The sequence below is a fragment of the Pristiophorus japonicus genome, chromosome 9, assembly GCF_044704955.1.
Source record: "Pristiophorus japonicus isolate sPriJap1 chromosome 9, sPriJap1.hap1, whole genome shotgun sequence".
Lineage (NCBI taxonomy): Eukaryota > Metazoa > Chordata > Chondrichthyes > Pristiophoridae > Pristiophorus > Pristiophorus japonicus.
In genome coordinates this window covers 162,996,152-163,068,240 of record NC_091985.1, presented here as the reverse complement: position 1 = coordinate 163,068,240, position 72,089 = coordinate 162,996,152, and the positions used below count along the sequence as shown (strand labels likewise).

Below are 72,089 nucleotides of genomic sequence, written 5' to 3'. Positions count from 1 at the left end.
GACCAAAACTGAACACAATATTCCAGGTGTGGCCTCATCAAGGCTCTCTACAACTGTAGTAACACATCCCTGCTCCTCTACTCAAATCCCCTTGCTATGGAGGCCAACATGCCATTTGCCTTCTTCACTGCCTGCTGTACCTGCATGCCAAACTTCAATGACTGATGTACCATGACACCCATGTCTCATTGCACCTCCCCTTTTCCTAATCTGTCACAATTCAGATAATATTCTGTCTTTCTGTTTTTGCCACCAAAGTGAATAACCTCATAATTATCCACATTATACTGCATCTGCCATGCTTTTGCCCACTCACATAACCTGTCCAAGTCACCCTGCAGTCTCTTAGCATCCTCCTCCCAGCTTAGTGTCATCTGCATACTTGGAGATATTACATTAAATTCCTTCATCTAAATCATTGCTATATATTGTAAATAGCTGGGGTCCCAGCACTGAGCCCTGCGGCACCCCACTAGTCACTGCCTGCCATTCTGAAAATAACCTGGTTATTCCGACTCTCTGCTTCCCGTCTGCCAACTAGTTCTCTATCCACATCAATACATTACCCCCAATACCATGTGCTTTAATTTTGTACAATAATCTCTTGTGTGGGACCTTGTCAAAAGACTTTTGAAAGTCCAAATACATCACATCCACTGGTTCTCCCTTGTCCACTCTACTAGTTACATCCTCAAAAAATTCTAGAAGATTTGTCAAGCAAGATTTCCCTTTCATAAATCCATGCTGACTTGGACCGATCCTGTCACTGCTTTCCAAATGCTCTGCTATTTCATCTTTAATAATTGATTCCAACATTTCCCCCACCACCGATGTCAGGCTAACCGGTTGATAATTCCCCGTTTTCTCTCTCCCTCCTTTTTAAAAAGTGGTGTTACATTAGCTACCCTCCAGTCCATAGGAACTGTTCCAGATTCAATAGAATGTTGGAAAATGATCACCAATGCATCCACTATTTCTAGGGCCACTTTCTTAAGTACTCTTGGATGCAGCCTTTCAGGCCCTGAGGATTTATCGGCCTTCAATCCCATTAATTTTCCGAACACAACTTCCTGACTAATAAGGATTTCCTTCAGTTCCTTCTTTTCACTAAACCCTCGAACCCCTAGTATTTCTAGAAGGTTATTTGTGTCTTCGTTCATGAAGACAGATCCAAAGTATTTGTTCAATTGTTCTGCCATTTATTTGTTCCCATTATTCTTGATTCCACTCACCTCCCGCAAATAATTGGTGTTGCTATGTAATCACCTAGGTGTCCTAGCAAAGCGTACATTTCCATGGGATACGTGGATCGTTCATTATACCAGCCCTAATCAGGTCCCGTCATTCACTTTTTTCTGGTACATTTATGACTGTGTCAGTACCTATTCCTGCTCTGGCCCAAACTGGAAAATTACATCAATTTTGCTTCCAATTTTCATCCGACTCTCGCTATCACATGGTCCAACATCAACTCTTCCATTCCCTGCCCTGCTTCGAATTCTCCATCTCCATTTCTGGTGATAGGCTGTATACCAATATTTACTATAAGCCCACTGACTACCACAGTTACTTGAATTACACTTCCTTCCACCCCACATCCAGTCAGGTCCATACTCCCACTTTCTTTGTCTCTGTCGCCGCAGTTCCGATAATGCCACCTTGCAAACCAGTGCTTCCAATATGTCTTCCTTTGTCCTGAACCGATCGTTCTCCTCCACCTTGGTTGGAAGGGCTCTCCACTATGTCTGTCCCATTTCCCGCACATCTGCTCTCATCACTCGTCACCCTCCCCAAACCAAGATAGGGTTGCCCTTACCATCAGCTTCAACACCATAGGCCTTTGCATTCAACGGATCATCCTCCGCCATTTCCACCATCTCCAATGCGATCGCACCACCAACACATATTCCCGTCCCCACCCCAGTACTGTTTTCTTTGCCACACCTGGGCCACTCCTCCATCTCCCCCATCACCCTCTCCCCTTCCCACGGATCTTCCTGCAAGTGCAGGAGATGCAAAACCTGCCATTTTTTCCTCCTCATCTTCCACCATCCAGGGGTCGAAACCATTCTTCCAGGTGAAACAGCGATTTACTTGTACTTATTTCAATTTAGTATACTGTATTCGCTGTTCACGATGTGGTCTCCGCTAAACGGGTGACCAGACGCAGATTGTGTGCTTGCTTTGCAGAACACATCTGTTCAGTCCACAGTCATGACCCTGAGCTTCAAGTTACTTATCATGTTAAGTTTTCGCCACAGTTCCAATGTAACCTCTCTGTCATCAGCGTCGAACACTGTTCTAATTAAGATCAATCGAAGCTCGAGGATCAGCACCTCATCTTTCGATTCGGCAATTTACAGCTTTCCTGACTTTACATTGAGTTAACAATTTCAGTTCCTAAACGAAACTTCATTTTTTTCAGACTGCAACTGTTGGTAATGATTCTGATTTGGTCATTTGCATTTGCTAAGGTCCATCTTTTCTTTCTTTTTATGTTCAATTATCACCCCCCTTTGTCTTGAACCCTCATTCCTTTTAGACATTTAATTACCTGGTCACAGGCCAGCCCTTTTCTTCATTCCTGACCTCCCCATACCCCATTTCCCAGCCTCTGTGCTCGTTGGACCTGATACATCATCAACTTATTCCAGTTCTGTTGAAAGTTCATCGATCTGAAAAGTTAACTCTGTCACTCTCTCCACAGTTGCTGCCTGGCCTGCTGAGCATTTACTGTTTTTATTTGCAATTTCCAGAAAACTCGCCATTTTGCATTTGTAATGATGATCAGGGATGGTTTAAGTTGGTGGTTAAATCATTCATCATCGAGGAAGACTTGCTTCCACTCCCAAAATGAGTTATTTGATGGCTGAACAGTCCGATACGAGAGCCACAGACCCTGTTACAGGTGGGACAGACAGACATTCGTCGGGGGAAGGGGTCGGTAGGGCTCGTTTTCCGCGCACTCCTTCTGCTGTGTGCGCCTGTCCTCTTCATGCTCCTTGTGTGGAGACTCAAAGAGCTCAACGACCTCCCGAATGGACTTTCTCCACCTCGGGTGGTCTGCAGCCAGTGTCTCCCAGATTCCAATGTGTCTTCCTTTGTCCTGAACCAATAGTTCTCCTCCACCTTGGTTGCAAGGGCCCTCCACTATGTCTGTCCCATTTCCCGCACATCTGCTCTCATCCCTCATCACCCTCCCCGAACCAAGATCGGGTTGGTTAATGCCCTCATGTAAATAGAGGTATAGAGTACAAAAGTTTGGAAATTACGATGAAGCTGTATAAAACACTGGAATATTGTTTTCAATTCTGTGCACTAAACTTTAGGAAAGATTTGAAGGCCTTAGAGAAGGTGCAGAAAAGATTTACAAGATTAATTCCAGGGTTGGGTGACTTCAGTTACGTCGATAGACTGGAGTCGCTGGGATTGTTCTTTTTGGAGCAGAGAATATTGAGAGGAGATTTGACAGAGTGTTCAAAATCATGAGAGATCTGGACAGAGTAGATATAGAGAGAAACTGTTTACATTAGTAGATGGGTCGAGAACCAGAGGACACAGAATTAATGTACTCGGAAAACGACAATTAGGCAACTTTTAAAAACTATTTATTTATGCAGCGAGTGGTTAAGATCTGGAATGCACTGCCTGATAGGGTGATGGAGGCAGACTCAATTTTATCTTTAAAAAGGTAGTTGGATAAATATCTGAATGAAAATATTTGCGGGGCGACAGGCATAGGGCAGGAGAGTGGGACTAGCTGAGAGTCAGCACGGGATCGATGGGCTGAATGGCCTTCTTCCGTGCTGTAACCATTCTATGAGCAGAAAGAGCCTCCCTTCGGCTCACTGACAATACACTGGCTCTGGGACACAAACATCAGGAAATCGATGGGGCTTTTCGCAAACAATGTCCCAGATGGAAATGTATGTAGTTGTGTGCAGTCCTGTGTCTGTTCAGAGAGGCCGCTCCCTGTTCGGGCGCGAATGAGGAAAGTTTGAGTTGTGTGCACCCTGAGGGCTGGCAGCAAATTTCACACAGAGGGCGGAGCTCTGAATCTCACAGAACATGGAGCAGATCAAACAAGCAACTTCTCCCTGATTGGTTGTACTGAAATAACAAGGATATAACTCGGAAACCTCCACGGATTTCGAGAGACAGAAAATCCGTGCGGAATCAAGGTAAGGTTAATGTAACTTGTCAGGTTCGTTATTGTTTTATACTCTATCATTATTGATGGACAATAAATGCTGGCCTAGCCAGCGGTGTTCACATCTCGCAGCGAGTCAAAAAAAAGTCTCTTTTGTTTAGCCTCCCTAAAGCTTGTTTCACACCGTCTGATGTGTTCCCCGGGGTTAAAGCTGTTCTGTGAGTGTGGGCTCAGACCGTGACTGAGGGAAGTCCATTTTACACCGGGGATTTCAGGGTTTAAACCAGTGCCGCTCTCCCCCAGTCTCCCCGCAGATACATTTTAAAGTGGCTGTGGGACAGAGAGCAGGAACGCGAGCTCTGGGGATTTATCCCATCCCGGTCCATCGGCGCCTCTTCCCAATTTTAGAATTCGCACTTCGACGGACATGGTTCCGAGTCTGTGGCATTCTAACGCCGCAGGAACGTTTTATTGTATCAGTCAGTCAGCATTTTGGTGCCCAGTACCTTTTTGTTTAACTGTTCAAAGGCGGGACCAGCAGTTGAGACCGAACACACAGTTCAGCTCAGTAAAGGGTTAACACATTCTCACTGGCCGATTATCGCTCTGTGCCGAGCACCCGGAAAATCAGCCTCTGGTTCCCTGAGGTCGGACCAAACGCGACCCAGTCACAGGATCGGCACAACTCGGAGATAAAACATGATCCCGATGAATTATAATATTGGAGTGCTGTATAACCGAGAAATATAACTGAAGTCAGTCAGGAAGGGATGTGAATTAGGTGAGAGCAGAGACTTCTGTTGCTGCTGAAATCAGTTCATTTTAATGAGGCGATTATTGTCAAACTGGCTGAATAGAAAATCAGAGTTGCCGCTCCCTTTAGAGAAACAATCTTCAGGAATATTTTAGTCGGAAACTGGTTTCAGGGCTGAAAGCATCCTTCTCACAGACAGGAGGAAAGTACTTCGTGTTCTGTGTATAATAACGAACACAAATCACCAACAGGTTTTTCCAAAAGGCTTTCGACAAAATGACAGATAATATACTTCCAGCAAAGTTGAAGCCCATAGAATAAAAGGGACAGTGGCAGCATGGATGCAAAATTGGCTAAGTGACAGGGAACAGAGCGTAGTGGTGAACGGTTGTTTTTCGGACTGGAGGAAGGTATTCAGGGGTGTTCCCCAGGGGTCGGTCCTAGGACCACAGCTTTTTTTGATGAAGTTTAACGCAGAAAAGTATGAAGTGGTTGTTTTGGATCAATAATAATAGACCCAGGTTTGGGATCTGGATGAAAGTTAAATAAGATACAAGACAAATGATGTAAAGAATAAAACACCGTTTACTGAGAGAAAAGAAACATTAATAATACATTTTACGAAGAAAAGAGAAGTATGATAAGATGCAACAATGCTCACGGCCTTCCGCCCGTCGGGAGCTCCACAAGCAACGGCTGGTCTGGAGCATTGGGGGTCCCGGCACCGCTCGCGAATCACGGTCCAAGGTGAAGTTCGAAGAGCTGCGGGACAGTGCTGTATCTTTATACTATCAAATAAACATACTATTAAACAAAACATGGGTGCATGTAGCTTATGGCCAACTCCTAATCTGTAAGGCCCCAGGTGCTTGTCCACAAAGCATGAGACCTCGAGCCGCGGACCGTCTCATAACAAGCTGGTGTGCGACCCAAGGTCACTTTCTCTCTCTTTCTATCCACGAAGCATGGAACAGAGACACACTGTGAATGACTAAATATCATAATTAACCCTATGTGATTAACCCTATACAACACAGTGGTACATTTTAGTAGAAACGATGATGAGAGGACATGTAAAATAAATAGTAATATCCTGAAGGGGACGAAATCCTGACACAAACATTGGGACCTGGGGTATGTGTGCACAAATCGTTGAAGCTCACAGGGCAGATTGAGAAGGCAGTTAAATAAAGCTTTGGGGTCCCGGACTTTAATAAAAGTGGTATCGCACACAAAAGTGTGGACACTTTGATGATAGAATCATAGAAACTTAGAAATTAGATGCAGGAGTAGGCCATTCGGCCCTTCGAACCTGCACCACCATTCAATAAGATCATGACTGATCATTCAACCTCAGTACCCCTTTCTTGCTTTCGCTCCATACCCCTTGATCCCTTTAGCCGTAAGGGCCATATCTAACTCCCTTTTGATTATATCTAATGAACTGGCCTCAACAACTTTCTGCGGTAGAGATTTCCACAGGTTAACAACTCTCTGACTGAATAAGTTTCTCCTCATCTTGGTTCTAAATGGCTTACCCCTTATGCTTAGACTGTGACCCCTGCTTCTGGACCTCCCCAGCATCAGGAACATTCTTCCTGCCTCTAACCTGTCCAATCCCGTCTGAAATTCATATGTTTTTATGAGATCCCCTCTCATTCTTCTAAACTCAGTGAATACAAACCCAGTTGATCTAGTCTCTCCTCATATGTCAGTCCTGCCAGTTTGATGAACCTTCGCTGCACTCCCTCAATAGCAAGAACATCCTTCCTCAGATTAGGAGACCAAAACTGAACACAGTATTCCAGGTGTGGCCTCATCAAGGCCTTGTACAACTGCAGTAAGACCTCCCTGCTCCTATACTCAAATCCCCTCGCTATGAAGGCCAACATTCCATTTGCCTTATTCACCGCCTGCTGTACCTGCTTGCCACCTTTCAATGACTGATGTACCAAGACACCCAGGTCTCGTTGCACCTCCCCTTTTCCTAATATGTCACCATTCAGATAATAATCTGCCTTCCTGTTATTGCCACCAAAATGGATAACCTCATATTTATCCACATTATACTGCATCTGCCATGCATTTGCCCATTCACCTAACCTGTCCAAGTCACCCTGCAGTCTCTTAGCATCCTACTCACAGCTCACACCATCATCCAGCTTAATGTCATCTGCACACTTGGCGATATTACATTCTATTCCTTCATCTAAATCATTAATATATATTGTAAATAGCTGGGGTCCCAGCACTGAGCCCTGCAGCACCCTACTAGTCACTGCCTACCATTCTGAAAAAGACCCATTTATTCCGACTCTTTGCTTCCTGTCTGCCAACCAGTTCTCTATCCACATCAATACATTACCCCCAATACATTGTGCTTTAAATATGTGGGACCTTGTCAAAAGCCTTTTGAAATTTCAAATACATCACATCCATTGGTTCTCCCTTGTCCACTCTACAAGCTACATCCTCAAAAAATTCTGGAAGATTTGTTCAGCATGATTTTCCTTTCATAAATCCATGCTGAATTAGATCGATCCTGTCACTGCTTTCCAAATTCTCTGCTATTTCATCTTTAATAATTGATTCCAACATTTTCCCCACCATCGATGTCAGGCTAACTGGTCTAATTCCCTGTTTTCTCTCGCCCTCCTTTTGTAAAAAGTGCTGTTACGTTAACTACCCTCCAGTCCATTGGAACGGATCCAACGTCAATAGAATGTTGGAAAATGATCACCGATGCGTCCACTATTTCTAGAGCCACTTTGTTAAGTAGTCTGGGATGCAGACTATCAGGCCCTGGGAATTTATCGGCCTTGAATCCCATCAATTTCCCGAACACAATTTCCTGACTAATAAGGATATCATTCAGTTCCACATTCTCGGTAGACCATCAGTCCCCTAGTATTTCTGGAAGGTTATTTGTGTCTTCCTTAGTGATGACAGACCCAAAGTATTTGTTCAATTGATCTGCCATTTCTTTGTTCCCCATTATAAATTCACCTGATTCTGAATGCAATGAACCTACGTTTGTCTTCACTAATCTTTTTCTCTTCACATATCTATAGAAGCTTTTGCAGTTAGTTTTTATGTTACCTGCAAGCATCCTCTCATACTCTATTTTCCCCCTCCTAATTAAACCCTTTGTCCTCCTCCGCTGAATTCTAAATTTCTCTCAGTCCTCAGGTTTGCTGCTTTTTCTGGCCAATTTATATGCCTCTTCCTTGGATTTAACATTATCCCTAATTTCCTTTGTTAGCCATGGCTGAGCCACCTCCCCGTTTTATTTTTACTCCAGACAGGGATGTACAATTTTTCAAGTTCATCCATGTGATCTATAAATGTCTGCATTGCCTATCCACCATCAACACTTTAAGTATCATTTGTCAGTCTATCCTAGCCAATTCACGTCTCATACCATTGAAGTTACCTTTCCTTAAGTTCAGGAACCTAGTCTCTGAATTAACTGTTTCACTCTCCATCTTAGTAAAGAATTCTACCAGGTTATGGTCTCTCTTCCTCAAGGGGCCTCGCACAACAAGATTGCTAATTAGTCCTCGCTCATTACGCAACACCCAGTCTCGGATGGCCAGCTCGCTGGTTGATTCCTCAACATATTGGTCTAGAAAACCATCCCTAATACACTCCAGGAAATCCTCCTCCACCGTATTGCTACCAGTTTGGTTAGACCAATCTATATGTAGATTAAAGTCGCCCATGATAACTGCTGTACCTTTATTGCACACATCCCTAATTTCTTGTTTGTTGCCATCCCCAACCTCACTACTATTGTTTGGTGGTCTGTACACAAATCCACAAGTGTTTTCTGCCCTTTGGTATTCCACAGCACTACCCATACAGATTCCATTTCATCCAATCTAATGTCCTTCCTTACTATTGCGTTAAATTCCTCTTTAACCAGCAATGCTACCCCACCTCCTTTTCCTTTCTGTCTTTCCTTCCTGAATGTTGAATACCCCTGTATAAAATATTGGTTAGAAACATAGAAAATAGGTGCAGGCGGAGGCCATTCGGCCCTTCAAGCCTGCACCACCATTCAATAAGATCATGGCTGATCATTCACCTCAGTACCCCTTTCCTGCTTTCTCTCCATACCCCTTGATCCCATTAGCCATAAGGGCCATATCTAACTCCCTCTGGAATATATCTAATGAACTGGCATCAACAACTCTCTGCGGTAGGGAATTCCACAAGTTAACAACTCTGAATGAAGAGGTTTCTCCTCATCTCAGTCCGAAATGGCTTACCCCTTATCCTTAGACTATGTTCCCTGCTTCTGGACTTCCCCAACATTGGGAACATTCTTCCTGCATCTAACCTGTCCAGTTCCGTCAGAATGTTATATGTCTCTATGGGATCCCCTCTCTTCCTTCTAAGCTCCAGTGAATACAGGCCCAGTCGATCCAGTCTCTCCTCATATGTCAGTCCTGTCATCCCGGGAATCAGTCTGGTGAACCTTCGCTGCACTCCTTCCTCAGATTGGGAGACCAAAAGTGAACACAATATTCCAGGTGAGGCGTCACTAACGCCCTGTACAACTGCAGTAAGACCTCCCTGCTCCTATACTCAATTCCCCGAGCTAGGAAGGCCAACATACCATTTGCCTTCTTTATCGCCTGCTGCACCTGCATGCCAACTTTCAATGACTGATGTACCATGACACCCAGTCCTCGTTGCACCTCCCCTTTTCCTAATCTGCCGCCATTCAGATATTATTCTGCTTTCATGTTTTGCCACCAAAGTGGATAACTTCACATTTATCCACATTATACTGCATCTGCCATGCATTTGCCCATTCACCTAACCTGTCCAAGTCACCCTGCAGCCTCTTAGCAACCTCCCCACAGCTCACACCACCACCCAGCTTAGTTTCTTCTGCAAACTTGGAAATAGTACACTCAATTCCTTCATCTAAATCATTAATGTATATTGTAAATAACTGGGGTCCTAGCACTGATCCCTGCAGCACCCCACTAGTCACTGCCTACCATTCTGAAAAAGACCCATTTATTCCGACTCTCTACTTCCTGTCTGTCAACCAGTTCTCTATCCACATCAATTTGTTACCCTCAATACCATGTGCTTTAATTTTGCACATTAATCTCTTACGTGGGACATTGTCAAAAGACTTTTGGATGCCCAAAAACACCACATCCACTGTTTCTCCCTTGTCCACTCTACAAGTTACATCCTCAAAAAATTCTAGAAGATTGGTCAAGCATGATTTCCCTTTCATAAATCCATGCTGACTTAGACTGATCCTGTCACTGCTTTCCAAATGCTCTGCTATTTCATCTTTAATAATTGATTCCAACATTTTCCCCACCACCTATTACAGGCTAACCGGTCTATAATTCCATTTTCTCTCTCCCTCCTTTTGTAAAAAGTGGTGTTATATTCACTACCCTCCAGTCCAAAGGAACGGATCCAATGTGAATAGAATGTTGGAAAATGATCACCAATGCATCCAGTATTTACAGGGCCACTTCCTTAACTACTCTGGGGATGCAGACTATCAGGCCCTGGGGATTTATCGGTCTTCAATACCATCAATTTCCCTAACACAATTTCCCATCTAATAAGGATATCCTTTAGTTCCTCCTCCACACTGGACCCTCGGTCCCCTAGTATTTCTGGAAGGTTATTTGTGTCTTCCTTCGTGCAGACAGAACCAAAGTGTTTGGTTAACTGGTCTGCCATTTCTTTGTTCCCCATTATAAATTCACCTGAATCTGACTGCAAGGGACCTACGTTTGACTTCACTAATCTTTTTCTCTTCACATATCTATAGAAGCTTTTTCAGTCAGTTTTTATGTTCCCAGCAAGCTTCCTCCCATACTCTATTTTCACCCTCCTAATTAAACGCTTTGTTCTCCTCTGCTGAATTAAAATTCTTCCAGTCCTCAGGTTTGCTGCTTTTTCTGGCCAATTTATATGCCTCTTCCTTGGATTTAAGACTATCCTTAATTTTCCTTGTTAGCCACGGTTGAACCACCTTCCCCGTTTTATTTTTACTCCAGACAGGGATGTACAATTGTTCAAGTTCATCCATGTGATCCATAAATGTTTGCCATTGCCAATTCACTGTGAGCATTTTAGGTATCACTCGCCAGTCTATTCTAGCCTATTCATGTCTCATACCATCGAAGTTACTTTTCTTTAAGTTCAGGACCCTCGTCTCTGAATTAACTGTGTCACTCTTCATCTTAATAAACAATTCTAGCATATTATGGTCACTCCTCCCCAAGGGGCCTCGCACAACAAGAATGCTATTAGTCCTTTCTCATTACACATTACCCAGTCTAGGATGGCCAGCCCTCAAGTTGGTTCCTCGACATATTGGTCTAGAAAACCATCCCTAATACATTCCAGGATATCCTTCTCCACCGCAATGTTACCAGTTTGGTTAGCCCAATCAATATGTAGATTAAAGTCACCCATGATAACTGCTGTACATTTATTTCACGCATCCCTAATTTCTTGTTTGATGCTGTCCCCAACCTCACTACTACTGTTTGGTGGTGTGTACACAACTCCCACTAGCGTTTTCTGCCCTTTGGTATTCCGTAACTCCAGCCATACTGAGTCCACATCATCCAAGCTAATGTCCTTCCTTACTATTGTGTTAATTACCTCTTTAACCAGAAATGCCATCCCACCTCCTTTTCCTTTCATATCCTTCCTGAATGTTGAATACTGCTGGATGTTGCGTTCCTAGCCTTGGTCACCCTGGAGCCATGTCTCCGTGATGCCAATTATATCATATCCGTTCACAGCTATCTACGCAGTTATTTCGTCCACCTTATTACGAATACTCCTCGCATTGAGTAACAGATCCTTCAGGCTTGTCTTTTTAACGCACTTTGCCCCTTTAGAATTTTGCTGCAATGTGGCCCTTTTTGATTTTTTTTGTCTTGGGTTTCTCTGCCCTCCACTTTTACTTTTATTCTTTCTATCTTTTGCTTCTGCCCCCATTCTACTTCCCTATGTCTCCCTGTATAGGTTCCCATCCCCCTGCTATATTAGTTTAACCCCTCCCCAACAGCACTAGCAAACACTCCCCCGATGACATTGGTTCCGGTCCTGCCCAGGTGCTGACTGTCGGGTTTGTACTGATCCCACCTCCCCCAGAACTGGTTCCAATGTCCCAGAAATTTGAATCCCTCTCTTCTGCACCACTCCAGAGTGAATCAACCCGCAGCTCCAGTGCCACAATGCGGTCTGTCAGGTGCTGCAGCCGGATACACTTCCCGCACATGTAGTCATCAGGGACACTGGAAGCGTCCCTGACTTCCCATATGGCACAGGAGGAGCATGACATGTGTCCGAGCTCTCCTGCCATGACTTAACTCTTAGATTAACTTAATTTGGCAACATCAATGCTAAAGGTTACCTACTGAGAAAGAAAAAGAAGAAAAACTACTCACCAATCCCCAGCCAATCATTTACTCCCTTGGCTGTGATGTCACCCTTCGATTTCTTTCTACTTCTTTTTTGCTTTCTCTCCCTGCAACTGCACCAACTGGCCTTTTGTAGGCCTCCCGACTGCTGCTCCGCCTCTCCAATGCTGCTCCCCTGACACCCCGCTGGGCCTTTTGTAGGCCTCCCGACTGCTGCTCCGCCTCTCCAATGCTGCTCCCCTGACACCCCGCTGAGCCTTTTGTAGGCCTCCCGACTGCTGCTCTGCCTCTCCAATGCTGCTCCCCTGACACCCCGCTGGGCCTGTTGTAGGCCTCCCGACTGCTGCTCCGCCTCTCCAATGCTGCTCCCCTGACACCCCGCTGGGCCTGTTGTAGGCCTCCCGACTGCTGCTCCGCCTCTCCAATGCTGCTCCCCTGACACCCCGCTGGGCCTGTTGTAGGCCTCCCGACTGCTGCTCCGCCTCTCCAATGCTGCTCCCCTGACACCCCGCTGGGCCTGTTGTAGGCCTCCCGACTGTTGCTCCGCCTCTCCAATGCTGCTCCCCTGACTCTCTGCTGGGCCTGTTGTAGGCCTCCCGACTGCTGCTCCGCCTCTCTGACGCTGCTCCCCGGACTCTCTGCTGGGCCTGTTGTAGGCCTCCTGACTGCTGCTCCGCCTCTCTGACGCTGCTCCCCGGACTCTCTGCTGGGCCTGTTGTAGGCCTCCCGACTGTTGCTCCGCCTCGCCGACTCTTCTGTCCCAAATGGACTCCTGTGTACAATTCTGGGCACCATACTTAAGGAAAGATGTGAAAATTTTAGAGAAAGTGCAGAAATGATTTACGAGAATGATTCCAGGAATGTGGGGCTTCAGTTACTGGAGAAGCTGGGGTTGTTCTCTTTTCAGCAGCAAAGGTTGAGAGTAGAGTTGATGGATGTGTTCAACACCATGAGGGTTCTGGACAGAGTAGAGGGATACGGTTCACATTGGAGGAAGGGTCGAGAAGCAGAGGACACAGATTTAAGGTGGTTGGCAAAAGAACCAAAGGTGACGTAAGAAAAATATTAATTTATGCAGCAAGTAGTTAAAATCTAGAATGCAATACCTGAAAGGGAGATGGAGGGTGTGGGGCTGGGTCAGTCGGGTGTAGGGCTGGGTCAGTGGGGTGTGGGGCTGCATCTGTGGAGTGAAGGACTGCGTCATTGGGATCCTGATGTCGACACTTGGGGAACACCACGTTATACCATAGTCCGAAATTACAAATGTCCATCACTTCTCTGTTTTCTGTACATGAACCTCATTTTGTTTCACTGCTGCAACTGTCCATTAAATCCCATATGCTTTAATTTCGCTAACAAGTCTGTTAAGTGGTACTTTGCCGCACGCCTTTTGAAAGCCCATATACACAACGTTATTCACAGTGCCCTCTTCAAACCTCTCCGTTAATTTAGCAAAGAACTCAATCAGTGAAAGTGCTGTTTACAATTCCGAACTGACTTTCATTTATTAGCCAATACAATTCCAAACCCCCGTTAATTGTGTCGAGAATTATTGTCTCCATTATTTTCCCGAACATCTACGTTAACCTGAGTAGCATGTAGCTGCTGGGTATATCTCTCTCTGTATTTTGTTAACGTCTAGTCATCTGGCACAACCCCCATATCCAGTGCGACTGAAAGATTGTGATGTAGTCTCCAGAGTTTTCAGCCTTCCTTCCCTCGCTGATCTGGAATGCGTCAAACATGGATGGACCGGGTGACTTCTCTACTTTGAGGATTGTCAACCTTATGATTACCTCTCCCTTATATAATTTTGTCCTATCCAATGTCATTACCATCCCCTCTTTTCCACTAATATGGCAGCATTTTCTTTATTGAACACAGATGCAAAGTATTCATTTAGTACCACAGGCAGTGGCCACTCCCGTTAGAGAAACAAACGTCAGGAATATTTTAGTCGGAAACCAGCTTCAGGGCTGAACACAACCTTCTCGCAGACAGGAGGAAACCAATTAATGATATTTGTATAATAACGAACTGACAGGTATTTCCAAAGGGCGTTCGACAAAGTGTCACATAATAGGCTTGGCATCAAAGTTGAAGCCCATGGAATAAAAGGGACAGTGGCAGTATGGATACGGAATTGGCTAAGTAACAGGAACCAGAGAGTAGTGGTGAATGGTTGTTTTTTGGATAGGTGGAAGGTATACAGTGGTGTTCCCCAGGGGTCAGTACTAGGACCACTGCTTTTCTTGATATATATCAATTACTTGGACATGTGTGTACAGGACACAATTTCAAAATTTGCAGATCAAACAAAGCTTGGAAGTATAGTGAGCAGTGAGAAGGGGAGTGGTGGACTTCAGGAAGACATGCACAAGCTGATGAAATGGGCAGACACGTGGCAGATGAAATTTAATGCAGAAAATTGTGAAGTGACGTATTTTGTTAGAAAGAATGAGAGGTCATGTAAACTAAATGGTAAAATCCTGAAGAGGACAAAATCCTGACACGAACAGAGAAATCTGGAGGTATGTGTGCACAAATCGTTGAAGATAGCAGGGCACATTGAAAAAACAGTTAAAAAAAAGCTTGCAGATCCCGGGCTTCATATTCAGAGGTATAAAGTACAAAAGCGTGGAAAGTATGATGGACCTGTATAAAATACTGGTTTGATCCCAACTAGAGTATTGTGTCCAATTCTGGGCACCATACTTTAGGAAGGAAGTGAAGGTTTTAGAGAGAGTGCAGAAATAATTTACGAGAATGTTTCGAGGAATGCAGAATTTCAGTTATGTGGATAGGCTGGAGAAGCTCAGGCTGTTCTCCTTACATCAGCAATGGTTGAGAGCAGATTTGAAAGAGGTGTTCGAAATCATAAGCGGCCTGGAACAGAGTAGAGGGAAACTGTTCCCATTGCCACAGATTTAAGGTGATTGACAAAAGAACCAAAGGTGACCGAAGGAAAAAACCTTTATACACAGCAAATGGTTAAGACCTGGAATGCACTGGCTGAAAGGGTGTTGGAGGCAGACTCAGTCTTATCTTTCAGAAAGAAGTTGGATCCAAAGAACAAAAATTGCGTGGCAATGGGAAAAGGGCAGGGGAGTGGGATTAGCTGAGAGTCGGCATGGGCTGGACGGGCCGAATAGCCTTTGCCCGTGCTGGAACCATTTTATGATTCTAGGTACGGAGAACCGTGAAATGCAGCAAATCTCTCTGGTTTACTGCAATTCCCTGATACAGGAGATGGAGGAAAATGTAAAACTAGCTTTATTCCGGGGTCGGAGGCCTATAAAAGGCCCAGCGGCAGCGAGAGGCGGCGGCAGTTAGTGAGGCGCGAGTCTGGGGTCGGAGGCCTATAAAAGGCCCAGCGGCAGCGAGAGGCGGCGGCAGTTAGTGAGGCGCGAGTCCGGGGTTGGAGGCCTATAAAAGGCCCAGCGGCAGCGAGAGGCGTACTTGTGCAGCTACAGGGAGAAGGCAAAAAAGAAATAAAAAGAAACAGAAAGGTGACGTCACAGCCAAAGGGGAAAGTGATTGGCTGGTGATTGGTGAGTAGTTTTTCTTTCTTCTCTTTAACAGTGAGTAAACTTTAACATTATTGTTGCCTATCTAAAGGTTAAGTCATAGCAGAAGAGCTCGGTCGCGTGTTATGCTCCTCCTGTACCATGTGGGAACTCAGGAACGACTCCAGTGTCCCTGACGACTAAGTGTGCAGGAAGTGTATCCACCTCCAGCTCCTAACGGTCCACGTTGCGGAGCTGGAGCTGAGAGTGGATTCACTCTGGAGCATCCACGATGCTGAGAATGACGTGAGTAGCACGTGTAGCGAGTTGGTCATACCACAAGAGAAGGGTCCACAGCCAGATAGAGAATGGAAGACCAGCAGGAAGAGCAGTGCAAAGAAGGTAGTGCAAGGGTCCCCTGTGGTCATCTCCCTGCAAAACAGATACACTGCTTTGAGTACTGTTGAGGGAGATGACTCATCAGGGGAGGGCAGCAGCAGCCAAATTCATGGCACCGTGGCTGGCTCTGTTATACAGGAGGGCAGGAAAAAGAGTGGGAGAGCGATAGTGATAGGGGATTCAATTGTTAGGGGAATAGATAGGGGAATAGATAGGGAAAATAGAGACTTAGGATGGTATGTTGCCTCCCTGGTGCAAGAGTCAAGGATGTCTCGGAGCAGGTGCAGGACATTCTAAAAAGGGAGGGAGAACAGCCAGTTGTCGTGGTGCACATTGGTACCGACGACATAGGTAAAAAAAGGGATGAGGTCCTACAAAATGAATTTAAGGAGCTAGGAGGTAAATTAAAAAGTAGGACCTCAAAAGTAGTAATCTCGGGATTGCTACCAGTACCACGTGCTAGTCAGAGTAGGAATCGCAGGATAGCACAGATGAATATGTGGCTTGAGCAGTGGTGCAGCAGGGAGGGATTCAAATTCCTGGGGCATTGGAACCGGTTCTGGGGGAGGTGGGACCAGTACAAACCGGACGATCTGCACCTGGGCAGGAACGGAACCAATGTCCTAGGGGGATTGTTTGCTAGTACTGTTGGGGAGGAGTTAAACTAATATGGCAGGGGGATGGGAACCAATGGAGGGAGACAGAGGGAAACAAAAAGGAGATAAAAGCAAAAAACAGAAAGGAGATGAGAAAAAGTGGCGGGCAAAGAAATGCAAGACAAAGAACAAAAAGGGCCAGTGTACAAGACAAAGGGTGTTAAAAAAACAAGCCGGAAGGCTTTGTGTCTTAATGCAAGGAGTATCCATAATAAGGTGGATGAATTATCTGTGCAAATAGATGTTAACAAATATGATGTGATTGGGATTACGGAGATGTGGCTCCAGGATGATCAGGGCTGGGAACTCAACATCCAGGGGTATTCAACATTCAGGAAGGATAGAATAAAAGGAAACGGAGGTGGGGTAGCATTGCTGGTTAAAGAGGAGATTAATACAATAATTAGGAATGACATTAGCTTGAATGATGTGGAATCTATATGGGTAGAGCTGCAGAACACCAAAGGGCAAAAAACGTTAGTGGGAGTTCCAAACAGTAGTAGTGAGGTTGGGGAGGGCATCAAACAGGAAATTATGGGTGCATGCAATAAGGGTGCAGCAGTTATAATGGGTGACTTTAATATGCACATAGATTGGGCTAACCAAACTGGAAGCAATACGGTGGAAGAGGATTTCCTGGAGTGCAGAAGGGATGGTTTTCTAGACCAATATGTCGAGGAACCAACTCGGGGAGAGGCCATCTTAGACTGGGTGTTGTGTAATGAGAGAGGATTAATTAGCAATCTCGTTGTGCGAGGCCCCTTGGGGAAGAGTGACCATAATATGGTGGAATTTTGCATTAGGATGGAGAATGAAACAGTTAATTCAGAGACCATGGTCCAGAACTTAAAGAAGGGTAACTTTGAAGGTATGAGGCATGAATTGGCTAGGATTGATTGGCAAATGATACTTGAGGGGTTGACTGTGGATGGGCAATGGCAGACATTTCGAGACCGCATGGATCAACGACAACAATTGTACATTCCTGTCTGGCGTAAAAATAAAAAAGGGAAGGTGGCTCAACCGTGGCTATCAAGGGAAATCAGGGATAGTATTAAAGCCAAGGAAGTGGCATACAAATTGGCCAGAAATAGCAGCGAACCCGGAGACTGGGAGAAATTTAGAACTCAGCAGAGGAGGAACCAGGGTTTGATTAGGGCAGGGAAAATAGAGTACGAGAGGAAGCTTGCAGGGAACATTAAGACGGATTGCAAAAGTTTCGATAGATATGTAAAAAGAAAAAGGTTAGTAAAGACAAACGTAGGTCCCCTGCAGTCAGAATCAGGGGAAGTCATAACGGGGAACAAAGAAATGGCAGACCAATTGAACAAGTACTTTGGTTCGGTATTCACTAAGGAGGACACTAACAGCATTCCGGATTTAAGAAGGGTCAGAGGAAGGAGGAGGAACTGAGGGAAATCCTTATTAGTCGGGAAAATGTGTTGGGGAAATTGATGGGATTGAAGGCCGATAAATCCCCAGGGCCTGATGGACTGCATCACAGCGTACTTAAGGAGGTGGCCTTGGAAATAGCGGATGCATTGACAGTCATTTTCCAACATTCCATTGACTCTGGATCAGTTCCTATCGAGTGGAGGGTAGCCAATGTAATTCCACTTTTTAAAAAAGGAGGGAGAGAGAAAACAGGGAATTATAGACCGGTCAGCCTGACATCGGTAGTGGGTAAGGTGATGGAATCAATTATTAAGGATGTCATAGCAGCGCATTTGGAAAGAGGTGACATGATAGGTCCAAGTCAGCATGGATTTGTGAAAGGGAAATCATGCTTGACAAATCTTCTGGAATTTTTTGAGGATGTTTCCAGTAGAGTGGACAAGGGAGAACCATTTGATGTGGTATATTTGGACTTTCAGAAGGCTTTCGACAAGGTTCCACACAAGAGATTGATGTGCAAAGTTAAAGCACATGGGATTGGGGGTAGTGTGCTGACATGGATTGAGAAATGGTTGTCAGACAGGAAGCAAAGAGTAGGAGTAAATGGGTACTTTTCAGAATGGCAGGCAGTGACTAGTGGGGTACCGCAAGGTTCTGTGCTGGGGCCCCAGCTGTTTACATTGTACATTAATGATTTAGACGAGGGGATTAAATGTAGTATCTCCAAATTTGCGGATGACACTAAGTTAGGTGGCAGTGTGAGCTGCAAGGAGGATGCTATGAGGCTGCAGAGCGACTTGGATAGGTTAGGTGAGTGGGCAAATGCATGGCAGATGAAGTATAATGTGGATAAATGTGAGGTTGTCCACTTTGGTGGTAAAAACAGAGAGACAGACTATTATCTGAATGGTGACAGATTAGGACAAGGGGAGGTGCAACGAGACCTGGGTGTCATGGTACATCAGTCATTGAAGGTTGGCATGCAAGTACAGCATGCGGTTAAGAAAGCAAATGGCATGTTGGCCTTCATAGCGAGGCGATTTGAGTACAGGGGCAGGGAGGTGTTGCTACAGTTGTACAGGGCTTTGGTGAGGCCACACCTGGAGTATTGTGTACAGTTGTGGTCTCCTAACCTGAGGAAGGACATTCTTGTTATTGAGGGAGTGCAGCGAAGGTTCACCAGACTGATTCCCGGAATAGCGGGACTGACCTATCAAGAAAGACTGAATCAACTGGGCTTGTATTCACTGGAGTTCAGAAGAATGAGAGGGGACCTTATAGAAACGTTTAAAATTCTGATGGGTTTAGACAGGTTAGGTGCAGGAAGAATATTCACAATGTTGGGGAAGTCCAGAACCAGGGGTCACAGTCTAAGGATAAGGGGTAAGCCATTTAGGACCGAGATGAGGAGAAACTTCTTCACCCAGAGAGTGGTGAACCTGTGGAATTCTCTACCACAGAAAGTTGTTGAGGCCAATTCACTAAATATATTCAAAAAGGAATTAGATGTAGTCCTTACTACTAGGGGGATCAAGGTGTATGGCAAGAAAGCAGGAATGGGGTACTGAGGTTGCATGTTCAGCCATGAACTCATTGAATGGTGTTGCAGGCTAGAAGGGCCGAATGGCCTACTCCTGCACCTATTTTCTATGTTTCTATGTTTATTCAATGTTGAAGTGACAGCGAACAGTCAAACTGGTTCGATTCTATTTAACTACAAAATCATCACCCTGTTCTGAAGCAACTGAGGAAAGTTTTATTTAAAAGCGTTCTGAGACGAGGCGTCAGTTTTTAAACACATGGGTCAGTGCGGAGTCGCTGCAGGGCGGGGTCAGAGGAGAGTTCACTGTAGGGAGGGGTCAGTGAGGTGCGAGGCTGGGACAATGGGGTGCGAGGCTGGGTCCGGGGGTGCGGGTCTGGGTCAGTGGGGTGCGAGGCTGGGTCCGGGGGTGCGGGGCTGGAATACATGACGGGATAGAGGCAGAAATATCTTCGGACCACTTCCCTTTTTTGTCCCTCTGATTTTCAGATCTGTGGATGTGAGAGAGTGAGGGAGGTGGTGACCCTCACTCTGAGAACCCGCGTCTCATGCTTCCTCGTTTGCAATCTCATCTCCCACATACACAATGAGGAAATGAAAGGGACGCAGGAGCCCAGAAATAAAAATTGAGAAAGGCATCGAGACAGAGAACGGTAACAGGATCGAAGCAAAAGACTGCAGAATGCGGAAATCTGGCATAACAATTTTAAATGCTGGATAGATTCAGTAGGTCAGGACTCATCCGCGCAAAGAGAAGCAAAGTTTATCTTTCAGGTCGATGACCATTCATCAGAACTGGAAAAGGTTAGAGGTGTAACAGGTTAGAAGCAAGTGCAGATGCAGGGATATGAGAAGAGGAAATACAAAAGGGAAGGGCTGTGATAGGGAGGAATGCAGGAGAGTCTAAATGACAATTCATGATGGTTCATGGAGAAAGGAGATGTCAATGTGGATCTAAAAAGATGGATCTAGAATAGGTGTAAATGGGAATAATAAAATCATTAGCAACAGCTGCCTCCGAAAAAAAATGGGGGCAGAGGTTACGATTTGAATTCGTTGAATATTGAGACCAGAAGGCTGCAAAATGCCTAATCGAAAAATGAGGTGCTGTTCCTCGAGCTTGCGTTACTCTTCTTTGGTACAGTGGAGGAGGTCGATGGCAGAGAGATCAGAGTGGGAGTAGTCCACACAATTATAAAGTAGTCCAACTGAAGCTTGGGCCCATGGTTGTGGACTGAACAGAGTCGTTCTGCAAATTATCACCAAATGTGCGTTTGGTCTCCCCACTGTAGAGCAGACAGCATAGTGAGCAGCATTTTTTATTTCGAGCCCAAGGTTGTGACAGAGGCATAATTCTATTATGGAAATATGGAAGGAGTGTGATCATAAGGCTATAATTTGTGCGTTATTGGTAACCGAAGAATTGTTTGGAAAATCAGTATGTGACACCAACGCAACAAATCGGAGGTTTTGGTGCAGTTTCAGCATTGGACACAACTTGTAAGCTCCAGATGGGGATGAGTCCAGCCTGTGCCGACAAGGAAGGAGGAAGGGAGGGCCTATCGTTGGGAACAGGTGGGAGCTCTCCAATGTACACGAAGGATACAGAAATACATTAATTAATTTGAAGGAATTAAATAAACAACATTTTACTTCCACGATCAAAATCAGCTGTATTCAATTTGGGCGACTGATTCTCGGAGCTGTCAGGGGGCAGTGCTGAAGATTGAGTGACTGGGGCACTGATGTGGATACGGAGCAGAATTTGAGGCGTTATAAAAACTAGTGGCTCAACCCTGCTAATTGAGAAAGAGTCAAGCAGCGGCCGATCAAATATGACACACAAAGAAAGGACTGAAAGGGAACTAGATAGAGAGGATCCTCACTGTAGTCGGAGATAGTGTAACAATATCACCCTTTTTTTTACAGAATATTGCACCATCTGTGATGCAAGTTTATTTCCCTCGTAACCAGGAACTCAGCACTCACTGCAGCACTCAGAAATCATGGACTTTTCACAGCTCGGAGTTGAATACGCCCGTGCTTGGGTTATTGTAACATCTTCTTTCATTTAGTGGGCAAGTGAGGGACACAGCATGTATTGCACTGATGAGTGATAGGATCATCTCATGTATTCCTCTACTCACATAGAAGAAGAAAGGGGATGTATTTCCTTAGCGCTTCACCCGTAACTCGGTCGCCGTGCGGCGAATTTCCCGTTTGCGCCGCATTTCCGTTGAAGTTACAGCTGCACCAGTAGAGATTGGTCAAATGCATCGGAAATTATAACTTTGTATCAAATAATGCGACTAATATAGCGAAAAGGGAACGGTTCACTAAAACCGTGGGATTGGGGGTGACGGGCTTTCAGGTGTTTCAACGTAATGGGTAATTTGAGTTAACCATTGTTTCAGTAATATTGAAAATTGAATACAAAGCCAATTCGATATACCAACTTTACACTATTTATCAAAAGTAAAATTACCGACAACTGGTGGTCATATTTTTTTAAAGTAACAAGGAAGTTGTTTTCTGCCTCACCATGACTCTAGCAAACATCAGAGAAAAATGACTAACACAAATGTGTGTTTACTTATTTTTTCTGTTGCTACATCTTGTTATGCGCGCACACATTGCATTGTTAAGTACCTGCCCCTGGCGGTGAGCCAGACACAAACTGCTTCAAACAAGAACTGCACCAAAAGAGTTTTTAACTAAAAATATAAACAGATACCACATTTTCTCACGGAACTGGAGCCAGATATTTATATTATTAAATATTAGAATTCGAAGTAAAGAGAACTGCACTGGAACAATACACTTGATTAATGCTGGCTTGATTAGATTTCTAATTAAAAATAAAATATAAACTACAGGAACGATGTTGGAACAAGGACAAGCAGCAAGTGAGACAGCGAACATGTATTTCATTGGTTACAGTACAAATATTTGCAAAGGTGGTCTGTCTCTCAGGCAACTCATTGAAACTTGGCCATGCACAAGGAACGTGGTAACATGCATGTTAGATCCCGAAATTGTGATTAATTCAGCCGCTGTGGCTGGGCCTGTTGAGAGGGGGAACTGATTATACAACTTATGACGATTTGCTCTGCATTTAGGAAGCATTCATATCTTGCAGAAAAATCGTTTAACCTGCTAATACCGAATATGATTCAGGAACCGTTTCTTTAGAATGAAAAATTGCACACGTCACTCTGCTATTTAAGAATGGAGAATTTTAAAATGGAGAGGGAAACCAGGGAATTATAGAGCAGTTAACCTTACATCTGTTGTCAGGAAATGACGAGTTTCTATAATCAAGTATAGGGTGACTGACCACCTCAAAAATGTTCAGTTGATGAGAGAGAGCCAGCATAGATTTCTGAAAGGTAGGTCATGTCTGACAAACATGATTGAATTTTTTGAGTGTGTGACTAAATTAGTGAATGGGGAATGTCATGGATGTTATAAGAACATAAGAATTAGGAACAGGAGTAGGCCATCTAGCCCCTCGAGCCTGCTCTGCCATTCACAAGATCATGGCTGATCTGGCTGTGGACTCAGCTCCACTTACCCGCCTGTTCCCCGTAACCCTTAATTCCCTTATTGGTTAAAAATCTATCTGTGATTTGAATACATTCAATGAGCTAGCCTCAACTGCTTCCTTGGGCAGAGAATTCCACAGATTCACAACCCTCTGGGAGAAGAAATTCCTTCTCAACTCGGTTTTAAATTGGCTCCCCCGTATTTTGAGGCTGTGCCCCCTAGTTCTAGTCTCCCCGACCAGTGGAAACAACCTCTCTGCCTCTATCTTGTCTATCCCTTTCATTATTTTAAATGTTTCTATAAGATCACCCCTCATTCTTCTGCACTCCAACAAGTAAAGACCCAATCTACTCAATCTATCATCATAAGGTAACCCCCTCATCTCCGGAATCAGCCTAGTGAATCGTCTCTGTACCCCCTTCAAAGCTAGTATATCCTTCCTTAAGTAAGGTGACCAAAACTGCACGCAGTACTCCAGGTGCGGCCTCACCAATACCCTATACAGTTGCAGCAGGACCTCCCTGCTTTTGTATTCCATCCCTCTCGCAATGAAGGCCAACATTCCATTCGCCTTCCTGATTACCTGCTGCACCTGCAAACTAACTTTTTGGGATTCATGCACAAGGACCCCCAGGTGCCTCTGCACCGCAGCAAGTTGTAATTTCTCCCCATTCAAATAATATTCCCTTTTACTGTTTTTTTTCCAAAGTGGATGACCTCACACTTTCCGACATTGTATTCCATCTGCCAAACCTTAGCCCATTCGCTTAACCTATCTAAATCTCTTTGCAGCCTCTCTGTGTCCTCTACACAACCCGCTTTCCCACTAATCTTTGTGCCATCTGCAAATTTTGTTACACTACACTCTGTCCCCTCTTCCAGGTCATCTATGTATATTGTAAACAGTTGTGGTCCCAGCACCGATCCCTGTGGCACACTGCTAAACACCGATTTCCAACCCGAAAAGGACCCATTTATCCCGACTCTCGGCTTTCTGTTAGCCAGCCAATTCTCGATCCATGCTAATACATTTCCTCTGACTCTGTGTACCTTTATCTTCTGCAGTAACCTTTTGTGTGGCACCTTATCGAATGCCTTTTGAAAATCTAAATACACCACATCCATCGGCACACCGGTATCCATCATGCTCGTTATATCCTCAAAGAATTCCAGTAAATTAGTTAAACATGATTTCCCCTTCATGAATCCATGTTGCGTCTGCTTGATTGCACTATTCCTATCTAGATGTCTCACTATTTCTTCCTTAATGATAGCTTCAAGCATTTTCCCAACTACAGATGTGAAACTAACCGGCCTATAGTTACCTGCCTTTTGTCTGCCCCATTTTTTAAACAGAGGCGTTACATTAGCTGCTTTCCAATCCGCTGGTACCTCCCCAGAGTCCAGAGAATTTTGGTAGATTATAACAAATACATCTGTTATAACTTCCACCATCTCTTTTAATACCCTGGGATGCATTTCATCAGGACCAGGGGACTTGTCTACCTTGAGTCTCATTAGCTTGTCCAGCACTACCCCCCTAGTGATAGTGATTGTCTCAAGGTCCTCCCTTCCCACATTCCTGTGACCAGCAATTTTTGGCATGGTTTTTGTGTCTTCCACTGTGAAGACCGAAGCAAAATAATTGTTTATGGTCTCAGCCATTTCCACATTTCCCATTATTAAATCCCCCTTCTCATCTTCTAAGGGTTCAACATTTACTTTAGTCACTCTTTTCCATTTTATATATCGGTAAAAGCTTTTACTATCTGTTTTTATGTTTTGCGTAAGTTTACATTTGTAATCTATCTTTCCTTTCTTTATTGCTTTCTTAGTCATTTTTTGCTGTCGTTTAAAATTTTCCCAATCTTCTATTTTCCCACTAACCTTGGCCACCTTATACGCATTGGTTTTTAATTTGATACTCTCCTTTATTTCCTTGGTTATCCACGGCTGGTTATCCCTTCTCTTACCGCCCTTCTTTTTCACTGGAATATATTTTTGTTGAGCACTATGAAAGAGCTCCTTAAAAGTCCTCCACTGTTCCTCAATTGTGCCACCGTTTAGTCTGTGTTTCCAGTCTACTTTAGCCAACTCTGCCCTCATCCCACTGTAGTCCCCTTTGTTTAAGCATAGTATGCTCATTTGAGACACTACTTCCTCACCCTCAATCTGTATTACAAATTCAACCATACTGTGATCACTCATTCCAAGAGGATCTGTTCTTAAAGAGAGTGCTTCTAAATAGAGAGTTATATTTGGAAATTTGGAGAGATTGGGAATTCAGAGCAGAGAGGGATGGAGGTGTTGATTTTTGCCTCCCAATACGAAGAGTGCTTTGTGTTACATGTAAATATTTAATTTCATCCACCTAGAACTTCAACTAGATCTAGTAATTAGCGAAAACAAAGGTAGAAGCTAAGCTAAGTAAATACCTAGGTTTTAGTTAACTACATAAATAAAACAAGGCCATAAAGGGAGGGAAATGCAGATGATGTGCTGCAACTGCAACATCTGGGAGTTGTGGAGAGTGTCCCAGATGCCTCGCAATGTCTGAATCTTGAGGAACTTCAGCTCAGAGTTGTTGAACTGGAGTCCGAGGTGCAGATGGTGTGGGGCATCAGGCAGGGAGAAAATTATCTGGACACTTTGATCCAGGAGGCAGTCACACCCCTTAGAACATAAGAAAATAAGAACATAAGAAATAGGAGCAGGAGTAGGCCATTTGGCCCCTCGAGCCTGCTCTGCCATTCAATAAGATCATGGCTGATCTGATCATGGAGCCAGCTCCACTTCCCTGCCTGCTCCCCTTAACCCTTTATTCCCTTATCATTCAAAAATCTGTCGATCTCCACCTTAAATATATTCAATGACCCAACCTCCACAGCTCTCTGGGGCAGATAATTCCATAGATTTACAACCCTCTGTGAGAAGAAATTTCTCCTCATCTCAGTTTTAAATGGGTGGCCCCTTATTCTGACTATGTTCCCTAGTTTTAGTTTCCCCCGTGAGTGAAAATATCCTTTCTGCAACCACCTTGTTGAGCCACATCATTATCTTATGTTTCGATAAGATCACCTCTCATTCTTCTGAACTTCAATGAATATAGGCCCAACCTACTCAACCTATCTTCATAAGTCAACCCCCTCATCTCCGGAATCAAACTAATGAACCTTCTCTGAACAGCATCCAATGCAAGTATATCCTTTCTTAAATACAGAGACCAAAACTATACACAGTACTCTCGGTGTGGCCTTACCAGTACCCTATACAGTTGTAGCAGGACTTCTCTGTTTTTATACTTTATCCCCATTTCAATAAAGGTCAACATTCCATTTGCCTTCCTGATTACCTGTTGTACCTGCATACTAACTTTTTGTGTTTCATGCACAAGGACCCACAGGTTCCTCTGCACTGCACACTTTGCAATTTTTCTCCATTTAAATTGTAATTTGCTTTTCTATTTTTACTGCTAAAGTGGATAACCTCACATTTTCCCACATTTTCCTCCATCTGCCATATTTTTGTCCAATCACTTTCTCAACCATCAGCACACATGGCCACATTACACTCGGTCTATTCATCCAAGTCATTAATATAGATTGAGGGCTCAGCACCGATCCCTGCGGCAGCCCACTAGTCACTGTTTGCCAACCGCAAAAGGACCCATTTATCCCCACTCTCTGTTTTCTTTTAGTTAGCCAATCCTCTATCCATGCTAATATATTACCCCCAACCCCATGAACTTTTATCTTGTGCAGTAACCTATTATGTGGCACCTTATCGAATGCCCTCTGAAAATCCAAATACACCACATCGACTGGTTCCCCCTTATCCGCCCTACTCGTTACATCCTCAATGAACTCCAGCAAATTTGTCAAACATGATTTCCCTTTCATAAAACTATGCTGCCTCTGCTTGATTGAATTATGCTTTTCCAAATGTCCCGCTACTGCAAGCTTAATAATGGACTCTAGCATTTTCCCAATGACAGATGTTAGGCTAATTGGTCTATAGTTTCCTGCTTTTTGTCGGCCTCATTTTTTAAATAGACCGCCCCAGAATCGAGCGAATTTTGGTAGATTACAACCAATGCATCCACTATCTCTGCAGCCACTTCTTTTAAGACCCTGGGATATCAGCCATCCGGTTCAGGAGACTTGTCTGCCTTCAGTCCCATTATTTTACCGAGTATTACTTTATTAGTGATAGTGGTTGTATTAAGTTCCTTCCTCCCTATAGCCTCTTTATTATCCACTATTGGGATGTTTTTAGTGTCTTCTACCATGAAATTTGCTGGAATTCTTTGAGGATGTAACAAGCAGGGTGGATAAAGGAGAACAAGTGGATGTGGTATATTTGGACATCCAGAAGGCATTTGACAAGGTACCACATAAAACGTTACTGCACAAGATAAAAGTTCACCGGGTTGGGGGTAATATATTAACATGATAGAGGATTGGCTAAGAAACAGAAAACACAGAGCAGGGATAAGTGGTTCATTCTCGGGTGGACAATCAGTAACTAGTGGTGTGCCGCAAGGATCAGTGCTGGGACCCCAACTATTTACAATCCATATTAATGACTTAGAAGAAGGGATCGAGTGTAATGTAGTCAAGTTTGCTGATGATACAAAGATGGGAGGAAAAGCAATGCATGAGGAGGACACAAAAATTCTGCAAAAGGCCATAGACAAGCTAAGTGAGTGGGCAAAAATTTGGCAGATGGAGTATAATGTTGGAAAGTGTGAGGTCATGCATTTTGGCAGAAAAAAAATCAAAGAGCAGGTTATTATTTAAATGGAGAAAGATTGCAAAGTGCCACAGTACAGCGGGACCTGGGGCTACTTGTGCAAGAAACACACAAGGTTAATATGTAGGTACAGCAAGTGATCAGGAAGGCCAATGGAATCTTGGCCTTTATCGCAAAGGGGATGGAGTATAAAAGCAGGGAAGTCTTGCTACAGTTGTACAGGGTACTGGTGAGGCCACACCTGGAATACTGTGTGAAGTTTTGGGTTCCATATTTACAAAAATATATACTTGCATTGGAGGCAGTTCAGAGAAGGTTCACAAGGTTGATTCCAGAGATGAGGGGATTGTCTTATGAGGAAAGGTTGAGCAGGTTGGGCCTCCAATCATTTGAACTCAGAAGAATGAGAGGTGATCTTATCGGAACGCATAAGATTATGATAGCTAGAGGGCATGATCTTAGAATAAGGGGCCACACATTTAAAACTGAGATGAGGAGAAATTTCTTCTCTCAGAGGGTTGTGGATCTGTGAAACTCACTGCCTCAGAGAGCTGTGGGGGCTAGGATATTGAATAAATTTAAGACAGAAATAGACAGTTTCTTAAACAATAAGGGAATACGGGGTTATGGGGAGCGGGTAGGGAAGTGGACCTGAGTACATAATCAGATCAGCCATGATCGTATTGAATGGCGGAGCAGGCTCGAGGGGCCGTATGGCCTACTCCTGCTCCTATTTCTTATGTTCTTATGTTCTTATGAACAATACAAAATATTTGTTCAAAGTCTCTGCCATTTCCCTGTTCACATTATTAACTCCCCAGTCTCATCCTCTAGTGGACCAACATTTACTTTAGCCACTCTTTTCCTTTTTATGTACCTGTAGAAACTCTTACTATCTGTTTTTATAATTCGTGCTAGTTTACTATCATAATCTTCCTTCTCTTTATCATTTTTTTAGTTGTTCTTTGCTGGCTTTTAAAATTTTCCCAATCCTCTGGCCTCCCACTAGTCTTGGCCACATGGTATGCTCTTGCTTTCAATTTGATACCCTCCCTTCTTTCCTTAGTTGGCCACGGATGGTTATCCCTTCTCTACAGTCTTTCCTTTTCATTGGAATATATTTTTGTTGTGAGTTATGAAATATCTCCTTAAATGTCTGCCACTGCTCATCAACTGTCCCACACTTTAATCTATTTTCCCAGTCCACTTTAGCCAACTCTGCCCTCATACCTTTGTAATCTCCTTTATTTAAGCTGAGGACACTGGTTAGAGAACCAACTTTCTCACCCTCCAACTGAATTTGAAATTCAACCATGTTCTGGTCACTCAATCCTAGAGGATCCTTTACTAGGAAATCATTTATTAATCCTGTCTCATTACACAGTACCAGATCTAAGATAGCCTGCTCCCTGGTTGGTTCCAAAAAGTACTGTTCAAGGAAACTATCCCGGATACGCTCTACGAATTCTTCTACAAGGCTGCCCTGGCCAATTTGCTTTGTCCAATATGAAGGTTAAAATCGCCCATGATTATTACCATTCCTTTTTTACAAGCCTTCATTATTTCTTGATTTATACTCCATCCAACTGAGTAGGGGGCCTAGGAGCGACTTTTTCCCATCATTATTCCTTATCGTCACCCAAACTGATTCAACATCTTGATTCTCTTAGCCAATACCGTTTCTCACCAACACACTGAACCAATCCTTTATTAACAGTGCTACCCCACCTCCTTTTCCTTTCTGTCTGTCCATCCGAATTGCCAGGTTAGGTAGTGGTACAGGTCTGGTTAGTAGTCCAGGATAGGAGGATGTAACTGCAACTCAGGCAGGCAAGTGGACAGCAGGTGAAGTGCTGGAGGAGCCTCAGCCTTTACCCTTCTCCAACAGATATGAACTTTTTGCTGTCTGTTTGGATGAGGGAAAAATCTGCAGGGTGAATGAGCAAACTGGAGGCCAGTCATTGGCGGGGGGAGGGGGGGGAGATGGGGGAGTGAAAAGGAATGTTGTAGTATTAGGGGACAGTTTTAGTCAGGGGGATATATACTGCTCTCTGCAGCCGCAACTGTGAGTTCTGAAGGCAGTGTTGCCTGCCCTGTGCCAGGCTTAAGGATATCTCCTCACGGCCAGAGAAGAATTTGAAATGAGAGGGGAAGGATCCAGTTGGCATGGTCCATGAAGGAAGCAACGACATAGGTAAACCTAGGAATGAGGTTCTGTGGAGAGGTTGAGTAGCATATATTGTGTCTGTAAGCACTCTATTAATGACTCCACGAGGTAAGGTAATGTAGTTGAACTGTGGTGACCTTAGTCCATTTATTACAGCTCCTGGATGAGGATACAGCATGGTGAGCTCCCTGTTATACCTGGTTACCTGTCGTGTACAGGTGACCCCTAGGTCTCCACCGGTTGCACCCTCTGGTGGTACAAGGATAGTGTATACAGTGTGAAGATACATTCAGTAGTCTTATGTAATTGTACATTGAGTGTACGGGGAGTATATTTATATTATACATACACATCACTCTCCCCTAAGTCTTGTGCTACTGGCCTTTGCACTGTGTGCTCTGGCCCTAGACTTGAGAGCCCAAAGCCCTTGCACCTTGTCTATGCTTTGGCTTGGCTCTCTCCCTGTTGACCCCCATGTCCTTATTGCCACATTGCGAAATGGTCAGCAGTGGACGGTTAGAAGTTGCAGTAGAGGTTGAGTCGGTTCTGGGTGTGATCCATGTGTGTCCATGGCTACAAATATCCATTTCTCCCACACCCCCCATACATAGACCATGTGTGTGGCTCAACACCTGCATGTGCATATATGTATAGAAAGAAAGAACAAAAAAAACATAGGATTAATGACATAATTCTTTGGGTTTTGCAGTAGTGGAAGAAGTATATTTTACAGGTAAGGTACATATGTGGTATCGCAGTCTTGCCCCTGGGTTGTGTAGATGCAGGTAGGTAAGGAAGCTAGTTCCAGAGTGACCAGACTGTGTCTGATGGTGGTGCTGCACCCCTTGCCAGCTAGGTGGGCTCAGATTGCTTACCTGGCTGAGTTTCAGGGCATTTGCTATTGCCTAGTGGTAGGCAGAGCCACAGGAGTGTGTGGCCTCCCTGTCCTCCTTTGAGGGCTGCGGTGTCTCCCTGCTGCCCTTCAGCGATGGTGGGAGCCTGGTCATCCCAGGTCCCATTGGGAGAGCTGGAGGATGCTAGCCTCTTGCTCCCGGTATGGGCCCTGGTGGCCAGAGAGGTAGAGCCGATCAGAGGCAGAGTACCGGTAGTGGTGTCTTTGCCATCCGCTGATCGCTTGCCCTGCAACTGGTATGCTCCCTCTGTGTGTGACCACACTCCCTGGGGCTTCACATTGGTCCCGGAGGTGCAGGCTACATGATCAGGTAGCCTACTGGACCTGGGTGCTTCCAACCGGAGGTTGCCCTTGGTTTTGTCAGCATACATGAAGAACCCGGCATCGCACATCATTACTTCATTTACTGTCATAATACATTGACTCTGACCGCAATCGCCCAACTGAACATGGTTAGTTACATTTACATACTTGCATTTGTCAATTACATCGTTTACATGTGTATCACCGGCATCACTGTACAAAGAGTGGAACTGTCCCTTTAATTGTGATGGGTTGCTGATCTCCTTTAAGAGGGCCTTGCAATCCTTACCCCCAATCCAGTTCGCTGCCGGGCATCACGTGTTGCTTCATCAACGCTGCCCCTTGTGATCTGGCCACCGCCATCTTTTTTTCAGTCACTTCACCTTGTGGTGCGGGCGCCATCTTCTTTCTCTCCAAGAGGTAGGCTGCGGTGATCCTTTTCTCCCCAGGTTCTGCTACAAAAACAGGGAAGTTGCCTTTTGCGGTGATTTTCTTCCTCCGGAGTCCTGCCACTGGAGCCTGGAAGCTGAGGTCGGGTCGTTTCGGCTGGATCATCTCGCCATTGGGTTGAGCGGTCTGTGTCGTCTCCACACTGTCGAGTTGAGCGGCTGGTTTCTCAGGTGTTGTGCTGGATCCAAATTTGGGGCCACGGAGGACGTCGATCGGCGGAGGCTGGAGGTTTTTCCAGCTCCAATAGATTTATCTCATCCATCTTCTTCCTAGCAATGATGGACCATCACCAGCAACGATCCACAAAGGTAATTTGTGCATCGCGCTGTCATGGGACACCTGGACATCCATGCTGCCAATGACTGGAGATGAGCAGCTTCACTTGGATCGGGATCATTTTAGGTCGTTCGATTGGATTGTCCCAGAGTTTTTCAAAGGCCGCCTGATTCATCAGTGATTGGCTCGCCCCTGTGTCCACTTCCATCGACTGGAACATCATTGATTTCGACTTCCATCTTCAACGGAGAGCTCTCGGTGGTGCAGGTAAACACTCCGTACACCTCATCGTGGAGCTGAACTGCCTCATGGACTCTCTTTTCGTCGTCACTGGAGTTCAGGTGATCAGCCAACTCTTTATCGACTCGGTGAGTAAAATTTCTCTTGCACATTCGCTGGAGGTGGCCCTTCGTGTTACAGCCTTTGCAAGTATAGTCTTTGTAGCGGTACTGGTGGACCCTGTGATTTCCTCCACAGCGCCAGCATGGGGCTGGCCAGTTGGCCCCATGTGGCAGACTCAGGGTTGCGGGACTCGGGGGTTTTGTTCTCTCTACCCTGAGGGAGACTGTGTTCAGCAGCCTTGCCTCTAAAAGGCAACAGTCGGTTCACAGTACTTGCCGGGTTAGAGTTCTGGCGGTGAGTCATCCGCTTGGAATCGCAGGCCAAGACAATGAACACCTGGCTCAGGTTAATTGCCTTCTGCAGGGTGACTGTGGTGTCCGCAGAGAGCAGCTTGTGGAGAAGGTCCTCGTGGCTGATTCCAATAATGAAGATGTCCCACAGCGCTTCAGTGGTCTGCAGCAATTTTGCGATTTCTTGGCTGGTGGGTGTAGAACTGGTGTCTGGCTGTGAGGATGCTCTCTTTAGGTTTGAGTTGTTCCTGTATCATTGTTACGAGCTCCGCATATGTTTTGGTTGTTGTCTTCTTTGGGGCTAGCAAGTCCCTGACAAGGCCATAGATGGTGGGCCCACAACTGCTGAGCAGGATAGCTCTGTACTTATCAGCCAGCGAGGTCGGTGTGTCTCCCGCCAGGTCATTTGCAATGAAAAAGTGTTCGAGCCTTTCCACAAAGGCCTTCCAATCTTCCCCATTTGGGAATTATTGAAACGTGCCACGGTTAGCCATTTTTCGTGTGGAAATTCGTAATCTCGTCACCAATTATTGTGTCTTTAAGCACTCTAGTAATGACTCCACGAGGTAAGGTATTGCACTTGAACTGTGGTGACCTTAATCCATTTATTACAGCTCCTAAGTGAGGATACAATATGGTGAGCTCCCTTTTATACCTGGTTATCTGTCGTATACAGGTGACCCCTAGGTCTCCACCAGTTGCACCCTCTGTAGGAAAAGCATAGTGTATACAGTGTCAAGATACATTCAGTAGTCTTATGTAATTGTACACTGAGTGCACAGGGAGTATATTTATATTATACATACACAACAGCATATTTGCAATGAAATTACTCAGCTGTGCAAGAACTATAGCTAAGTGGTAATGGGAGACTTTAACACAATATTGAATGGGGCAGTGATTGTGTTAAGGGCAGAGAAGGAGAGGGATTTCAGAAGTGTGTTCAGAACAATTTTCTTCATCAGTATGTTTCCTGCTCACGAATAATGAGGCATTGCTGGATGTAGTCCTAACAAGAACATAAGAAGATAAGAACATAAGAATTAGGAACAGGAGTAGGCCATCTAGCCCCTCGAGCCTGCTCTGCCATTCAACAAGATCATGGCTGATCTGGCCGTGGACTCAGCTCCACTTACCCGCCCGCTCCCCATAACCCTTAATTCCCTTATTGGTTAAAAATCTATCTATCTGTGATTTGAATACATTCAATGAGCTAGCCTCAATTGCCTTCTTGGGCAGAGAATTCCACAGATTCACAACCCTCTGGGAGAAGATATTCCTTCTCAACTCGGTTTTAAGTTGGCTCCCCCGTATTTTGAGGCTGTGTCCCCTAGTTCTAGTCTCCCTGACCAGTGGAAACAACCTCTCTGCCTCTATATTTTCTATCCTTTTCATTATTTTAAATGTTTCTATAAGATCACCCCTCATCCTTCTGAAATCCAACGAGTAAAGACTCAATCTACTCAATCTATCATCATAAATTAACCCCTCATCTCCGGAATCAGCCTAGTGAATCGTCTCTGTACCCCCTTCAAAGCTAGTATATCCTTCCTTAAGTAAGGTGACCAAAACTGCATGCAGTACTCCAGGTGCGGCCTCACCAATACCCTGTACAGTTGCAGCAGGACCTCCCTGCTTTTGTACTCCATCCCTCTCGCAATGAAGGCCAACATTCCATTCACCTTCCTGATTACCTGCTGCACCTGCAAATTAACTTTTTGGGATTTATGCACAAGGACCCCCAGGTCCCTCTGCACCACAGCATGTTGTAATTTCTCCCCATTCAAATAATATTCCCTTTTACTGTTTTTTTTTCCAAGGTAGATGACCTCACATTTTCCGACATTGTATTCCATCTGCCAAACCTCAGCCCATTCGCTTAACCTATCTAAATCTCTTTGCAGCCCCTCTGTGTCCTCTACACAACCCGCTTTCCCACTAATCTTTGTGTCATCTGCAAATTTTGTTACACTACTCTCTGTCCCCTCTTGCAGGTCATCTATATATATTGTAAACAGTTGTGGTCCCAGCACCGATCCCTGTAGCACACCACTAACCACCGATTTCCAACCGGAAAAGGACCCATTTATCCCGACCCCCTGCTTTCTGTTAGCCAGCCAATTCTAGATCCATGCTAATACATTTCCTCTGACTCTGTGTACCTTTATCTTCTGCAGTAACCTTTTGTGTGGCACCTTATCGAATGCCTTTTGGAAATCTAAATACACCACATCCATCGGTATACCTCTATCCACCATGCTCGTTATATCCTCAAAGAATTCCAGTAAATTAATTAAACATGATTTCCCCTTCATGAATCCATGTTGCGTCTGCTTGATTGCATGATACCTATCTAGATGTCCCGCTATTTCTTCCTTAATGATAGCTTCAAGCATTTTCCCCACTACAGATGTTAAACTAACTGGCCTATAGTTACCTGCCTTTTGTCTGACCCCTTTTTTAAACAGAGGCGTTACATTAGCTGCTTTCCAATCCGCTGGTACCTCCCCAGAGTCCAGAGAATTTTGGTAGATTATAACGAATGCATCTGCTATAACTTCCACCATCACTTTTAATACCCTGGGATGCATTTCATCAGGACCAGGGGACTTGTCTACCTTGAGTCCCATTAGCCTATCCAGCACGACCCCACAAGTGATAGTGATTATCTCAAGGTCCTCCCTTCCCACATTCCCGTGACCAGCAATTTTTGGCATGGTTTTTGTGTCTTCCACTGTGAAGACCGAAGCAAAATAATTGTTTAAGGTCTCAGCCATTTCCACATTTCCCATTATTAAATCCCCCTTCTCAACTAAGGGACCAACATTTACTTTAGTCACTCTTTTCGTTTTATATATCGGTAAAAGCTTTTACTATCTGTTTTTATGTTTTGCGCAAGTTTACTTTCGTAATGTATCTTTCCTTTCTTTATTGCTTTCTTAGTCATTCTCTGCGGTCCTTTAAAATTTTATCAATCTTCTAGTTTCCCACTAACCTTAGCTACCTTATACGCATTGATTTTTAATTTGATACTCTCCTTTATTTCCTTGGTTATCCACGGCTGGTTATCCCTTCTCTTACTGGCCTTCTTTTTCACTGGAATATATTTTTGTTGAGCACCATGAAAGAGCTCCTTAAAAGTCCTCCACTGTTCCTCAATTGTGCCACCGTTTAGTCTGTGTTTCCATTCTACTTTAGCCAACTCTGCCCTCATCCCACTGTAGTCCCCTTTGTTTAAGCATAGTATGCTCGTTTGAGACACTACTTCCTCACCCTCAATCTGTATTACAAATTCAACCATACTGTGATCACTCATTCCGAGAGGATCTTTTACGAGGAGATCATTTATTATTCCTGTCTCATTATACAGGACCAGATCTAAGATAGCTTGCTCCCTTGTAGGTTCTGTAACATACTGTTCTAAGAAACAATCCCGTATGCATTCTATGAATTCCTCCTCAAGGCTACCCCTTTCGATTTGATTTGACCAATCGATATGTAGGTTAAAATCCCCCATGATTACTGCCGTTCCTTTTTCACGTGCCTCCATTAGTCCCTTGATTATTGTCCGCCCCACCGTGAAGTTATTATTTGGGGGTCTATAAACTACGCCCACCAGTGACTTTTTCCCCTTACTATCTCTAATCTTCACCCACAATGATTCAACATTTTGTTCATTGGAGCCAATATCATCTCTCACAACTGCCCTGATATCATCCTTTATTAACAGAGCTACCCCACCTCCTTTCCCTTCTTGTCTATCTTTCCGAATTGTCAGATACCCCTGTATGTTTAATTCTCAGTCTTGGCCACCCTGCAACCACGTTTCTGTAATGGCCACCAAATCATACCCATTTGTAATGATTTGTGCCGTCAACTCATTTACTTTATTTCAAATGCTGTGTGCGTTTAGATAGAGTGTTTTAATACTAGTTTTTAAACCATGATTTTGAGTTTTGACCCCTCCTGCAGCCCCTTTATATTCATACATATTGTCCCTTCCTATCAACTTGTGGTTTACACTTACCCCACTGCTACTCTGCTCTGCTGCCTCCTGCCTTTTGCATTCTTTCTTGGGGTCCTGTTCATCTGAGCTCTCCCCCACTCTAACTAGCTCAGAGCCCTCGCCTGGATTCCGAATACTCCTCGCATTAAGGCACCGAGCTTTCATGCTTGCCTTTTGTTACACTTTGACCCTTTATAATTTTGCTGTACAATGGCCCTTTTTGTTTTTTGCCTTGGGTTTCTCTGCCCTCCACTTTTACTCATCTCCTTTCTATCTTTTGCTTCTGTCTCCATTTTGTCTCCCTCTATCTCCCTGCATTGGTTCCCATCCCCCTGCCATATTAGTTTAACTCCTCCCCAACAGCACTAGCAAACATTCCCCCTAGGACATTGGTTCCGGTCCTGCCCAGATGCAGCCCGTCCGGTTTGTCCTGGTCCCACCTCCCCCAGAACCGGTTCCAATGCCCCAGGAATTTGAATCCCTCCCGGCTGCACCACTGCTCAAGCCACGTATTCATCTGAGCTATCCTGCGATTCCTACTCTGACTAGCATGTGGCACTGGTAGCAATCCCGAGATTACTACTTTTGAGGTCCTACATTTTAATTTAGCTCCTAGCTCCTTAAATTCATCTCGTAGGACCTCATCCCTTTTTTTACCTATATCGTTGGTACCATTGTGCACCACGACAACTGGTTGTTCACCCTCCCTTTTCAGAATATCCTGCACCCGCTCCGAGACATCCTTGACCCTTGCACCAGGGAGGCAACATACAATCCTGGAGTCTCGGTTGCGGCCGCAGAAATGTCTATCTATTCCCCTTACAATTGAATTCCCTATCACTATCGCTCTCCCACTCTTTTTCCTGCCCTCCTGTGCAGCAGAGCCAGCCACGGTGCCATGAACTTGGCTGCTGCTGCACTCCCCTGATGAGTCATCCCCCTCAACAGTACTCAAAGCGGTGTATCTGTTTTGCAGGGGGATGACCGCAGGGGACCCCTGCACTACCTTCCTTGCACTGCTCTTCCATTCCCTAGCTGGCTGTGGACCCTTCACTTATGGTAAGACCAACTCGCTACATGTGCTACTCACGTCATTCTCAGCATCGTGGATGCTCCAGGGTGAATCCACCCTCAGCTCCAATTCCGCAAAGTGGACCGTCAGGAGCTGGAGGCGGATACACTTCCCGCACACATAGTCGTCAGGGACACCAGAAGTGTCCCTGAGTTCCCACGTGGTACAGGAGGAGCATATCACGTGTCTGAGCTCTCCTGCCATGACTTAACGTTAGATTAACTTAAATTGGCAACAACAATGCTAAAAGTTACTGACTGATCTAGAAGAGAAAAAAGAATAACTACTTAGCAGTCACCAGCCAATCACTTACCCCCTTGGCTGTGACGTCACCTTTCTATTTCTTTCTACTTCTTTTTTGCCTTCCCCCTGTAGCTGCACCAGCTCGCCTCTCGCCGACGCTGCCCGACTCCTGCACTCGCGGCCTTTTGTAGGCCTCCACGCACCCCGGACTATCACCTCTCGCCGACGCTGCCCGACTCCTTGTCTCGCGGCCTTTTGTAGGCCTCCACGCACCCCGGACTATCACCTCTCGCCGACGCTGCCCGACTCCTTGTCTCACGGCCTTTTGTAGGCCTCCACGCACCCCGGACCGTCGCCTCTCGCCGACGCTGCCCGACTCCTTGTCTCGCGGCCTTTTGTAGGCCTCCACGCACCCTGGACTATCACCTCTCGCCGACGCTGCCCGACTCCTTGTCTCGCGGCCTTTTGTAGGCCTCCGCGCACCCCGGACTATCACCTCTCGCCGACGCTGCCCGACTCCTTGTCTCGCGGCCTTTTGTAGGCCTCCACGCACCCCGGACTATCACCTCTCGCCGACGCTGCCCGACTCCTTGTCTCGCGGCCTTTTGTAGGCCTCCGCGCACCCCGGACTATCACCTCTCGCCGACGCTGCCCGACTCCTTGTCTCGCGGCCTTTTGTAGGCCTCCACGCACCCCGGACTATCACCTCTCGCCGACGCTGCCCGACTCCTTGTCTCGCGGCCTTTTGTAGGCCTCCGCGCACCCCGGACTATCACCTCTCGCCGACGCTGCCCGACTCCTTGTCTCGCGGCCTTTTGTAGGCCTCCGCGCACCTCAGACTATCGCCTCTCGCCGATGAATAAATTAGGTCAAGTGGAGGCCCTCACAGTTGGAGTACATCCTGCGAATAGTGATAATAATATTATACAGTGTAGACTCGTTATGGAGAATGAAAAGGTACAACCTAGAATTTAAAAATTAATTTCAGCGAAATGAGGAGGGATCTGGCCTGCATAAATTGGAGTGAAATATTGGCAGGAAGAAACGTAATGGAGCAATGGGTGACCTTTAATGATGAGATATTTTGGTAACAGTTAGGTACATTCCTACAAGGGGAAAGGGAGAACATTCAAAGCCAGAGCTCACTGGATGACGAAGCTGTTAGAGAGTAGCATGAATCAGGAAATGGGGCGAATGACAAATGTCAGCTGGATAATACAAGGGGGACTCAAGCTGAATAGAAAAAGTACAGAGGAGAAGTGAAAAATGGAAATAAGGGCAAAGAGACAGTCGAAGAAGTGAATAGCAGCTAACAAAAAAGAGATTCCAAAGATCATCTAAAAGAATATTAACACTAAAAGGGTTTTCAGAGGAGAGGTGGGGCCGATTAGAGACCAAAATGGAGAACTAATCGGTGGATGCAGAAGGCACGGCTGACGTACTAAATGAGTACTTTACATCTGTATTTACCAAGGAAGAGGACTTTATCAAAGATGTGGTAAACGAAGAGACTGCTGGGATACTGGATGAAATAAAAATAGTTCAAGGTGTGGGACTAGAAAGGCTGGTGGTGCTTAAAGTGGATATGGCACTCGGTCCGGATGGGATGCATCCTTTGTTGTTGGGGGAAAGTAAGGTTAGAAATTGCGGAGGTGCGCAGCCACAATCTTCCAATCCTTCTTAGATACAGGAGTTGTGCCAAAGGACTGGAGGATTGTAAATGTTACACCCTTGTTCAAAAAAAGCGAGAAAAGTAAACCTGGAAATTACAGGCCAGTCAGTTTAACTTCAGAGGTCGGGAAGCTTTTAGAAACAACAATCCTGGAATAAATTAGCTAGAAACAATAATCCAGGATTAACTTAGCTAGAAACAATAATCCAAGAGAAAATTAGCAGCCACTTGGACAAGCATGGACTAATAAATGAGAGCAAGCACTGACATTTTAAGGGCAATTCGTGTTTTACTAACTTGATTAAGTAAGTTGAAGTGGTCACGGAGAGGGTGGATGAAGACAGTGCAGTTGATGTTATGTATATGGACTTGGAACAAGTGTTGACAAGAGGTATCACATATTAGGCCTGTTAGCAGAATTGAAGACCCAGGCATAAAAGGGGCGGTAGCTGCATGTATGCAAAATTGCCTAAGTGATGGAAAGTACAGAGGTGTTGTGAATGGCTGTTTTTAGGATTGGAGGGAGATATAGAGTGCTGTTGCAAAAGGTTCAGTACGACGACCACTGCTGTTTTTAATATACATTAATGACTAGGACTTGGAGGTACAGGGCACAATTTCAAAATTTCAGATAGCACGAAACTTGTAAGTGTATTAAACAGTGAGGAAGATAGCAATAGACGTCAAGAGAATATAGACAGGTTGGTGAAATGGGTGTTAACACGACAGATAAAAGCGCAGAAAAGTCTGAGGTGAAACATTTTGATAGGAAGAATGAGGAGGGACAATTATAGTAAATGGTACGCTTTTAAAGTGGGTACAATAACATGCGATAGACAGTGAGGAGAAAAGCTTTAGACTGCAAGAAGATATCGATGAACAGTTGGGCAGACATGTGGAAAGTGAAATTCAATCCTGAAAAGTTTGAGGTAATGCATTTGGGGAGGGGCAACAAGGCAAGGCAGTACACAATAAGTGGTGGGGGGGGAGTTAATGAGATGTGTGGAGGAACAGATGGACCTTGGAGTCCATGTCCACAGATCCTTAAAGGACAGATCAATAAGGTAGTTAAAAGGCATATGCAATGCTTTCCTTTATTAGCCGAGGCATAGAATATAAGAGCAGGGAAATTATGCTAGAACTGTGTACAGCACTAGTTAGGCCGCAGCTTCAGTACTGCGTACAGTTATAGTCATCACATTACAGGAAATATGTGATTGTACGAGAGAGGTTTCAGAGGAGATTTAAGAGCATGTTGCTAGGACTGGACATTATTTACCTATGAGCAAGGATTTGATAAGATGGGGTTGTTTTCTTTGGTACAGAGGAGACTATGGGGAGATTTAATTGAGCTGCATAAAATTATGAGGGGCCGAGATAGAGTGGATAGGAAGGACCCGTTCCCTTTAGCAGACGGGTCAATAACCAGGGGCCATTGATTTAAAGTAATTGGATGAAAGATTAGAGAAGAAATGAGGAAAACCATTTTCACCCAGAGGGTGGGGGGGTGTGGGGTGGGTCTGGAACTCACTGCCTGAAAGGGTAGTAGAAGCAGAAACCCTCACCACATTTAAAAAGTACTTGGATGTGCACTTATAGAGCCGTAACCTACAGGGTTGCGGACCTAGTGCTGGGTGATGCTATTAGGCTTGGTAAATCTTTTTCGACTAACATGGAGATGATGGGCCGAATGGCCTCCTTCTGTGTTGTAATTTTCTGTGATTTGGTGATTAAATGAATCTAAGTGGTTAGGATTTGTAACACACTACCTGATAGGGCATCTATACACACCAAATATTACCCTGAAAAAAAGGATATTGAAAAAATACTTGAAGGAGTGAAAATACCAGGGATCTGGGGGAAGAATGGGGAATGAGACTAACTGGTTTGCTCTTCAAAAAAACTGGTGCAGACCCGGTGGGCCAAATGGCCTCCTTCTGATCCAATGAAAGAAGTGAAATTTGCTTTGATAACGCGCTGCCAAATGACAATATTTCCTCAATTGCTGCATCTAAACAGTAGTCATTGTTCGATGAAGGGTATCGGCTTCCGACTCAGAACATAGGAACAAGGGCGTGAAAAAGAGTGGGAGAGTTATAGTGATAGGGGACTCTATTGTAAGAGGAATAGATAGGAGTTTCTGCGGCCCCAACCGAGAATCCAGGATGGTATGTTGCCTCCCTGGTGCAAGGGTCAAGTATGTCTTGGAGCAGCTGCAGAGCATTCTGGAGAGGGAGGTTGAACAGCCAGTTGTCGTGGTACATGTAGATACCAACGATATAGGTAAGAAGCGGGAAGAGGTCCTACAAGCTGAATTTAGGGAGCTAGGAGTTAAATTAAAAAGTAGGACCTCAAAGATAGTAATCTCTGGATTGCTACCAGCGCCACGTGCTAATCAGAGTAGAGGGAGAAGGATAGTTAGAATAAATACGTGGCTTGAGCAGTGGTGCAAGAGGGAGGGATTCAAATTCCTGGGACATTGGAACTAGTTCTGGGGGAAGTGGGACTTGTACAAAAGGGACGGTCTGCACTTGGGCAAGACAGGAATTGATGTCCTGGGGATAACATTTGCTAATGCAGTTCGGGAGTGTTTAAACTAATATGGCAGGGGGATGGGAACCTATGCAGCGAGACAGGGTGAAGTAATATGGAGTCAGAAACAGAGGGTAGAAAGGTAAAAAGCAATAGTGGAAGGCCGAGTAAACAAAGGCAAGAAACAAAAAGGGCCACACTACATCATAATTCTAAAAGGACAAAGGATATTAAAAAAACATGCCTGAAGGCTTTGTGTCTTAACGCAAGGAGTATCCGTAATATGGTGGATGAATTAACTGTGCAAATACATGTTAACAGATATGATGTGATTGGGATAACAGAGACGTGGCTCCAGGATGATCAGGGCTGGGAACTCAACATCCAAGGGTATTCAACCTTCAGGAAGGATAGAATAAAAGGAAAAGGAGGTGAGGTAGCATTACTGGTTAAAGAGGAGATTAATGCAATAGTTAGGAAGGACATTAGCTTGGATGATGTGGAATCTATATGGGTAGAGCTGCAGAAAATCCAAAGGGCAAAAAACGTTAGTGGGAGTTGTGTACAGACTTCCAAACAGTAGTCGTGATGTTGGGGAGGGCATCAAACAGGAAATTAGGGGTGCATGCAATAAAGGTGCAGCAGTTATCAAGGGTGACTTTAATATGTATATAGATTGGGCTAACCAAACTGGAAGCAATATGGTGGAGGAGGATTTCCTGGAGTGCATAAGGGATGGTTTTCTAGACCAATGTGTCGAGGAACCAACTAGGGGGGAGGCCATTTAGACTGGGTGTTGTGTAATGAGAGAGGATTAATTAGCAATCTCGTTGTGCGATGCCCCTTGGGGAAGAGTGACCATAATATGGTGGAATTCTACATTAGAGTGGAGAATTAAACAGTTAATTCAGAGACCATGGTCCAGAACTTAAAGAAGGATAACTTTGAAGGTATGAGGCGTGAATTGGCTCGGATAGACTGACGAATGATACTTAAGGGGTTGACAGTGGATGGGCAATGGCAGACACTTAGAGACCGCATGGATGAACTACAACAATTGTACATTCTTGTCTGGCGTAAAAATAAAAAAGGGAAGGGGGCTCAACCGTGGCTATCAAGGGAAATCAAGGATAGTATTAACGCCAAGGAAATGGCATACAAATTGGCCAGAAATAGCAGCGAACCCGGGGACTGGGAAAAATTTAGAACTCAGCAGAGGAGGACAAAGGGTTTGATTAGGGCAGGGAAAATAGAGTACGAGAAGAAGCTTGCAGGGAACATTAAGGCGGATTGCAAAAGCTTCTATCGATATGTAAAGAGGAAAAGGTTAGTAGAGACAAACATAGGTCCCCTGCAGTCAGAATCAGGGGAAGTCATAACGGGGAACAAAGAAATAGCAGACCAATTGAAGAAGTACTTTGGTTTGGTATTCACTAAGGAGGACACAAACAACCTTCCGGATATAAAAGGGGTCCAAGGGTCTAGTAAGAAGGAGGAACTGAGGGAAATCCTTTTAGTTCGGAAATTGTGATGGGGAAATTGATGGGATTGAAGGCCGATAAATCCCCAGGGCCTGATGGACTGCATCCCAGAGTACTTAAGGAGGTGGCCTTGGAAATAGCGGATGCATTGACAGTCATTTTCCAACATTCCATAGACTCTGGATCAGTTCCTATGGAGTGGAGGGTAGCCAACGTAACTCCACTTTCTAAAAAAGGAGGGAGAGAGAAAACAAGGAATTATAGACCAGTCAGCCTGACATCGGTAGTGGGTAAAATGATGGAATCAATTATTAAGGATGTCATAGCAGCGCATTTGGAAAGAGGTGACATGATAGGTCCAAGTCAGCATGGATTTGTGAAAGGGAAATCATGCTTGACAAATCTTCTGGAATTTTTTGAGGATGTTTCCAGTAGAGTGGACAAGGGAGAACCAGTTGATGTGGTATATTTGGACTTTCAGAAGGCGTTCGACAAGGTCCCACACAAGAAATTAATGTGCAAAGTTAAAGCACATGGGATTGGGGGTAGTGTGCTGACGTGGATTGAGAACTGGTTGGCAGACAGGAAGCAAAGAGTAGGAGTAAATGGGTATTTTTCAGAATGGCAGGCAGTGACTAGTGGGGTACCGCAAGGTTCTGTGCTGGGGCCCCAGCTGTTTACATTGTACATTAATGATTTAGAAGAGGGGATTAAATGTAGTATCTCCAAATTTGCGGATGACACTAAGTTGGGTGGCAGTGTGAGCTGCGAGGAGGATGCTATGAGGTTGCAGAGTGACTTGGATAGGTTAGGTGAGTGGGCAAATGCATGGCAGATGAAGTATAATGTGGATAAATGTGAGGTTATTCATTTTGGTGGTAAAAACAGAGAGACAGACTATTATCTGAATGGTGACAGATTGGAAAAAGGGGAGGTGCAACGAGACCTGGGTGTCATGGTACATCAGTCATTGAAGGTTGGCATGCAGGTACAGCAGGCGGTTAAGAAAGCAAATGGCATGTTGGCCTTTATAGCGAGGGGATTTGAGTACAGGGGCAGGGAGGTGTTACTACAGTTGTACAGAGCCTTGGTGAGGCCACACCTGGAGTATTGTGTACAGTTTTGGTCTCTAACTTGAGGAAAGACATTCTTGCCATTGAGGGAGTGCAGCGAAGGTTCAGCAGACTGATTCCCGGGATGGCGGGACTGACATATCAAGAAAGATTGGATCAACTGGGCTTGTATTCATTGGAGTTCAGAAGAATGAGAGGGGATCTCATAGTAACTTTAAAATTCTGACGTGTTTGGACAGGTTAGATGCAGGAAGAATGTTCTCAATGTTGGGGAAGTCCAGAACCAGGGGTCACAGTCTAAGGATAAGGGGTAAGCCATTTAGGACCGAGATGAGGAGAAACTTCTTCACCCAGGGAGTGGTGAACCTGTGGAATTCTCTACCACAGAAAGTTGTTGAGGCCAATTCACTAAATATATTCAAAAAGGAGTTAGATGAAGTCCTTACTACTAGGGGGATCAAGGGGTATGGCGAGAAAGCAGGAATGGGGTACTGAAGTTGCATGTTCAGCCATGAACTCATTGAATGGCGGTGCAGGCTCGAAGGGCCGAATGGCCTACTCCTGCACCTATTCTCAATGTTTCTAAGAGTAAACCATTGGCCTCTTGAGCCTGTATGAGGTCATAGCTGAGCGGTAACTTAACTCCATATATCCGCCGTTTAGGGAGAGAATTCCGGAGTTTGGGGCTCCAGCCACCGATGGTGGAGTAGTTATAATGAAGGATGTTCAAGAGGCCAGAATTTGAGGAGCGCAGACATTTTGTGGGCTGAAAAAGATTAGAGATAGGGAGGGGCGAGGCCATGAAGTGATTTGTAAAAATGGTTTGTAAAAACTGATTTGTGATTGTTAACAACAACTTTTAACAGTGTGTCTTGTTTATTTTTTTATTCATACATGGGACACGCTGGCAATGGAAGAATTATCATAATATGATAGAATGTTACATTAAGTTTGAAAGTTAAATCCGAAACTGGGTTCTTAAATTTAAACAAAGCAAACTTTTTAGATATGAGGGGCGAGTTGGCTAAGGTAAATTAGGAAACTACATTAAAAGGTTTGATGGTGGACAAGCAATGGCTAGCATTAAAGAATTAATACATAATTTACAACAAATATGCATTCCTTTAAGGCACAAACCCCCCACAGGGAAAATGGTCCAACCGTGGCTAACAAGAGAAGTTAAAGATAGTATTAGATCAAATGAGGAGGCTTATAATGTTGCCAAAAAGACCAGTAAGCCTGAGGATTGGGAGCATTTAGAATTTAGCAAAAGAGGACCAAGAAACTGATAAAGAAAGGGAAAATAGAATAAGAGAGTAAACTACTGATAGACATAAAAACAAATTGTAAAAGCTTCTATAGGTATGTAAAAAGGAAAAGATTAGCAAACGTAAATGTGGGTCCCTTACAGACTGAGACAGGAGAAATTAAAATGGGGAATAAGGAAATGGCAGCAAAATTAAACAAACACTTTGGGTGAAAATTGCGGTCGGAGGCTTTGTTAGGGCGCATGCCTCCGACCGGAATTCTTTTGACAAAATTACCTGGAGGTCCTGGAGGAACATAGGATTGCAGTCCGAGTAATAGTTTCGCAGTATCAGTATAACGGGGTATAAGTAGGAGAGCTAGCCACTGCAGGGAGCGGCGTGAGCTGGCCTAGGATCGCAACCACCTCTACAAGGGCGACTGGATTGATGTCACTGGAGTCTAGACAGCCCACTGGAGCGGCGTCCGACCCCAGTGGGTGGCTGAGATTCGGGCTTGTTGGAGCGGTGTTCGATCCTAGCAGGGGGCTGGGATCCGAAGCTAGCAAGTGCGGCGTTCGATCCCAGCAGGGGGCCATAATCCGGGCGCAACAGGTATGACGTCCAGGCCCAGCAGGAGGCTGAGATCCGGGCCCAACAGGTATGTCGCCCGGGCCCAGCAGTGGGCCAAGATCTGGGGCCTGCAGGTATGGAGGTTGTGACCAGCGGGGGGCCGAGAAGCGCCCCCATTGGAGTGGCATCCAGGCCCAACGGGAGGGGGGGAGGTATGAACTGGGCCCAGCAGGTATGGTGGTGAAGTTCAGCAAGGGGTGGTGTTCAAGCCCAGCGAGGGGCAGAGTTCGAGCCCAGCGAGCTGCGGTGTTTGAGCCCAGCGAGGGGCACAGTTCGAGCCCAGCGAGGGGCAGAGTTCGAGCCCAGCGAGCGGCGGTGTTCGAGCCCAGCGAGGGGCACAGTTCGAGCCCAGCGAGGGGCAGAGTTTGAGCCCAGCGAGGGGCAGAGTTCGAGCCCAGCGAGGGGCAGAGTTCGAGCCCAGCGAGGGGCAGAGTTCGAGCCCAGCGAGAGGCAGAGTTCGAGCCCAGCAAGCGGCAGAGTTCGAGCCCAGCGAGGGGCACAGTTCGAGCCCAGCGAGGGGCACAGTTCGAGCCCAGCGAGGGGCAGAGTTCGAGCCCAGCGAGGGGCAGAGTTCGAGCCCAGCGAGGGGCAGAGTTCGAGCCCAGCGAGCGGCAGAGTTCGAGCCCAGCGAGCGGCAGAGTTCGAGCCCAGCGAGGGGCAGAGTTCGAGCCCAGCGAGGGGCAGAGTTCGAGCCCAGCGAGCGGCGGCGCAGCATTTAATATTGGCGGGGTCATGGCCCAGAGCGGCGCAGCATATAAAGCGGCGGGGTCAGGGCTCAGGGGTGCCGCAACATAGCTTGGTCTCCAGTCATCTTGGTCAATTCTCACCACTGGACCAAGCCCTAGCTTTGTCAAGCCCTTGTGGTGGTCACACGGTCACCACACGTTAAAAAAATCCATGCACAGGAATCTTCCACCCTTTAAGATGTAACTCATTGTAACATCTGTGAGCCCATCTTTTTTTTGGTATGAAGAGCGTCATCCTTGTCACGAAGGACTGCCAAGTAGTATACCTGCTGTTGCCCCATTTAATAAAAATCTATCAGTTTCAGATTTAAAATTATCATTAAGAATTCCGCCATGGCCGATATGTCCTTCCTAAGGTGTGGTGCCCAGATCTGCTCTCAGTACTCCAGCTGTGGTCTAACCAGGGCTTTCTTTATCTCTGGCATAACTTCCGCCCCCTTATACTCTAGTCTTCTAGATAGAAAGACCAGCATTTCATTAATCTTTATGATTAGTTCATTTATAATCCATGTAGATGGACCCTTAAATGTTTTTGGACCTTCACTGTTTTTGGCTTTGGAACTTCCCTGTTTCTGCCACCAAACCTATATTCTGTTTACCGTATATATAAATCGTTGCTGACAAGATGATCGCGCCCCCACACGCTCCTGTGACCCGCAACTTCGATTATGGGAGCGGCGACTCCAACTTCTTTAAAATAAATCAGTTACTGTGTGAGGAACCGTTAAATTCAGGGACTGTTAAATTCAAACCAGTCCAACAAGTTAAGAGTTGTTATGCCGATTCAGCCGAGTCTCACCAAAGCACATGTGGACTGAATTGTTTCAATTCAATTTCAGTTCAAAAGTTTAAGTTATGAGCACAGATTCCATACACATGGCTTGTACTGCATGGGGTATACAAGTTAAAAGAGTGATCTATTTGCAATGATTAAAGTAGTTGATCGTGTCGAGAGACAATATTACTTCTCGTGGGGGGAGTTAAAATTCGAGCTGAGCCATTCTCAGGTGATGTCAGGAAGCATTTATTCACACAAAGGGCAGTGTAAATCGGCAACTCAACCTAAAATATCTGTTGATGCTGGGGACAAGGAAGGGTTCAGATCTGAAATTAATCGACTTTGGGCCTTTAATTGTGTGCTTCCCCGATGGCCCCGCAGGCACGGACTTCCCCAGTCCTGGGCCTCTACAGGAACGCCTGTGTAAAGGCCCACGTAACCCAGGAGCTCCCCGGGATCACGGGGTCAGACCAACCAATGAGAGAGGGCTCCCCATCATACTAAGGGGATTACATTTACGGACGAAATTTCCATAATCATGAATGGGAATCACATTCAAATGGCAGTTAAATTAAAATTAAATACAATTCAAACATGTAATTTTTTAAGTCAATGCAACATTTGAAACAAAAATGTATTAAAAAAAATAAACATTTAAAAGCAGCTAAAAATAACCGAAACTAATTTTAATGTTTTGTTATATTTAAATAATTAAAAATATATAAAAAATATAATCAAAATATGTCAGCCTAACCTCAGTGGTGGGAAAATGATTGCAAAAAATCCTGAAAGACAGGATAAATCTGCATTTGGAAAGGCAAGGATTAATTAGGGACAGTCAGCACGGATTTGTTAAGGGAAGATCGTGTTTTACTAACCTGATTGACTCTCTTGGTTATCTCCTCAAAAAATTCAATGAGGGTAGTACTTACGATGTAGTATATATGGACTTTAGCAAGGCTTTTGATAAGGTCCCACATGGTAGACTGGTCATGAAGGTTAAAGTCCATGTGATACAGGGCAAAGTGTCAAGTTGGATCCAAAATTGGCTTGGAGGTAGGAAGCGAAGGATAATGATTGATGGATGTTTTTGTGACTGGAAGGATGTTTCCAGTGGGGTTCCGCAGGGCTCAGAACTGGGTCCCTTGCTTTTTTGTGGTATGTATTGATTTAGATTTGAATATAGGGAGTATGATTAAGAAGTTTGCAGATGACACTAAAATTGGCTGTGTGGTTGATAATGAAGAGAAAAGTCATGGGCTGCAGGAGGATATCAATCTACTGGTCAGGTGGGCAGAGCAGTGGCAAACGAAATTTAATTCAGAGAAGCGTGAGGTGATGCACTTTGGGAGACTAATAAGGAAAGTGTATACATATTAAGCGTTAGGCCACTTAATAGTGTGGATGAACAAAGGGACCTTGGAGTGCTTGTCCACAGATCCCGGAAAGTAGCAGGCCAGGTGGTAAGGTAGTTAAGAAGGCATACGGAATGTTTGCTTTTATTGGCCAAGGCATAGAATATAAGAGCAGGGAGGTTATGCTTAAACTGTATAATACTTTGGTTAGGCTACAGCTGAAGTACTGCGTGCAGTTCTGGTTGTCGTATTATAGGAAGGACGTGATTGCACTAGAGAGGGTGCAGAGGAGATTTACTAGGATGCTGCCTGGAATGTAGAATCTTAGTTATGAGGACAGATTGGATAGGCTGGGTTTGTTCTCATTGGAACAGAGGAGGTGGAGAGGAGACCTCATTGAGGTGTACAAAATATTGAGGGACCTGGACATAGTGGATAGTAAGGGTCTATTTTCATGGTTCTATTATGAGGGGGCATAGTTTTAAGAAAGTTGGTGGAAGGTTTAGAGGGGATTTGGAGGGGGGCTTCTTTACGCAGAGGGCTGTGGGGATCTGGAACTCACTGCAAGGAAAGTGGTGGATGCAGAAACCCTCATCACTTTTAAGAGATGGTTGGATGGGCACTTAAAGTGCAGTGACCTGCAGGGGTACGGACCTAGAGCTGGTAATTGGGATTAGACTGGATGTCCATTTGTTGGACGGCGCAGATGTAATGGTAAGTACTGCAGGGAATAGAATACAGCCAGGGTGATCTCCTGGACTAGTTTTGATTGCCTGGATGGGTTGGAGAGGAATTTTCCCAGATTTTTTTCTCCCTAATTTGGCCTGTTTTTTAATCTGGTTTTTGCCTCTCCCAGGAGATCAGATGGCTTTGATTGGGGTGGAGTGTAGAATGTTTCAGTATAAGGGGTGTTGCAGTTGTGTGAGGCAGACCAGTTGGGCTGGGTGCTCTTTGCCTTTCCGTCATTGTTCATAGGTTTATATGTAATCTTCAGGGCTGTTGATCAAGTGCCGTGCGGCTCTGTGTCGGCCGACGTGGACACAATGGGCCGAAATGGCCTCCTTCTGTGCTGTAAATTTCTATGTTTGTATGTGTCGATATATTTTAGTATTTATTTAAATTCTTACACTGGTAACATAATGGCCCTGAAACTCCGACGTTCCTGGGCCCGTACGAAGTTTGCACAGACCCAGGAAGGCATCGGAAAAGCCGGTTTTCAGTGCTGCGTACATGCTGTAAACCGATTTTTCCGATCTGTCAAGTTTCTGGCTTGACAGATCATCCGCAGATTGGGAGCAAGGACATTTGTAAGTGCAAATTTCAGATATTTATCTTGTGCCTGAGGTGCAAGTGTTTTACAAAACACAAAACACAAAAACATATAAAAATTAAAGTTATGAAAACATATTTTATCATTAAAAACCCTCCCCACAAAGGTAAGTTTATTTTTTTTTAAGTTTTTAAAAATCGGGAAGATATATACTTTTTAAGACATTAATAACTTTAATTTAAATGAATGTAGTGTATATTTACTATCTTTTATTAGTGTTCTGGGTGTTTGGGGCTGTTTCTCAATCATAGTAATAGGAGTTTAAGACCTTTCGGAACTCCTATTACTATGAATGAGTATATATTTTACCAGATTGGCTGCCCAGAGCCATGTGACTGCAGCTCCAGGCCTGCACACATCCCGACATGAACGCACTGCGACACGCAGTCAGTAGAGGCCACAGCATCGGAAAGTCAAAGATGGGCAGCAGCTTAAGGTCGGTGCGTAATTTTTTCTCTAAAATGCCCGTGGGAAGGACAAAATGGAATTTTAGGGCCAGTGCTTTATTTCTGCTTTTACTAGGCATAAGAATTTCACAGGCATTCGCTGAGCAGTTCAACTCTCTGCCATCGAATGTCCTTTTCCCAGGGATGCGGTGGATCTATCAAGAAATCTTCACAGATTGCAACTTATGAGCTTTCGTGCAAGTGCTGCGCGTGAAAACCTGGAACTTGTTAGGCACTTACAGCCAGGTACAGAAAATGCGGGTCATTATGTTGGGTAAGGGTATTAACGGTTACAGTAGAAAGGAGGGTGAATGGTGTTCAGATACAGATCAGCCATGAGACCCATCAGGGACACGTCCAGAACATGTTCGAGGAACTGATTGACTTCTTCCTAGTCCTAGCAGTTCCTAGCAGCATGGATTCATGAAGGGGAAATCATGTTTAACTAATTTACTGGAATTCTTTCAGGATATAAAGAGCATGCATATGGGATTGTTTCTTAGAACAGTATGTTACGGAACCTACAAGGGAGCAAGCTATCTTGGATCTGGTCCTGTGTAATGAGACAGGAATAATAAACGATCTCCTAGTAAAAGATCCTCTCGGAATGAGTGATCACAGTATGGTTGAATTTGTAATACAGATTGAGGATGAGGAAGTAGTGTCTCAAACGAGCGTACAATGCTTAAACAAAGGGGACTACAGTGGGATGAGGGCAGAGTTGGCTAAAGTAGACTGGAAACACAGACTAAACGGTGGCACAATTGAGGAACAGTGGAGGACTTTTAAGGAGTTCTTTCATAGTGCTCAACAAAAATATATTCCAGTGAAAAAGAAGTGCGGTAAGAGAAGGGATAACCAGCCGTGGATAACCAAGGAAATAAAGGAGAGTATCAAATTAAAAACCAATGCGTATAAAGTGGCCAAGGTTAGTGGGAAAATAGAAGATTGGGAAAATTTTAAATGACAGCAAAGAATGACTAAGAAAGCAATAAAGAAAGGAAAGATAGATTATGAAAGTAAACTTGCGCAAAATATAAAAACGGATAGTAAAAGCTTTTACAGATATATAAAATGGAAAAGAGTGACTAAAGTAAATGTTGGACCCTTAGAAGATGAGAAGGGAGATTTAATAATGGGAAATGTGGAAATGGCTGAGACCTTAAACAATTATTTTGCTTCGGTCTTCACAGTGGAAGACACAAAAACCATGCCAAAAATTGCTGGTCACAGGAATGTGGGAAGGGAGGACTTTGAGACAATCACTATCACTAGGGGGGTAGTGCTGGACAGGCTAATGGGACTCAAGGTAGACAAGTCCCCTGGTCCTGATGAAATGCATCCCAGGGTATTAAAAGAGATGGCAGAAGTTATAGCAGATGCATTCGTTATAATCTACCAAAATTCTCTGGACTCTGGGGAGGTACCAGCAGATTGGAAAGCAGCTAATGTAACGCCTCTGTTTAAAAAAGGGGGCAGACAAAAGGCAGGTAACTATAGGCCGGTTAGTTTCACATCTGAAGTGGGGAAAATGCTTGAAACTATCATTAAGGAAGAAATAGCGGGACATCTAGATAGGAATAGTGCAATCAAGCAGACGCAACATGGATTCATGAAGGGGAAATCATGTGCAACTAATTTACTGGAATTCTTTGAGGATATAACGAGCATGGTGGATACTGGTGTACCGATGGATATGGTATATTTAGATTTTCAAAAGTCATTCGATAAGGTGCCACACAAAAGGTTACTGCAGAAGATAAAGGTACGCGGAGTCAGAGAAAATGTATTAACATGGATCGAGAATTGGCTGGCTAACAGAAAGCAGAGAGTCGGGATAAATGGGTCCTTTTTGGATTGGAAATCGGTGGTTAGTGGTATGCCACAGGGATCGGTGCTGGGACCACAACTGTTTACAATATACATAGATGACCTGCAAGAGGGGACAGAGTGTAGTGTAACAAAATTTGCAGATGACACAAAGATTAGTGGGAAAGCGGGTTGTGTGGAGGACGCAGAAAGGCTGCAAAGAGATTTAGATAGGTTAAGCGAATGGGCTAAGGTTTGGCAGATGGAATACAATATCGGAAAGTGTGAGGTCATCCACCATGGGGAAAAAAACAGTAAAAGGGAATATTATTTGAATGGGGAGAAATTACAACATGCTGCGGTGCAGAGGTACCTGGGGGTCCTTGTGCATGAATCCCAAAAAGTTAGTTTGCAGGTGCAGCAGGTAATCAGGAAGGCAAATGGAATGTTGGCCTTCATTGCAAGAGGGATGGAGTACAAAAGCAGGGAGGTCTTTCTGCAACTGTATAGGGTATTGGTGAGGCCACACCTGGAGTACTGTGTGCAGTTTTGGTCACCTTACTTAAGGAAGGATATACTAGCTTTGGAGGGGGTACAGAGACGATTCACTAGGCTGATTCTGGAGATGAGGGGGTTACCTTATGATGATAGATTGAGTAGACTGGGTCTTTACTCGTTGGAGTTCAGAAGGATGAGGGGTGATCTTATAGAAACATTTAAAATCATGAAAGGGATAGACAAGATAGAGGCAGAGAGGTTGTTTCCACTGGTCGGGGAGACTAGAACTAGGGGGCACAGCCTCAAAATACGGGGGAGCCAATTTAAAACCGAGTTGAGAAGGAATTTCTTCTCCCAGAGGGTTGTGAATCTGTGGAATTCTCTGCCCAAGGAAGCAGTTGAGGCTAGCTCATTGAATGTATTCAAGTCACAGAAAGATAGATTTTTAACCAATAAGGGAATTAGGGTTACGGGGAGCGGGCAGGTAAGTGGAACTGATTCCACGGCCAGATCAGCCATGATCTTGTTGAATGGCGAAGCAGGCTCGAGGGGCTAGATGGCCTACTCCTGTTCCTAATTCTTATGTTGTTATGTTCTTATGTTCTATGTTACTAATTGAACCAAACAATCTTACATTGGAAAGTGTCTCCCCTTGCATTACCCGCATTCCACCATAATCAATTTGTTCATTTTATTTTACAGATGATTCATAGCATGAAGATATTTTCTGATGCAATATCTTATTCCAAATTACTTCCAAAAATCTATTCAGCTGTTTGTGTGTTCCTCTTGATGATGTTGTTTACACTCAGATATTTAAGCAGCAACATTCTTGACCGTAGGCATTACCCAGAGTTCAATGGCGGATCCTTCTTAATACGACCCAACAGCAAATGTGACGTCAGCCACCCATTCCTGGTCATTCTCGTCTGCAGTGCCCAGGACGAGTTCAAAGCTCGTTCGGCCATTCGCCAGACCTGGGGGGGAGAGCGGATGTTACATGGCAAGAGGGTAGTGGTCTACTTCCTGCTCGGGTACAACCAGGAGCATCAGGAGCATCTGCTCGAGGAAGGTTTGCTGCACAAAGATATCATACAGAAAGAATTTAGTGACACTTATTACAACCTGACCACCAAGGTGCTGATGGGTCTGGAATGGGTGAACCGATATTGTCCGTCCACCTCCTTTGTGATGAAAACTGATTCAGACATGTTTGTCAATATTTATAATCTAATCGAGCTCCTGTCGCAAACCAGTCACAGGAACATCTACACCGGCTACATATGGGAACATTCGAGACCCATGAGGGACAAATCCAGTAAATGGTACGTGAGTAAACAGGAATACCCTTTGGAATGGTATCCGCCATTCTGCTCTGGCACCGGGTACGTGCTCTCAACCGATATCGCCTGTTGTGTTTGGAATATTTCCAACAGCATCCCCAAATTGAAACTGGAGGATGTTTTCGTCGGTCTGTGTCTAGCTGAGATGAAGATAGCGCCGGTGAAAATCAACTCGTCAAAAACGTTCCACATCTCAAAGGTCCAGTTTTCTGTTTGCGCCTATCGGAAACTCGTGACCTCTCACAAGGTGAAACCCTATGAGCTGCTGATCTACTGGAGAGCACTGGCAGATGCTGGAACTGAGGGCTGCCCTGGAGATCTGTGAAGGAGGCCACCTTGAAGGGGCTTGTTATTTTCCCCTCCAAATGCCACTTGCCCCAATACATTTATTGTGAAGCTTCATTGCCCCCTTGTCAGATATTATAACTGTTGCTGCTGGTGAGTAGACATAATACTCACTGCACCTCCAAAATAATCGGTGTCAATTGCTTTAAGAAGTTTCTGGAAGATGCGACAAGGTGTTAGGCTTATCTGTTGTATACTGGAATTTGCATATCTGCATTCGGTTCCTCCATTCTCCTCTCATTTATTAAGGATATCTGAGACATGAAGTGTCCGTACTGTACTTACATCCTCATTCCAGTGGTGGTGCTGAAGAGCCTCAGTTTGACAACGACCAGCTCCTCCGCCGGCACCACAGAGAAGTCAAATCCACATCTTTGCTTCTCAAACTGCCATTTACCTCGATTTGTGAACATAGATAACAACATAAGATCAAGATATTTAAAGACGTATATTTTAAGGTAGTTAACAATTGGGCCAGAGAGGAAATGATGTGAATTTGTCTCGCGCAGTGTGTTACATAGAAACATAGAAAGTAGGTGCAGGAGTAGGCCATTCAGCTCTTTGAGCCTGCCCCACCATTCAATAAGATCATGGCTGATCATTCACCTCAGTACCCCTTTCCTGCTTTCTCTCCATACCCCTTGATCCCTTTAGCCGTAAGGGCCATATCTAACTCCCTCTTGAATATATCCAACAAACTGGCATCAACAACTCTCTGCGGTAGAGAATTCCACAGATTAACAACTCTCCGAGTGAAGATGTTTCTCCGCATCTCAGTCCTAAATGGCTTAACCCTTATCCTTAGACTGTGTCCCCTGGTTCTGGACTTACCCAACATCGGGAACATTCTTCCTGCATCAAACCCCTCCAGTCTCATCAGAATTTTATATGTTTTTATGAGATCACCTCTCATCCTTCTAAACTCCAGTGAATACAGGCCCAATCGATCCAGTCTCTCCTCATATGTCAATCTTGCCATTCTGGGAATTAGTCTCGTGAACCTTCGCTGCACTCACTCAATAGCAAGAACATCCTTCCTCAGATTAGGAGACCAAAACTGAACACAATATTCCAGGTGAGGCCTCACTAAGGCCCTGTACAATTGCAGTAAGACCTCCCTGCTCCTATACTCAAATCCCCTAGTTATGAAGGCCAACATGCCATTTCACTTCTTCACCATCTGCTGTACCTGCATGCTAACTTTCAATGACTGATGTACCATGATACCCAGGTCTTGTTGCACCTCCCCTTTTCCTAATCTGCCGCCATTCAGATAATAATCTGCCTTTGTGTTTTTGCCCCCCAAATTTGATAACCTCACATTTATCCACATTATACTGCATCTGCCATGCATTGACCCACTCACCAAGTCCAAGTCCAAGTCACCATGCAGCATCTTAGCATCCTCCTCACAGCTCACACTGCCACCCAGCTTAGTGTCAGCTGCAAACTTGGAAATATTACACTCAATTCCTTCATCTAAATCATTAATGTATATTGTAAATAACTAGGGTCCCAGCACTGAGTCCTGCAGATCCCCACTAGTCACTGCCTGCCATTCTGAAAAGAATCCGTTTATCCCGACTCTCTGCTTCCTGTCTGCCAACCAGTTCTCTATCCATTTCAGTACATTACCCCAATACCATGTGCTTTAATTTTGCAGACCAATCTCTTGTGTGGGACCTTGTCAAAAGCCTTTTGAAAGTCCAAATACACCACATCCACTGGTTCTCCCTTGTCCACTCTACTATTTACATCCTCAAAAAAGTCTAGGTGGTTTGTCAAGCATGATTTCCCTTTCATAAATCCATGCTGACTTGGACCGATCCTGTCACTGCTTTCCAAATGCGCTGCTATTTCATCTTTAGTAATTGATTCCAACATTTTCCCCACTACTGATGTCAGGCTAACCGGTCTATAATTTCCTGATTTCGCTCTCCTTTTTAAAAAAGTGGTGTTACATTAACTACCCTCCAGTCCATAGGAACTGATCCAGAGTCGATAGACTGTTGGAAAATGATCACCAATGCATCCACTATTTCTAGGGCCACTCCCTTAAGTACTCTGGGATGCAGACTATCAGGCCCTGGGGATTTATCGGCCTTCAATCCCATCAATTTCCCTAATACAATTTCCCAACTAATAAGGATTTCCTTCAGTTCCTCCTTCTCACTTGACCCTCTGTCCCCTAGTACAGGCAGAAGGTTATTTGTGTCTTCCTTCGTGAAGACAGAACCAAAGTATTTGTTTAACTGGTCTGCCATTTCTTTGTTCCCCATTATAAATTCACCTGATTCTGACTGCAAGGAACCTACTTTTGTCTTCACTAATCTTTTTCTCCTCACATATCTATCGAAGCTTTTGTTATCAGTTTTTATGTTCCTAGCAAGCTTCCTCTCATACTCTATTTTTCCCCTCCGAATTAAACCCTTTGTCCTCCTCTGCTGAATTCTGCATTTCTCCCAGTCCTCAGGTTTGCTGCTTTTTCTGGCCAATTTAAATGCCTCTTCCTTGGATTTAACACTATCCTTAATTTCCCTTGTTAGCCACGGTTGAGCCACCTTCCCTGTTTTATTTTTACTTCAGACAGGGATGTACAATTGTTGAAGTTCATCCATGTGATCATTAAATGTTTGCCATTGCATATCCACTGTCAACCCTTTAAGTATCATTCGCCAGTCTATTCTAGCCAATTCACATCTCATACCATCGAAGTCACCTTTCCTTAAGTTCAGGACACTAGTTTCTGAATTAACTCTGTCACTCTCTATCTTAATGAAGAATTCTACTATATTATGGTCACTCTTCCCCAAGGGGCCTTGCAAAGCAAGATTGCTAATTAGTCCTTTCTCATTACACATCACCCAGTCTAGATGGCCAGTCCTCTAGTTGGTTCCTCGACATATTGGTCTAGAAAACCATTCCTAATACACTCCAGGAAATCCTCCTCCACCGTATTGCTACCAGTTTGATTAGCCCAATCTATATGTAGATTAAAGTCACCCATGCTAACTGCTGTAACTTTGTTGCACAATTCCTAATTTCGTGTTTGATGCTGTCCCCAACCTCACTACTACTGTTTGGTGGTCTGTACATAACTCCCACTAGCGTTTTCTGGCCTTTGGTATTCAGCAGCTTTACCCAGATTCCACATCATCCAAGCCAATGTCCTTCCTCACTATTGCGTTAATTTCCTCTTTAACCAGCAGTGCAACTCCACCTGCATTACCTTTCTGTCTATCCTTCCTGAGTGTTGAATACCCCTGGATGTTGAGTTTCCAGCCTTGGTCACCCTGGAGCCATATCTCCGTGATGCCAATTATATCGTATTCGTTAATTGCTGCCTGCGCAGTTAATTAGTCACCTTATTACAAATACTCCTCGCATTGAGGCACAGAGCCTTCAGGCTTGTCTTTCTAACATACTTTGCCCCTTTAGAATTTTGCCTTGGGTTTCTCTGACCTCCAGTTTTACTTTTCTTCTTTCTATCTTTTGTTTCTGCCCCCATTCTACTTCCCTCTGTCTCCCTATATAGGTTCCCATCCCCCTGCCATATTAGTTTCACCACTCCCCAACAGCACTAGCAAACACTCCCCCTAGGACATTAGTTCCTGTCCAGCCCAGGTGCAGACCATCCGGTTTGTACTGGTCCCACCTTCACCGGAATCGATTCCAGTGTCCCAGGAATTTGATTCACTCCCTTCTGCACCACTCGCCAAGCTACGTATTCATCTTAGCTATCCTGCAATTCCTACTCTGACTAGCACGTGGCACTGGTAGAAATCCTGAGATTACTATCTTTGAGATCCTACTTTTTAATTTAACTCCTAGCTCCCTAAATTCAGCTTGTAGGACCTCATCCCATTTTTTTTACCTATATATCGTTGGTACCTATATGCACCACGACAACTGGCTGTTCACCCTCCCCCTCCAAAATGTCCTGCAGCCGCTCCGAGACAACCTTGACCCTTGCACCAGGGAGGCAACATACCATCCTGGATTCTCGATTGCGGCCCCAAAAATATCTATCTCCTTCCCTTACAATAGAATCCCCTACCACTTTAGCTCTCCCACTCTTTTTCCTGCCCTCCTGTGCAGCAAAGCCACCCATGGAGCCATGAACTTGGCTGCTGCTGCGCTCCCAACAACACCCAAGGCGGTGTATCTGTTTTGGAGGGGGATGAGCGCAGGGGACCCCTGCCACTACCTTCCTTCCACTGCTCTGCCTGATGGTCAGCCATTCCCTATCTGCCTGAGTAACCTTTACCTGCGGTGCGACCAACTCACTAAACGTGCTATTCATGACATTCTGAGCATCGCGGATGCTCCAGAGTGAATCCATGCGCAGATCTAGTGCCGCAATGCGGTCTGTCAGGAACTGCCGCTGCATACACTTCCAGCACATGTAGTCGTCAGGGACACTGGAAGCGGCAGTCGGGAGCAGCGTCAGAGGTGCGTGGAGAGGCCTATAAAAGGCACAGCAGGGAGTCCGGGGCCCAGTGTCGGCGGCAGTCGGGAGCAGCGTCGAGGAGGTCCATTGGTGAGGCCTATAAAAGGCGTGACTTGTGCAGCTACAGGGAGAAGGCAAAAAAGAAGTAGAAAGAAACAGAAAGGTGACGTCACAGCCAAGGGGGTAAGTGATTGGCTGGTGATTGGTGAGTAGTTTTTCTTTTTTCACTTCTTTAACAGTGAGTAAACTTTAGCATTGTTGTTGCCAATCTAAGGGTTAAGTCATGGCAGAAGAGCTTGGTCACATGATATGCTCCTCCTGTACCATGTGGGAACTCAGGGACGACTCCAGTGTCCCTGACGACTACGTGTGCGGGAAGTGTATCCGCCTCCAGCTCCTGACGGTCCGCGTTGCGGAGTTGGAGCTGAGGGTGGATTCACTCTGGAGCATCCACGATGCTGAGAATGACGTGAGTAGCACGTGTAGCGAGTGGGTCGTACCGCAGGTAAAGGGTCCACAGCAAGCTAGGGAATGGAAGATCAGCAGGAAGAGCAGTGCATGGAAGGTAGTGCAGGGGTCCCCTGTGGTCATCCCCCTGCAAAACAGATACACTGCTTTGAGTACTGTTGAGGGGGATGACTCATCAGGGGAGGGCAGCAGCAGCCAAGTTCATGGCACCGTGGCTGGCTCTGTTGCACAGGAGGGCAGGAAAAAGAGTGGGAGAGCGATAGTGATAGGGGATTCAATTGTAAGGGGAATAAATAGGTGTTTCTGCGGCCGCAACCGAGACTCCAGGATGGTATGTTGCCTCCCTGGTGCAAGAGTCAAGGATGTCTCGGAGTGGGTGCAGAACATTCTAAAAAGGGAGGGAGAACTGCCAGTTGTCGTGGTGCACAATGGTACCAACGACATAGGTAAAAAAAAAGGGATGAGGTCCTACAAATTTAAGGAGCTAGGAGCTAAATTAAAAAGTAGGACCTCAAAAGTAGTAATCTCGGGATTGCTACCAGTGCCACGTGCTAGTCAGAGTAGGAATCGCAGGATAGCGCAGAAGAATACGTGGCTTGAGCAGTGGTGCAGCAGGGAGGGATTCAAATTCCTGGGGCATTGGAACCGTTTCTGGGGGAGGTGGGACCAGTACAAACCGGACGGTCTGCACCTGGGCAGGACCGGAACCAATGTCCGAGGGGGAGTGTTTGCTAGTGCTGTTGGGGAGGAGTTAAACTAATATGGCAGGGGGATGGGAACCAATGCAGGGAAACAGAGGGAAACAAAAAGGAGACAAAAGCAAAAGACAGAAAGGAGATGAGGAAAAGTGGAGGGCAGAGAAACCCAAGGCAAAAAACAAAAAGGGCCACTGTACAGCAAAATTCTAAAAGGACAAAGGGTGTTAAAAAAACAAGCCTGAAGGCTTTGTGTCTTAAAGCAAGGAGTATCCGTAATAAGGTGGATGAATTAACTGTGCAAATAGATGTTAACAAATATGATGTGATTGGGATTACAGAGACGTGGCTCCAGGATGATCAGGGCTGGGAACTCAACATCCAGCGGTATTCAACATTCAGGAAGGATAGAATAAAAGGAAAAGGAGGTGGGGTAGCATTGCTGGTTAAAGAGGAGATTAATGCAATAGTTCGGAAGGACATTAGCTTGGATGATGTGGAATCTATATGGGTAGAGCTGCAGAACACCAAAGGGCAAAAAACGTTAGTGGGAGTTGTGTACAGACCTCCAAACAGTAGTAGTGATGTTTGGGAGGGCATCAAACAGGAAATTAGGGGTGCATGCAATAAGGGTGCAGCAGTTATAATGGGTGACTTTAATATGCACATAGATTGGGCTAACCAAACTGGAAGCAATACGGTGGAGGAGAATTTCCTGGAGTGCATAAAGGATGGTTTTCTTGACTAATATGTCGAGGAACCAATTAGGGGGGAGGCCATCTTAGACTGGGTGTTGTGTAATGAGAGAGGATTAATTAGCAATCTTGTTGTGCGAGGTCTCTTGGGGAAGAGTGACCATAATATGGTGGAATTCTGCATTAGGATGGAGAATGAAACAGTTAATTCAGAGACCATGGTCCAGAACTTAAAGAAGGGTAACTTTGAAGGTATGAGGCGTTAATTAGCTAGGATAGATTGGCGAATGATACTTAAGGGGTTGACTGTGGATGGGCAATGGCAGATATTTAGAGACCGCATGGATGAACTACAACAATTCTACATTCCTGTTTGGCGTAAAAATGAAAAAGGGAAGGTGGCTCAACCGTGGCTATCAAGGGAAATCAGGGATAGTATTAAAGCCAAGGAAGTGGCATACAAATTGGCCAGAAATAGCAGCGAACCCGGGGACTGGGAGAAATTTAGAACTCAGCAGAGGAGGACAAAGGGTTTGATTAGGGCAGGGAAAATGGAGTACGAGAAGAAGCTTGCAGGGAACATTAAGACGGATTGCAAAAGTTTCTATAGGTATGTAAAGAGAAAAAGATTAGTAAAGACAAACGTAGGTCCCCTGCAGTCAGAATCAGGGGAAGTCATAACGGGGAACAAAGAAATGGCAGACCAATTGAACAAGTACTTTGGTTCGGTATTCATTAAGGAGGACACAAACAACCTTCCGGATATAAAAGGGGTCAGAGGGTCTAGTAAGGAGGAGGAACTGAGGGAAATCCTTATTAGTCGGGAAATTGTGTTGGGGAAATTGATGGGATTGAAGGCCGATAAATCCCCAGGGCCTGATGGACTGCATCCCAGAGTACTGAAGGAAGTGGCCTTGGAAATAGCGGATGCATTGACAGTCATTTTCCAACATTCCATTGACTCTGGATCAGTTCCTATTGAGTGGAGGGTAGCCAATGTAACTCCACTTTTTAATAAAGGAGGGAGAGAGAAAACAGGGAATTATAAACCGGTCAGCCTGACATCGGTAGTGGGTAAAATGATGGAATCAATTATTAAGGATGTCATAGCAGCGCATTTGGAAAGAGGTGACATGATAGGTCCAAGTCAGCATGGTTCTGTGCTGGGGCCCCAGCTGTTTACACTGTACATTAATGATTTAGACGAGGGGATTAAATGTAGTATCTCCAAATTTGCGGATGACACTAAGTTGGGTGGCAGTGTGAGCTGCGAGGAGGATGCTATGAGGCGCAGAGCTACTTGGATAGGTTAGGTGAGTGGGCAAATGCATGGCAGATGAAATATAATGTGGATAAATGTGAGGTTATCCACTTTGGTGGTAAAAACAGAGAGACAGACTATTATCTGAATGGTGACAGATTAGGAAAAGGGGAGGTGCAACGAGACCTGGGTGTCATGGTACATCAGTCATTGAAGGTTGGCATGCAGGTACAGCAGGCGGTTAAGAAAGCAAATGGCATGTTTGCCTTCATAGCGAGGGAATTTGAGTACAGGGCAGCGAGGTGTTGCTACAGTTGTACAGGGCCTTGGTGAGGCCACACCTGGAGTATTGTGTACAGTTTTGGTCTCCTAACCTGAAGAACGACATTCTTGCTATTGAGGAAGTGCAGCGAAGGTTCACCAGACTGATTCCCGGGATGGCAGGACTGACCTATCAAGAAAGACTGGATCAACTGGGCTTGTATTCACTGGAGTTCAGAAGAATGAGAGGGGACCTCATAGAAACGTTTAAAATTCTGATGGGTTTAGACAGGTTAGATGCAGGAAGAATGTTCCCAATGTTGGGGAAGTCCAGAACCAGGGGTCACAGTCTAAGAATAAGGGGTAAGCCATTTAGGACCGAGATGAGGAGAAACTTCTTCACCCAGAGAGTGGTGAACCTGTGGAATTCTCTACCACAGAAAGTTGTTGAGGCCAATTCACTAAATATATTCAAAAGGGAGTTAGATGAAGTCCTTACTACTCGGGGGATCAAGGGATATGGCGAGAAAGCAGGACTGGGGTACTGAAGTTGCATGTTCAGCCATGAACTCATTGAATGGCGGTGCAGGCTAGAAGGGCCGAATGGCCTACTCCTGCACCTATTTTCTATGTTTCTATGTTTCTATGTTTTCCCACATAGCACAGGAGGAGCATGACGCATGTCTGGCTTCTCCTGCCATGACTTAACCCTTAAATTAATTTAATTTGGCAAAAACGCCAAAGGTTTCTTACTGATAAAGAAAAAGAAGAAAAACTACTCACCCATCACCAGCCAATCACTTACCCCCTTGGCTGTGACGTCACACTACGATTTCTTTAGACTTCTTTTTTGCCTTCTCTCCCTGCTGCAGCTGCACCAGCTGTCCTCCTCCAATGCTGCTGCTCCCTCCTCGACGACTGCTGGGCCTGTTATGGGCCTCTCCCGGACTCCCATTCCTCCTCAGATGCTGCTGCTCCCTCCTCGACGAGTGCTGATGTTATGATTTGGGCTGCTGCGCTTTGAAATGGTGGTGGAAATAGTTTCAGTGGTAACTTTCAAAAGGGAACTGGATAAATACTTGAAGGGAAAATTGGCAGGGCTATGGGGAAGGAACAGGGGAATAGGCCGCATTGGATAACTATTTCAAAGAGCCGGCACAGGATGAAGTTTAAGAATTAGGAGCTGGAGGAGGCCATTCGGCACCTCGAGTCTGGTCCGCCATTCCATAAGATCATGCCTGATGTAGCTCGAGTCCCCTTTCCTGCACTGTCCCCATATCCCTTGACACTCTTAATATTCAAAAATCTGTCAATCTCTGCCTTGAATATACTCAAAGAATGAGTCTCCACAGTACTCTGGGGTAGAGAACTGCAAAGATTCACCACCCTCTGGGTGAAGAAGTTTATTCTCATCTCAGTCCTAAATGGCTGACCCCTTATTTTGATACTGCTTCTTGATAAACCAATCAGATGAATCAAAGAGCTCTTTGTGAAAAACTGTCTGCCATGTATTCCGTGATGGAAATGTATATTTCAAAACAAAGCTCTAAATAAAACCAAAAATATCATGCTCTGCATCAATATCATTAAATCTATTGATTGTATTGCTTTTGTTATTTATTTTAGTGCCTTACTTGATGGTTTGAATTCAAAGCCTCAGCATATCTCAAAAAGCTGGACTTAAGTGAATAATGTTTTTACCTGAGAATAGTTTAAGAAACCTTTCAATGGCAATTGTACATTCTGAATTGTTCGGATTTCTGGATCCCAGAACCCCACGTTTCAGAATTGCTGCAACTATCTAACTCCAAAGGGGGGATTGAGGGAGGGAGAGCGCGGGGGGGGGGGGGGGGTCGGGGAGAGAGTTGGGAGTGGGGGGACAGGGAGAGTGCAGAGGGGGGGAGAGAGAAAGAGCGGGGAGGGGGGGAGGGAGGGAGAGAGTGGGGAGGAGGGAAAGAAGCGAGAACGTGGGGAGGGGGGAGGTAGAGCGCGGGGAGGTGGGGGAGGGAGAGCGCTGGGGGGGGAGGGAGAGCGCAGACGGGGGGGGAGGGAGAGTGCATGCGGGGGGGGAGGGAGAGCGTGTGCGGGGGGGTGGAGGGAAAGAGCGTGGGGGGGGAGGGAGAGAGCATGGGGGTGGGGGAGGGAGAGAGCGTGGGGGGGAGGGAGAGAGCGTGAGGGTGGGGGAGGGAGAGAGCGTGGGGGGGAGGGAGAGAGTATGGGGGAGGGAAGGGAGAGAGCGTGGGGGTGGGGGAGGGAGAGAGCATGGGGGGGGGAGGGAGAGAGCGTGGTGGGGGGAAGGGAGAGAGCGTGTGGGGGGGGAGAGAGCGTTGCGGGGAGAAGGGAGAGAGCATGGGGGGGAGGGAGAGAGCGTGGGGGTAGGGGAGGGAGAGAGCGTGGGGGTGGGCCTGGGAGAGAGCATGGGGGTGGGCCTGGGAGAGAGCATGGGGGTGGGGGAGGGAGAGAGCGTGGGTGGGGGAGGGAGAGAGCGTGGTGGGGGGAGGGAGAGAATGTGGGGGTGGGGGAGGGAGAGAGCGTGGGGGGGGGGGAAGGGAGAGAGCATGGGGGGGGAGAGCATGGGGGGGGAGGGAGAGAGCATGGGGGTGGGGGAGGGAGAGAGCGTGGGGAGGGGAAGGGAGAGAGCGTCGGGAGGGGAAGGGAGAGAGCGTGGGGGTGGGGAAGGGAGAGAGCGTCGGGAGGGGAAGGGAGAGAGCGTGGGGGTGGGGGAGGGAGAGAGCGTGGGGGGGGGAGGGAGAGAGCGTGGGGGGGGGAGGGAGAGATCGTGGGGGTGGGGGAGGGAGAGAGCGTGGGGGAGGGAAGGGAGAGAGCGTGGGGGTGGGGGAGGGAGAGAGCGTGGGGGGGGGAGGGAGAGAGCGTGGGGATGGGGGAGGGAGAGAGCGTGGTGGGGGGGAGGGAGAGAGCATGGGGGTGGGGGAGGGAGAGAGCGTGGGGGGTGAGGGAGAGAGCGTGGGGGAGGGAGGGAGAGAGCAAGGGGAGAGGGAGAGAGCGTGGGGGGAAGGGAGAGCGCGTGGGGGTGGAGAGAGCGTGGGGGGGAGAGAGCGTGGGGGGGAGAGAGCGTGGGGGGGAGAGAGCGTGGGGGGGAGAGAGCGTGGGGGGGAGAGAGCGTGGGGGGAGAGAGCGTGGGGGGAGAGAGCGTGGGGGGAGAGAGCGTGGGGGGAGAGAGTGTGGGGGAGGAGGGAGAGAACATGGGGGAGAGGAAGGGAGAGAGCGTGGGGGGGGAAGGGAGAGAGCGTGTGGGGGGGGAGAGAGCATTGCGGGGGGAAGGGAGAGACCATGGGGGGGAAGGGAGAGAGCATGGGGGGTGGAAGGGAGAGAGCGTGCGGGGGAAGGGAGAGAGCGTGCGGGGGAAGGGAGAGAGCGTGGGGGGGGAGGGAGAGAGCGTGGGGGGGGAGGGAGAGAGCGTGGGTGGGGAGGGAGAGAGCGTGGGGGGGGAGGGAGAGAGCGTGGGGGGGGAGGGAGAGAGCGTGGGGGGGGGAAGGGAGAGAGCATGGGTGGGGGAAGGGAGCGTGCATGGGAGGGGAAGGGAGAGCGTGGGGGGAAAGGGAGAGCGTTGGGGGGGGGAAGGGAGAACATGGGGGGAAAGGGAGAGCGTTGGGGGGGAAGGGAGAGCGAGGAGGGGAGGGAGGGAGAGAGTGGGGGGTGGGGGTGAGAGGGAGGGAGGAAGCGGGAACAGGGGAGGAAGGGAGAGAGTGAGAAGAGGAGTGGGAGGGAGGGTGCGGGGGGGATTGCGGGAGAGAGCGTGGATAGGGAGCAAGAGAAGTGATGGGGGTGGAAAGGGAGAGAGCGGAGATGGAGGGAAGGAGAGTGCGGGGAGGGGGGTGGGAGGAAGAGAGTGGGGAGGCGGGTGGGAGCTGGGGGGGAAAGAGGGTGCTTGGAGGGGCGGTGGAGGGAAAGAGTGGGGGAGGGGGAGGGTCGGGGAGGGAGAGAGTGGGGAGGGGCGAAGGGATAGACCGGGGATGGTGGAGGGAGGGCGAGAGCGGGGACGGGCGGGGGGAGGGAGAGTGCAAGGAAGTGCGGCGGGGGGAAGAGAGTGGAGGGGAGGGACAGGGAGAGAGTTGGGAGTGGGGCGGCAGGGAGAGTGCAGAGGGGGGAGAGAAAAAGAGCGGGGAGGGGGGAAGGGAGGGAGAGAGCGGGGAGTGGGGAAGGAAGTGAGAGCGTGGTGGGGGGAAGGAAGTGAGAGCGTGGTGGGGGGAAGGAAGTGAGAGCGTGGTGGGGGGGAAGGGAGAGAGCGTGGGGGGTAGAGGGAGAGAGCGTGGGGGGGGAGAGGGAGAGAGCGTGGGGGTGGGAGAGAGCGTGGGGGGGGAGGGAGAGAGCATGGGGGTGGGGGAGGGAGAGAGCGTGGGGGGGGAGGGAGAGAGCGTGGGGGGGGAGGGAGAGAGCATGGGGGGGGAGGGAGAGAGCATGGGGGTGGGGGAGGGAGAAAGTGTGGGGAGGGGAAAGGAGAGAGCGTGGGGGGGGGGAGGGAGAGAGCATGGGGGGTGGGGGAGGGAGAGAGCGTGGGGGGGGAGGGAGAGAGCGTGGGGGTGGGGGAGGGAGAGAGTGTGGGGGGGGGAGAGAGCATGGGGGGGGAGAGCATGGGGGGGAGGGAGAGAGCATGGGTGGAGGGAGAGAGCGTGGGGGGGTGGATGAGAGCGTGGGGGTGGGTGAGGGAGAGAGCGTGGTGGTGGGGGAGGGAGGGAGCGTGGGGGTGGGGGAGGGAGGGAGCGTGGGGGTGGGGGAGGGAGGGAGCGTGGGGGTGGGGGAGGGAGAGAGCGTGGGGGAGGGAAGGGAGAGAGCGTGGTGGGGGGGGAGGGAGAGAGCATGGGGGTGGGGGAGGGAGAGAGCTTGGGGGGAGGGAGAGAGCTTGGGGGTGGGGGAGGGAGAGAGCGTGGGGGGGGGGAGAGAGCATGGGGGGGGAGAGCATGGTGTGGAGGGAGAGAGCATGGGTGGAGGGAGAGAGCATGGGGGGGAGGATGAGAGCGTGGGGGTGGGGGAGGGAGAGAGCGTGGTGGTGGGGGAGGGAGAGAGCGTGGGGGTGGGGGAGGGAGAGAGCGTGGGGGAGGGAAGGGAGAGAGCGTGGGGGTGGGGGAGGGAGAGAGTGTGGGGGGGGAGGATGAGAGCGTGGGGGTGGGGGAGGCAGAGAGCGTGGTGGGGGGGAGGGAGAGAGCATGGGGGTGGGGGAGGGAAAGAGCATGGGGGTGGGGGAGGGAGAGAGCGTGGGGGGAGGGAGAGAGCGTGGGGGGAGGGAGAGAGCGTGGGGGAGGGAGAGAGCGTGGGGGAGGGAGAGAGCGTGGGGGAGGGAGGGAGAGAGCGTGGGGGAGGGAGGGAGAGAGCGTGGGGGAGGGAGGGAGAGAGCGTGGGGGAGGGAGGGAGAGAGCGTGGGGGAGGGAGGGAGAGAGCGTGGGGGGGAAGGGAGAGCGTGTGGGGGTGGAGAGAGCGTGGGGGGAAGGGGGAGAGAGCGTGGGGGGAAGGGGGAGAGAGCGTGGGGGGGGAGAGCGTGCGGGGAGGAGGGAGAGAACATGAGGGGGGGGGAAGGGGGAGAGAGCGTGGGGGGAGAGAGTGTGGGGGGGAGGAGGGAGAGAGCATGGGGGTGGGGGAGGGAGAGAGCGTGGTGGGGGGGGAAGGAGAGCGAGGAGGGGATGGAGGGAGAGAGTGGGGGGTGAGGGTGAGAGGGAGGGAGGAAGCGGGAACAGGGTAGGAAGGGAGAGAGTGAGAATAGGAGTGGGAGGGAGGGTGCGGGGGGGAATTGCGGGAGAGAGCGTGGATAGGGAGCAAGAGAAGTGATGGGGGTGGAAAGGGAGAGAGCGGGGATGGAGGGAAGGAGAGTGCGGGGAGGGGGGTGGGAGGAAGAGAGTGGGGAGGCGGGTGGGAGCTGGGGGGGAAAGAGGGTGCTTGGAGGGGCGGGGGAGGGAAAGAGTGGGGGAGGGGGAGGGTCGGGGAGGGAGAGAGTGGGGAGGGGCGAAGGGATAGACCGGGATGGTGGAGGGAGGGCGAGAGCGGGGACGGGCGGGGGGAGGGAGAGTGCAAGGAAGTGCGGGGGGGGGGGGGGGAGAGAGTGGAGGGGAGGGACAGGGAGAGAGTTGGGAGTGGGGCGGCAGGGAGAGTGCAGAGGGGGGAGAGAAAAAGAGCGGGGAGGGGGGAAGGGAGGGAGAGAGCGGGGAGGGGGGAAGGGAGGGAGAGAGTGGGGAGTGGGGACGGAAGTGAGAGCGTGGGGGGGGGAAGGGAGAGAGCGTGGGGGGGAGAGGGAGAGAGCGTGGGGGAGGGAAGGGAGAGAGCGTGGTGGGGGGGGAGGGAGAGAGCATGGGGGTGGGGGAGGGAGAGAGCATGGGTGGGGGAAGGGAGAGTGCATGGGTGGGGGAAGGGAGAGTGCATGGGGGGGAAGGGAGAGCGTGGGGGGGAAGGGAGAGCGTGGGGGGAAAGGGAGAGCATTGGGGGGGGGAAGGGAGAGCGAGGAGGGGAGGGAGGGAGAGAGTTGGGGGTGGGGGTGAGAGGGAGTGAGGAAGCGGGAACAGGGGAGGAAGGGAGAGAGTGAGAAGAGGAGTGGGAGGGAGGATGCGGGGGGGAATTGCGGGAGAGAGCGTGGATAGGGAGCAAGAGAAGTGATGGGGGTGGAAAGGGAGAGAGCGGGGATGGAGGGAAGGAGAGTGCGGGGAGGCGGGTGGGAGGAAGAGAGTGGGGAGGCGGGTGGGAGCTGGGGGGGAAAGAGGGTGCTTGGAGGGGCGGGGGAGAGAAAGAGTGGGGGAGGGGGAGGGTCGGGGAGGGAGAGAGTGGGGAGGGGCGAAGGGATAGACCGGGGATGGTGGAGAGAGGGCGAGAGCGGGGACGGGCGGGGGGAGGGAGAGTGCAAGGAAGTGCGGCGGGGAGAGAGAGTGGAGGGGAGGGACAGGGAGAGAGTTGGGAGTGGGGCGGCAGGGAGAGTGCAGAGGGGGGAGAGAAAAAGAGTGGGGAGGGGGGAAGGGAGGGAGAGAGCGGGGAGGGGGGAAGGGAGGGAGAGCGTGGGGGGGGAAAGGGAGAGAGCGTGGCGGGGAGAGGGAGAGAGCGAGGGGGAGGGAATGGAGAGAGCGAGGGGGGGAGAGGGAGAGAGCGTGGTGGGGGGAGGGAGAGAGCGTGGGGGGGAGAGGGAGAGAGCGTGGGGGGGAGAGTGGGAGAGCATGGAGGGGGAAGGGAGAGAGCGTGGTGGGGGGGAGAGAGCGTGGGGGGTGGGGGGGAGAGAGCGTGGGGGGTGGGGGGGAGAGAGCGTGGGGGGGGAGAGGGAGAGAGCGTGGGGGGGGAGAGGGAGAGAGCGTGGGGGGGGAGAGGGAGAGAGCGTGGGGGAGAGGGAGAGAGCGTGGGGGAGAGGGAGAGAGCGTGGGGGGTGGGTGGGAGAGAACGTGGGGGGGAGAGGGAGAGAGCGTGGTGGGGGGAGGGAGAGAGCGTGGGGGGGGGGGAGAGGGACAGCGCGTGGGGGGGAGGGAGAGAACGTGGGGGGGAGAGGGACAGCGCGTGGGGGGGAGGGAGAGAACGTGGGGGGGGAGAGGGAGAGAGCGTGGTGGGGGGAGGGAGAGAGCGTGGGGGGGAGAGGGAGAGAGCGTGGGGGGGAGAGGGAGAGAGCGTGGTGGGGGGAGGGAGAGAGCGTGGTGGGGGGAGGGAGAGAGCGTGGTGGGGGGAGGGAGAGAGCGTGGTGGGGGGAGGGAGAGAGCGTGGTGGGGGGAGGGAGAGAGCGTGGTGGTGGGGGGGAGAGAGCGTGGGGGGTGGGGGGGAGAGAGCGTGGGGGGTGGGGGGGAGAGAGCGTGGGGGGGAGAGGGAGAGAGCGTGGGGGGTAGGGAGAGAGCGTGGGGGGTAGGGAGAGAGCGTGGGGGGTAGGGAGAGAGCGTGGGGGGTAGGGAGAGAGCGTGGGGTGGGAAGGGAGCGATCATCGGGGGGGAAGGGAGAGAGCGTGGGTGGGGGTGACGGGAGAGAGCGTGGGGGGGGGAATGGAGAGAGCGTGGGGAGGGAATGGAGAGAGCGTGGGTAGGGAAGGGAGAGAGCGTGGTGGGGGGGAAGTGAGATAGCGTGGGGGGGGAAGGGAGATAGCGTGGGGGGGGGAAGGAGAGAGCGTGGGGGGGGGAAGGGAGAGAGCATGGGGGGGGGGAAGGGAGAGAGCGTGGGGGGCAAGGGAGAGAGCGTGAGGGGGGGCAAGGGAGAGAGCGTGAGGGGGGGCAAGGGAGAGAGCGTGAGGGGGGGCAAGGGAGAGAGCGTGAGGGGGGGCAAGGGAGAGAGCGTGAGGGGGGGCAAGGGAGAGCGCGTGAGGGGGGGCAAGGGAGAGCGCGTGGTGGGGGGAAGGGAGAGAGCGTGGTGGGGGGAAGGGAGAGAGCGTTGGGGGGAGAGGGAGAGAGCATGGGGGGGAGGGAGAGAGCGTGGGGCGGGGGGTGGGGGGAGAGGGAGAGACCGTGGGGGGTGGTGGAGAGGGAGGAAAGCGGGAGAGGAACAGAGACGGAGGGAGAAAGCGGGGAGCAGGGGAGGGAGGGAGAAAGCGGGGAGCAGGGGAGGGAGAGAGTGAGCGAGGAGGGAAGGGAGGGAGAGCAGGGCTGAGGGAGAGACCTGGGATTGGGGTGGGAAGGAGAGAACGGGGATTCGGGGGAGGGAGAGTGGGGGGAGGGAGAGCGGGGAGGCGTGGAGGGAGAGAGTGGGGAGGGGAGCAGAGGGAGGAGAGAGCAGTGTGTAGGGGCGAGGGAGAAAGCAGGGATGGGCGCGGTGCGACAGAGTGTGAATGGGGGGGGGATGGGAGAGAGGAGGAGGGGAGGGAGAGAGGAGGAGGGGAGGGAGAGAGGAGGG

At 47.4% G+C, this 72,089-nt stretch overlaps 1 protein-coding gene across 1 annotated transcript; it reads left to right on the top strand.

Moving 5' to 3' along the window:
* The first annotated feature begins 46,803 nt into the window (after positions 1-46,803).
* LOC139273952 (beta-1,3-galactosyltransferase 5-like) lies at positions 46,804-55,449 on the top strand. The gene is made up of 2 exons (XM_070891025.1): positions 46,804-46,893; positions 54,484-55,449. Exons 1-2 carry the CDS (start codon positions 46,804-46,806, stop codon positions 55,447-55,449), a joined length of 1,056 nt encoding a protein of 351 aa, XP_070747126.1.
* The last annotated feature ends 16,640 nt before the right edge of the window (positions 55,450-72,089 follow it).

What these genes read in the sequence shown, in the direction of transcription:
- LOC139273952 (XM_070891025.1), top strand. Translation starts at nt 46,804, where the DNA reads ATGACGTCCAGGCCCAGCAGGAGGCTGAGATCCGGGCCCAACAGGTAT. An exon ending in CCAAGATCTGGGGCCTGCAG is followed by an intron (nt 46,894 to 54,483) that starts GTATGGAGGTTG and finishes TTTATTTTACAG; the next exon opens with ATGATTCATAGCATGAAGAT.